Below are 72,089 nucleotides of genomic sequence, written 5' to 3'. Positions count from 1 at the left end.
CTTTCTCTCTTTCTCTCATTTGAAAAATACAAATTCATATGGAGAGATGGGGTGCCCAAATGAGGCCCTTATATAGTTCCAGAAGTTGTGCAAATGGCCCCAAGGGCTAAGTTTTCATTAATTAGCTTTATGATAGAGTGTTTCTAACCTTTAGAGCTCATTATAGGGTGTACATATCGATATACACTGTAGGATGGTTAGGCCTAATAATGATCTACGTATAAATATGATCGGCCTGCCATTTGGATGCGCCGATCGATAGATATGATTAGAAGTCTATTCAACGGTCACTAATAGTCAATCGGGGCCGTGGCTATACGGATATATTTGAAAAAAAACTTTAGTTGGTACCCTGACTTTGCTCATGAATTGACAGTCCGAAAGTTACAACTTTGTAAAAGAAGAAATGGACTTATTTTACTTAAGTTCCATATTTTCATATAAGGTATTCACACAACCCAAGTACTCAACTTGCGAGTCTAAGTTGAACGATTCGAGATGCGATCTTAGATTGATGTCCTGCGATGGATGTCAAGCCCACTAAGACGAACATATTTCTATAGCCTCGGGTTTAGTGGCTTACTAACAAGTGGTATAGAGCTTGTTTGGATAATCAAGTCATTTCTGGAATGAATTGGAATTAGATTTCTTATACGCAATGATTAGGGTTTGGATTAGCTAAGTTTGTAGTGTGGCTTATTCGCAATTAGCGAAAATGCCGATTCGGTTAAAGTCAGTCTAAGCTGTTGGTTCTTAGGGTAAAGAAGTAATTGGATTGATTTGGTTTATTAATTACGATCTGACCCCTAGTTGTCATAGCTTTTGGCAAGTATTTATTTAGTTACGGTCATCTCAATTAGTCAGTGATAGGTTGGCTAGAATTGGACCCTACGTGAACAAATCCCGTGGCTAAGCTCGATGTTTAAGTGATTGGGCGGATTCGTTGGCTTTCTATGGTTGATTAATAGAATCTTTACGGTTCTTTACCGGTATCACCTGCGTATAGGCTCACTTTGAGCGTTAAGGGTCAATAAGCGACAACATAGGCTAGTCATATTGAAAGTTTTCAAGGGTTTTTTTTTGAAAATTCAAAATAGTGAAAATCTGGAACATTATAGTATTTTTCACTAAAAATTTAAAACAGAAGGGTTTATTTAAGAAAACACATAAAGGAGGGTGATATTTGTCTTTGGGCCAAATGTGAGGGTGCTATATATGTTGAATCTCTAAGTTTTATAAGATTTGGATGGAGTGTGAGTCTAGTACCATTGAGTAAATGGTAAAAACTTCAGAAGGCCTGTTTGATTTGTTGTAATTATTGTGAATTTATCTAGTCATCATCTAATTGTTTGTCACCTTTTTCTTCAATTGAATTGTAACTGCTTGTCAGGGTTTCTTTTAACTGTTCATTTTATAATTAACACGAGTTTTCTGGATCATATGATCTGGACCGTAGGATGGTTGTTGCTTTGTGCTTTAGTTTATCTGCAGGGTAAAATAAGGATTGATGGATGACCTATAATGATCCCTTACACACTATAAAGTTTTTAATATCAAAGGGACACAAGAGGTGGCTACAAATGATTAAATGAAATACAATGACATTGAAGGCACACTAGATCATTAGTAAGTTTTGTAGGCTTTGACATATAACAGCCCACCTTTTGGCCTAAGGGCAAATAACACCCTCATTGATGATATTTTTCAAGTTTACTGCTTATTTTTAAAATATGTTCATGGACTATTATAGTGAAATGAAAAACTAATCATTGTTAGGTTATCATCATCATCATCATTATTATTTTTTTTAAATGCCGATATTGCCTTTCTCCTAAATCTAAAAAAACCCAAGCTCAACCCAAACCCTAACCCTAACCTCTCTTCTTCCTCTCTTCTCTCACCCCAGGCTTAATCCTATCCTATCCTAACTTAAGGGTGAAAATGCCTTTTTTATTGTCCACAATCGATTATAATATTTATGATGTGGCTCCAACACATTTTGCTGACAAATATCGATACAAGGTGGTTTTTTACCACCCCCCCCCCCCCCCAAAAAAAAAGAAAAAAAGAAAAAAAGAAAAAAGAAAACATAAGGGGTTATTTGAGAACAAATCATAAGGGAAGGTGATATTTGTATTTGGGCCAAAAGTGAGGGTTCTATAGACGCCCCCACAAGGTTTTGGCTTGGACTAATTTGAATTTTGTTTTTCGAAGAGAAATTTCATCACCATGCCAAACACCACTGAACAAAAATGATTACCCATTTACTTCGAATTTATGATAGTTATAGTAAATCAAATAGGCCATAAACCCTTCATTGGTCTGCTTCGACGGTCTAGTTCTTAGATGATCTTTCCAATAAGCCAGGGCCAAAAGATTACACCATCCGGTTGAGAACAATCCAACTCATCACAGTTTTTGTACGGTCTAGGGGAATTGTAGTGCAGATCCAACGGGTAGGATTAACTAATCACTAGAACTTTTTACCATTGGTTTATACCTAATGTGGCTCATGAATTAGTTCGAATTGGTCAAAACATTCAATGATCTCTAAGGTAACTAGGTTCTCTCATACACTATGATCCGTCCCCCCGCAATAGTGTGACAAGTACTATCACTCATATTTTGAAAATATTTCAATAATATCTTGAAAAATACACCAAAAGGTGTTATCAAGATATTTTAAAGATATGGCTAGATATTAGAATATAGCATTTTTACTGCAATATTATCATGAAATATAATAAAAACCTTAAGTAATTTGTTATATAAATATATCTTTAAAATTTAAATTATTTTAGATTAATATTGTTAAATAGTTTATTTTTGTTGAGATTTTTCTCATAATAACTTGAGAAAAAGCACCGAATGAGATTTTGACTGTAGTGGGCACTGTGCCCACACCATCTGTCCGGTAATTTTATGACAAAAGAAGGTAAAAAAAAGAATGATCATATGCACACGAGGGTCTAGGAAAGAAAAATGATTATAGTGGGGAATGATAATTCAATGTTCCATCTTCAAGTGCCAAACACAAATGACCCATACGTGTGAACATGGCACATGTTTGTAGGATCCATGACGTAGATCCTATGGTCCCTTCATTGCATGTGTCTATCCTAAAATTCACCACGTCCTGCTTGCTAGGTGAGCAACACATGCATGTTGAATACATAATGCTGGTTCTCGTTTTCAAATAGTTAGTCTATTTGTGCATGTGGGGCCTGCCTTTTGGACGATATTTTCGAGCTAAAGAACGCTCACTACCGGGCCATCTTAACGAACGTCTCAGATCCTGCACACATGGCCACATCAGCATATAAGATGTGTTTATATCCGGCACTTGAGATGAAATCCTCTTAATGTGAGCTAGATATTTTGATTTTCAGAAGTCTCTCTCAAAGTACTATGCATGAAAGAAACACATCAAAGGAAACATGCAAGCATAAGTAGAGATGCTTACTTGGTCGGCTCGTAAATATAGAAGTGGTAAAAATTGTTTTAGGATTGACCACTCATGCCAGTTGGATGCGACTCGTCCGAGTCAACTCAAACTTAGGGGAACTGATCTGATTTGGCAATGTAAGTCAGCATCGAGAGTAGGGTTGACTCGTCCCAACTTGGCTGAGTCCAACTCGACTCAGCCCCAAACAAATAGGACGTCCTAGCTGTCGAGTTTAAAAAATTAAAATCAATAATAATAATAATAATAATAATAATAATAATAAAGAAAATAAAAAACGGTGGTGAGCACATGTCTCCCACCTTCCTAAATATAGTGGGAAAATGTAGGTTAGAAATGCATCAGAGATTCCCACCTATCATATCTAGAAATAAACTAAAATAACTGAGGGACATGGACATAGCAACAAACGAGCGCGACTTGCTGCGACCCGGAACCAGGAATCTGGTTAGTACTTTGACCGTAGGCTCACCTGGGCGCATGCATTTGGTATCAGTCTCTTCATCTGTTTTTTCATATTATTTTATAGTGTGGTACAAAAAACTAAGAAGATGCAAATTTCAGGTGGGTCACACTACAGGGGAAATAGTGGTTGTTGAATTTCCATTCTTAAAAACTTCCTAGAGTCCAATGTAATGTTTGTTTACCATCCAAGTCTGTTGATAAGGTTAAAAAGACCAGGATGAGATGGAAAAACAAATATCAGCTTGATCTAAAACTTTTGTGTCCCACATAAGGTTTTTAATAGTCAATAAGCATTGTTTTCTGTGGTATGGTCCACCTGAAAATTTTATCTCATTCTTTTTTTGGACCACACCATATAAAATAAACTGAAAAAAGAGAAGGACGGCGTGGATATACAATGAATGAATCAAGGTGGGCCCGGCTGCGTACAATGCATGCATCGACCAGCCAAGTCGCGCTTGGAACCCATGTATCTCCTCCTGTCCTTTCATTTGCCTGATTTTGAAAATTTTACTTTTCAAGAGTTTCTTTAAAAAGAGAGACGTGTTTGCAACGGATCATGATTCTCCACAACAGGTGCTATAGCCTTTAGCTATAGCACCTATTCTCCATGGGGTCCACGGTACGATGTTTCTAACATCCACTCGTCCATCCGGCGAGAGTCCTTATTTTCACCGTACATCTCAGAACTTACTTGAATCGAAAAGTAAGTTGGGCCTTACACAGTATCTGTAGAGTTTCTATACTGTGTGTCCCCATTTTCATTGTTTTTGGTGACGTGGCTTGTTTAAGTGTTAGATCAGACTGATTCTCGGCCCCAATATCTAACATAAATGGTTAAACGTGGTCGATGATAGGTCCCATATAGATAGAATGCTGTAACACTGTTACGTATCATATCATCTATTGTAATTATTCAGCATGCCACGTGCACCCATATCGGGCAATTACCTTTGGTTTATGGTTTAAGACGGTGGGGACGCACGTGAAAGCGAGACATCATGCATAGAAATCGGACATGAATTGGGTAGCGACCCTCCACTTCCCAAGTCGCGTCTAGAAATAGCTATTTGGTCTCCACCATGATGTATATGATCTATCCACGCCGTCCATCTATTTTTTCAGATCATTTTAGATCACGAGTTAAAAAATGAGATAGATCCAAAATCTAAATTGACCACAACATAGGAAACAATGGAGATTGAACATCCATCATATAAAAACTTATTGACCATGCAATTTTTATTTGCCATCGAAACTATTCATAAAGTAACATAAGCCTGGATGAAGAGAAAACACAAATATCATTTTAATCCAGTACTTCTCTAGACCCTAAGAAATTTTGGAGAGTAAACATTAAATCCAATTGCTGACTATGGTGTGTTGCACTTAAAACTTTGGATCTATATCATTTTTGGGTCATGACTAAATGAGATGACAAGATGAATGGACGGCATGGATTAAACACATACACCACGGTGGAGCCCACATGACTTTACACCACCAACTTGGGGAATGCAGTGTCACTAGCCAATCCGAATCTACACAAATCAAAGAGAGATTGCAGGAAAACTACCATTATTTCTAGAATGTCCCCACCTAAAAGACAAAAGGGAAAGTTACTCTTTTATCCCTCACTTTGCCGTGCACACCACGCTCCGGTAAAAAAAAAAAATAATCCTCGTAATCTTTTTGGAGGTTTCACTTCATAGAAAATGAGGCATTCTTGCTTTATTTTCCAACTTAAATTAAGTGCTGTCACTATATACAAATACATGAACCTGATTTTAAATTAAAAATAGGAAATGCTAATGTCCCCACCTTCGCAGGAGGATACTGAAATGTTTAATGGATACGTGGCATGTTCTACCGTAGATCCATACCGTCCATTTATTAAGATTATTGGGGAAAAACTATGGTGAAAAATATCTTGCTAATCCGGTTACCCTACCTTTTGAATTGGGCGATTTTGTTACAAACCGTTTGTTTTGCAAGCAATAGATCAGGACGATTAGGATCGTCAAACCAAAGTGTTCCTTTGGAATCATGAGCAATCCAAGATGGAAACTATTGAATAAATGTTTAGAAATGATAATTAGAACTATTTTGTTTTGACAATCAATCTTAACATGGTGTTGATTGGATGGTTAGGATCATCCGATTGGCATGATTTTTTCACTCTGCCTTCCTCCTAGTAGAGTGAATAAATTGGACGGACTGGATTGATTGATTATTGGAGCTGCCATGTGTCACTTAAAAGTTTGGAAACTTAGCATTCCCCAACTGAAAAAAAAAATAAAAAAATCATCCATTTATGATGCACCCAAACTGGCCATTCTATCAACCTTCGGATACGTGGAACACTTGCACGCACAATCCAGATTATCCTAATCATGGGCCCCACAACGGGCACAACAGGTCTTTAGAATGCATTGAGTGAACGATCCAAACCATCCAGTTGGGAACCATCAAATCAATGGTTCAAAACAAAATGTCTTAAGGGGTTGAATTGCACACATAGAACAACTGTCCAAGATCCAAACCTTTCTCTAAGCTAGCGGTTCATTGATTGAATGGTTCAAATTATCCGATCTGTGATGTACGTACCACAATACAGCTAGACTGGTGGACTCACCAAATGAACGGTTCCGATTACTGCCATGACGCTCAGAACAAGGAGCATGGCGGCATGCTGTGCACCGGGTAAATTCCAAAGGAAAAATAAGGAGAAATGATCACATGCAATAGATGTTTGTGAATTTTCATGCACGGTCATTTCTTTCCTGACGGAAGTGTGAAAGTATTGAATATCCGATCCATCCAAAGGGTGACCACACCATGACGAATTACCTGTTGAAAAATTGAGGCTGATCCACTCACTGGTTGAACCACACCTACACACTTAGTCAAACCATCTGCTGTCCCTGTACGCAGATTTTAGACAAATTTCAGCGTCTCTATGGTTGGATAGGCCTGATTTACATCTAAGATCATCATCATGATTTAGACCAACTTTTGTACGGACAGGATATCTGCACATGTGACACGTTAGCAGAAAAGAAATGGTTGTACAATATCATTTTTCTTAAATAAAAAATACATGTGGGTTGAAAATGTAGCCGAAAGTTGATGGGTATGTTTTCCTACCAGAGGAGAGTAGTAGAAGTCTGTCTGTCATGTGTAATACGTGAGTATCCCCTCAAAGGTAGAACTCCCACCTGCAGGCTTTCGCTCGGCCCCCCCCCCCCCCCCCCATTCAATCTAGGCCATTGAAAAACCTGATGAAGCACGGCCCACCAAAGACCCAGGATCCCAGTTTCAAGGGAACCAACAATCAACTGAGTGGAAGTGAGTTGACTCAGATGAGTTTGCTCGAGTCGTCAAATTTTAGAACTCTGCTATGTGCTAGGGGACATGAATTGAAGTGGGCCGTAGTTTGGATGGCTTTTGGTTTAAAAAGGACTATTAATTGACGGTAACTAGCCTAATATCCTAACATCAGGAGTCAAATGGACGATAGAAAACAAAAATACGGCCACGACTATATCAGTCCCTGGGAACTATAGTTGTGCTACACATGCAACAACCAAAGATCTATGTAACTTAAAAGACAAGATAAGAATACTATCTCGTAGATTTTACAAGAGACACAAGATTTACGTGGGTTCGTGCTTGTGTAGAATTCATGTAAGTATCACGGCTACATTCACATGAATCTACTATTGCAGTTTAAAAACTTTAGTTCTAGAGATAACTATCACTAATTTGATGAAAAATACATCAAATCACCTCTCTTTCTACCTCTGACACAGCCACGAAGAATGACGACAATCTCTTTCTTGTCATTGTCGTTGTTGTCGGAAAGCACCTGATCCATTTTCGAGAATCAAGCGGATCCATTGTTGAGAATCAAGCTCGTAGCTTATGATTTGAAAATAACCTTGGAAAGTTCAAATTTGAGAAATCTCCACTTCAAAGAAAGTCTTTCTTTTCGAAGTAACTTTTCTATAGAACTCTATAAATGAGCCAAAGCATCTATTCAACTCAGAGAATGTATATATGCCACCAGAGCAAAATTCGTCGAAGTCAGTACTTTGCTTTTGTGCAGATTCCTTAGTTATAAGATTGGAGGTTGACATCCATTTTCTCCTTTTGTATACTTAATTATACCTGTCTTTCATTTCCAAATTATCTTTAAAAAAAAAAAAAAACATATTGTATACTCTTTATTTTTCTAGTGGAATGATTTACAGGTGTTTTTTCCATTGATATAATTACCTTTCTATGAACAATATATCTCTTATATTTCATTCTTTATACTTATTCTCATGTATACCAAAATCTATGATAATAGTTACTTCACATTATTTTTGCACCATTGACTTTGTCTATGGTTGGAATGATTTTGCACTATTTATTCCCAAATTTGATGACCATGGAATCTCAATTTTGCCACTACAAAATGGCTAGGAGTAGAGTTTCATTGGTATAGAGTATAGAAAGAGAATGATAAGTGGGATCATTATGCAAGGATTTTTTTTTAAATAGAGTTTAGATTGTAATTTTGTAATCATCCTAACGATATACTAATTACAATCAATAAACACAGTCTAATCACAAAATTACAATCTACTCCAATAGTTTTCTTTCCATGGTACATTCAAGGTAGGGCCCACCTAGAGGGTCTATATATATATGAAAACTTTTGGTGAAGAAGGGTCTCAAAGATAGATGCTGATTACATCCAACAAATGCATCTAATGCTAATAAAAGAACACCACGTGTGTGTGTCAGACATGGGTTAATACCGAATACGATAAAATTTCGTTTCGTGTAGAAGAATCTTTATTTGTCATGTGGCCCATGCCTAATAAGCGTAATGGCGCTCTTTCTGTAGCACAGGATGGGGTACGACTGACATGACCTGTTGATGTAATCAATGTCTCCCTGTGACCATGTCTTTTCCCCAATTTCATGATCTGAGCTCTTAATCAGTGGGCTGCAATTAGAGTAAATTTTTCATCAGCATGTACAAGGGAAACTTAATGGTTAAGAAGGATTGACCGATGGTCCACCTTTGGCGTACATTTTGAGCCAGCCTAATGACATGATGGCCCAACTTCTTGGCCTAATGAATGGACCAAATCTTGCACACAACGTTAATTGTCCTCATGTGGGAGAGTTGACCATAGCCTGAGTATCATTCTTCAATGATTAAAAACTTCCCTTGCAACAATACTTGCTTTTGTTCAAAGTGATGACTATCTTTGCTCATCTCCTAATTAGGCCCTTTTAATGTGGACATCATCAAGGGATCCGGATCCTGAACTTGATGGACCATAATGTTGATGGTCCATATCTTGGAGAAAAGAGGAGAAAGAAGAAGAGAAAATGAATTTTTTAGAAGGAGAATATCAAGAACCTTCTACCACTAAAATTTTCATATCTGGGTTCATGAGATTTCATCCACGACATTGGTTTCTTTGAATATTGTCTTCTCCAAGGGTGGTGTTCAGTGTTTTGTACAATTTCTAGTTAGTGAGAACTTATTTCTTTTGTTGTTGATTGAAATTCAACTTTAAGTAATGTATTTGGGTATTGAATAAATGTTGTTCTTTTGATGATTGTACTTTTATTATCTCTAACATAATGGATTTGTGTTGCACTATGGTGTTTTTTTTTTCTTTCACGTTCAAGGGTTTTAATTTCATGTAGAAAATCTTAGTGTCTCTTACATTAAACATGTTTGATAATTTTCTTGCTTGTGGTGGAAGTGATTGACATCCATTAATATTTTTATATAGTTATTCCCATTGATTTGCACATAGAGGGAAAAAGTGTACGTGGTTTCCCAACAAGTAGTATTAGAGCTCCAGGTTGGTTCTAATTATTTCGTGTGCGAATCATGGAGGTGTGCACAAGTCAAATAATAAATTTGAATGGAAATAACTGGATGATTTGGAAAGTTAATATGAAAGACTTATTATATTGAGATGAATTATATGCACTTGTGGAAGGTGATAGGGCCAAACCAAAAGATATGACCAATAATGAGTGGAAGAAATTAGACTGAAAAGCTATTGTGTTTATTCAACAATAGCTAGATGATAATGTTTTCCATAATGTATTTATAAAATTCTCAACAGCCACTTTGGAAGAAACTGAAAGGGTTGTATGAAACTCGTAAATTTGAAGTATAAAAAAGGAAATTTAATTACAGAGCATTTGAATGAAATTTGAAATTTTGTGAAACAACTTTCTTTTATGAAGATGATATTAGATGATGAGTTGCAGGCTTTGTTACTATTCAATTCTTTGCTCGATCAATAGTGGGGAGACTTTAGTGGTGTTTAGTAATAACTCCGCTCTAAATATAGCTGTTACAGTGACCCAAGTAACAAGTAGTTTATTGAATGAAGAAATAAAAAAAAAACCCTTATGTTCTTCTCAATTAGAGACACTAGTTAGAAAAATAGGGAGAGAAGCAAAATATAAAAGTTTCATTACCGTGAGAAGTTAAAAGACAAATTTAAATAAAAAAGAATGTTAACTATTACAATTGTGGCAAGCTGAACCATTACCAAAATGAGCGTCAAAATCTCAAAAAGGAGAAAAAAAAAGGAAAGGAAAAACAAGAAGAGAAAAATACAATTGCGGTTGTCTTAGATAGTGATATTGTTATCTTCTCGTATGTCTCAATCTTACTTGTCAAGATACAAACTGGGTAGTTGATACCGGTGCTTCATTCTATACAAAGCAGTTGAAAGGTTTTAAAGTTAAAGACAAGGGGTGCATGATTTGTAAGCTGAAGAAGAGCCTATACGAGTTAAAATAGGCCACAAGGCAATAATACAAAAGTTTAATTCATTCATGGTGGATCATGAGTAAAGAATTGCTTCAAACCATTGTATATTTATTAAGAAATTTTTTATTGGTGATTGTATTATTCTTTTTCTTTATGTTGATGATATGTTAATTATTGCTTAAGATATTGAAAAAATTGATAAGTTGCAAAGTGAGTTAAACAAGTCCTTTAACATGAAGGACTTACGACCATGCCACAAATTTTGGGTGTGAAGATCTCTCGTGATAAGAAGGACAACAATCTTTGGTAATTGCAAGAAAAGTATATTAAGAAAGTACTTGAAATGTTCATATGGACAAGAAAAAACCTATCGATTTTCTGCTTGCAGGTTAATTCAAGTAGTGAGCAAAGCTTTTTAAGTGAGAAAGCAAAAAAAAAAAAAAATGAAGAAAATTCATTATACATTAGAGTACGAAGTTTGGTGTATGTCATGGTGTGTACAAAGCTTAATATTGTACATGCAGTTGGTGTTATTGGTATATTTCCTATAAATCCATGCAAAAAATAGTGTAATAGTTAAATGGATTCTTAAATATCTCAGACGTTTATCCAATGTGTGTTTATGCTTTCGAAGTCGTAAGCCTCTATTAGAAGAATACATAGATGCAGATGTGATAGGAGCCATTGACTCCAAGAAGTCCACATCTGGGTACATACTTTTGCAATGAGAGTCATGTCATAGCAGTCTAAGTTGTAAAAATGTGTAGTATTATTTCCTTTAGAAGCTAAATATATTTTAGTGATAGAAGCTTGCAAGAAAATGTTGTGAATGAAAATGTTCTTTTAATAATTTAGCTTGATGCAAGATAACTATATTATTTTTTAATACAGTTAGAGTATTATCCACCTTAGGAAAAATTTGTTTCCATTCCAAGTCCATGCACATAGATTTAAGGTATAATTGGATTCAGGATACCCTTGAAAAAATTAGTCGCTACAACTTGAGAAGATTCATGCTAATAAGAATGGTTTAGACATAATGACCAAGATTTTACTTAGATGAAAGCATGAGTTTTGTAGAAGCATGACAACTTTAGGCAATTGTGAAGCCCTCATGACTCAAGGGAGGGGTTGTTGGGAGTTCCTCCTCATATGAAGGTGGGACCCACATGTGAGCTTAAGTAGTTTGTTTTTGTCCACATAGCCCTAGTGGGGGTATTTTGGTCTTTTGACCAAGTTAAGTAAAAGGAGATAAAAATGACAAAAAAAAAAATTACATAGAGGGACTTCTTGAAACATCTAGGGTTTTTCTTTCTTGGAGAAAAAGATGAGAAAGAAGAAGTGAAAAAATGATTTTGCAAGAGAAGATTAAGATCATTGTATTATCGAAATCTTTGCATTTGGGTTCATAAGGCTTTATTCACAATGTTGATTTCTTTGATTGCCTTCTCGAAGAGTTTTACTAGGATTTTTGTACAATCTTTAATTGGTGAGAACTCATTTATCTTGTTGTTGAATGAAATTCACTTTTAAGTGATGTTTTTAGATATTTAAGAGAAAAGTGGTTCTCTTAATGATTGCACTTCCATTATCTCTAACACGGTGGATTTGTGTTGGACTCACATAAAAAAGTTTTCCACAAAAAATCTCAATGACTATTGCATCATATATTGATGATTTGCATACTTGTGTTGAAAGCAATTAACATTCATTAATAATCCTATTAATTTGTATATGGAGGTGGAGCTGGGCACAAACCGACCTGATCTGAACCGAACTGAAGGCCTGAATTGGTGCGGTTCGAGTTGGATTGATTAGATCTAACCGTTCATCAGATCGAGTTCGGATCGTGGTTGATCTGGACCGATTCGAACCGAATGGATCCTATCCGGACCGATCTGGAGTGATTCTTATAGATATTTATCACATATATTTATCTTATGAACGGGTTGGATGACAAATAAACATCGCTGGAGCCTTATAAAATTTTCAATGGTGAAAATCAATACTTCTACTTTTTCCTGTGGTATTGTCCACTTGAGCTTTGGATATGCATCAATTTTGGGTTTAACCACTAAAATGATCTGGAAAAACGAATGGACGGCGTGGATAAACCACATGCATTCACAGTGGGCCCCAACAGACTTTACTCAGTACAGTAAGAGTCCCCAATGCAATTTCGTGGAAAGCGGATTGCGTATTGAGCTAAGTGTACTAAGTAAACTTTATAGGGTCCACCGTGATTTATATATTTTATCCACTCCTTCGATCCATTTTATAAGATAAGTTTAAGCCCAAAAATGAAGCATATCCAAATCTCAAATGAACCACACTGTGGGAAATAATGTGAATTGAAAGTCTACCATTAATTGAAAAATTCTTGGGGGCCACAGAAGTTTTGGATCAAGCTCATATTTTAATTTTCCCTTCATCCTTGTTGGTATGATCTTATGAAAAGGTTAGATGACAAATAAACATCATTGTGGGGCTTAACAGGGTTTCAATGGTGGAAATCATTATTCCTACTGTTTCTTGGGATATGATACACTTGAGCCTTTTATATGCTTCAATTTTGGGACCAACCCCTTAAATGAGGTGTAAAAACGGATGGACGATGTGGATAGACCACATACATTCACGCTGGGCCCAATTGAGCTTACTCAGTACAATAAGAGCGGAGACACGCAGCTAGTGTAGATACCTATCGTGCACGACACGTCAACTCAATAGCTTTTACAGCTGGTTTACGTAGATATGTGTCGTGCAAAGATAAACGTAGATGCGCCTCGAGCTTCGAGTTGTACGAACGACTCAAATGAGATCAAAATTACATGGGCCCCACAATGATGTATTTATTATATCCATACCGTTTATTCATTTTTCGTGATCCTTTTAGAGCATTTGAAAAAAAAAAGTTGAATCATACTTAAAGCTCAAATGGACCACACCGAAAATAGCAGCGAGGATAATGATTTTCACCGTTAAAAAATTCGTAGGGCCCACCATAACGTTTATTTTCCATCTAATCTGTTAATAAGGTTAAAAATACATGGATGAAGAGGAAAAACAAATTTCATATTAATCCGAAACTTCTGTGATCTTCAAAAGGGTTTAATGGTAAATGTTCAATCCCTTACTGTTTTTTTGCAGTGTGGTCCAACTAATCTTTATATCTGTCTTATTTTTAGGCTCAAGCCTTAAGATGAACTCTCCAAATGGATGGACGGTTTGGATATAACACATACCTCGTAGTTTGACGTATAGGCCCAACCTAATCCAAACCGTACCCAACCTGATCTGACTCGGTTTCCCTGTCTGAGTCGGACTCGGTTTGGGTCATGTGAACCGTGTATCAGATAGGTTCGAGTCAGATGTCCCAGATTCGATCTCGGATCGGATCGAATTCGTGTCAGCTCATGTAGATTTCGGACCGAATCAAGTTGGACCCGATCCGATTCGACTCAGGCCAATGCCCAGCTCTATATGGAGGGGGAAAGAAAGGCAGGCGTGTAGCTTCCCAACACCACTGTCTGAAACCACAACGGCTTGGATAGCGTAATGATGCAATAAAGGGACCATTTTGCCCGTCAAATAGTTATCCATTGGGCCATGCACCATATGGACTACATCACGTGCGTAAAGTCCATATTAAAGTCCAAACGTGCCGAACCGTCTACATTTTCTGACCTCTCAGCCACGTGGGTTCCACCGTCAGTCGGCCTCTACAATGACAGTTCCACATGCCTTACAAGAACCAACATCGTATTCACGAGGTCGGCTCACCCCCACAAACTTGCCAGGTGCACTTATACATGCACATGTGCGGAAAACCTGAATTGTGCATAAGGTGGACCCTGCCATCAAGATTATCTGGAATAGAAATTAGAACAGTCCACTCATCAGGTAGGCCTACCCCAGTCCAAAAACAGTGGACGGTTCGAAAGAACATGACAACCATCCACATTCCCACGAACGTGCACGTATGGAATGTGTACCATGTGTCAAAAGTGAGCTTGGAGGGCATGGCTGACCAACCTCTTGAAATCTGGAAACGGATTGGCTACTCCCCCTGCCACCAGCCAATGGCTGGTGGTCTGTGCTCTGTGGGCCCATCATGATGTATATGTTTCATCCATTTCGTACATCTATTTTTATATGTCATTTTATTATATGAGACCAAAACTTAGGTATATCCAAATATCAAGTGCATCACATTACAGGAAAGAGTGTTGAATGAACATCGACCATTAAAAATATTTTGGGGGCCATAAAAGTTTTGGATCAAGCTGATCTTTGTTTTCTTCCCTTTCATCTGGGTCTCTATGGCCTAATCAACAGATTGGATGTCAAATAAACAGTACAGTGGGCCTTAGGAGGATTTTAATGGTGAGTATCCAATCACTATTGTTTTCCTGTGGTGTGTTCCACTTGAGATTATATTCCTATCATTGTTTAGATAAGGCATTAAAATGATCTGTAAAAATGGATTAACGGAATGGATGAAGCACATACATCATGGTGGGGCCCACAGAGCACCGACCACCAGCCACGGGGCTGGTGGCAGGGGGAGTGGCCAATCTATTCCCTTGAAATCCATCGAGAAATGTTCAATGTGATACACGACACACGTGACGAAGTGGCATGATGCGTGAGATGTCTGGGCTACTCATCAGGTGGCCCACCTTGCCCAAAAATGATTCCAGTCCATGTGTCAGTTGGACACACACGGACGTGCATGGAATTTATAATATACAACGGGCATTTCATCTGTCAAATTTTGTCGTACCCGGCCTGACTTTTAGGCTGGGAAGGGTTTGATTCGGGGCCCTACCTGATCAATGGCCATATTTGCACACGCGTTCGACGTTGGCCCGTGCTGTGGCTAACAGATTCAATCTCTAGCTACTCACGCTAATTGCTGCTACCTGTACCTCCAAAGCTGCCGATACTCCCGCCCAAGGAGTCCCACTTCGGACAAGGATTGGGTACTACCCCCACCTGTCCCACGCTTGGAATAGCTGAGGCTCTGAGGGTCCCATCGTGATTTATGGATTTATCCACACCGTTCATTTATTTTTTTTCATATTATTGTAAGGTATAATTCAAAAAACGAGGTAGATCCAATGGTCAAGTGGACCACACCACATGAAGTAGAGGTGATAATGATGTGCACCGTGGAAACCTTCTTAGGCCCACTGTGATATTTATTTTTCATCCAATCTGTTCATAAAAGTTCACATGGACCCGGATGAAGGCAAAACACAAATAACAGCTTGATCCAAAACTTATGTGGCTCCCAAGAAAATTTTAATGGCGGGTGTTTAATCCCTATTGTATGGTCCACTTGATCCTTTGAAATGTCTCATGTTTGGGCAGGTAGCCTATGGAAAAATGGATGGACGGTGTGGATAAACTCATACATGACGGTGGCCCCCTCAGAGCCGCAGTCTGTTCCAAGTTCGGGACACGCAGGTATAGTACCCAATCCCTGCACTCCCACTTCAGCGTAGAAGGTGTCTTTTGTTGACTCAGATTCGTTAGCAGCCCCTCCAGCGCCGCGCAGGTTGGTGAGATGTTCCGTGGTCACTAACATGCTACGTGTTTTTCCCACGTTAGTTTATCTATTTTGGACCCTCATGAGCGAAAGGAGGCCAATCCACTTTTTAAGTGAACCACGCTACAAGAAACATGAGTGATTGAACGCCCACCATTAAAAACTTACTGGGGCCCTTAGTAATGCGTATGTGCCTTCCAACTTATTCATTAGGTCCCGCGCACTTGGACAGAGGAAAAACACATATTAGCTTCATTCAAAGCTCTAGGAAATTTTAAATGGTGGATATTCAATTTGATGTAGAGCAGGTCGCGGACAGTTATATGGTCAAGATGGATCCAAAAAGGCCCGGTTGACGACAGAAGTGATCCAGACCTTCGAACCTTAAATCAGGTGTATCTTGCAATCCGGAATGAGTTATCTGACGTAAAATATATGATTTTGGGGTAGAACAAGCTACTGAAGCCAACTGCGCAGCCCGGAATTGTGAAAAACCTCCGGAACGACGGTCGTTTCCTTGTTTTAATTTCGTTTTTACTATAAATAGTAAGTTTTGGTTTGATTATAACTCTTCATCCGTCGGTCTTTAGGAGCTGCGCCCAACGTGAAAAGAGCTTAGAATAATTAGAAGAACGGTTTGGTGAAGCCAAATAGGACACTTACTATTTTTGGCTGAAAACCTTACTCACTAGTAGATATCACGACCGTCTATAAATAGTAAGTTTACTATTTATAGTAAGTCGCGGATTCTAGGAGTTTTAGTTGTAGTTTGATTCTGATTTCTTTCCCATTGCTTGGTACCCCTATTTAAAGGGTTGTGAACTTGTTTTTATTCATCAATTTAATCAATTTCGAATTTCTTAGAATTTATTTCTATTTTCTGCTTTCTTTCCTCATGGATTTGAGAAGTCTCAGTGAGGAGTCCAGAGAAGCTCCGTGGATTCGGAGTAGTTATCTTCATCACGTTCATCCTTGCATCAATTGCTATCAAAGCAAGGATTCCCCTCGGGCCGATGACAAACAATGAAGGTATGAATCAAAATCCTGTGGACGGTAATCCAGAGATTCATTATCTTTCGGAAAGAATAGAAGCTTTCAACTGGGAGAGTCAGTTGACCATGCAAGGGCTGCAGGCAACTCTCGACCGTCTTGCGGATGCGTTACTCCCGCCCCGAGCCCTAGGCGGTGCTCCACCATCTTTGGTTGCTCCCCCACCTATGGTGGCTTCACCACCCATGGTTGCTGTACGACGCAACCCCGATTTTCGTAGAGCACTACCAGTGGCAAACCGTAGGGATACACCAGATGATTTAAGTTCTAGCGACGAGGACCTTAATGAGGGTTTTGCTCGACGACCAATCCATGGAGGTAATCATCTGGATCGTGCTGAAAGAAACTATCGAGGTAAGGCTAAACTTTCTAGTTTTAACGGTTTATTACGTATAGAAGATTTTCTCGATTGGCTAGCCGAAGTAGAGAGATATTTTGGTTACATAGATGTGCCAGATCATAAAAGGATAAAATTGGTAGCGTTTAAATTAAAATCTGGTACTTTTGTATGGTGGGAACAATTACAACTCTCACGAGCCCGCTAGAACAAGGCGCTCATCTCATCATGGCCACGGATGAGACGTCTTCTTCGATCTCAATTTCTCCCCAGTGATTATGAGCAGATATTATTCCAGCAATGTCAAAATTGCAGACAAGGAAATCGAATAGTCACAGATTACACTGAAGAATTCCAACGACTGACTACACGAAACGATTTGTCAGAATCTGAGTCACAGAAGGTGGCACGATTTATAGGTGGGTTGCGACCGACAATTCAGGACCGAGTTCAGATGTACCCAGTTGGGACTGTGGATGAAGCAGTTCTATTGGCGGGTAGGGCAGAAACACAACATGCAAGAGCTCCTGCTCGTCCATATCCTTCAACTCGACCCCCCATGACGGGTCCCACGCACGATCCAGTGCTGCCATGAGGAAAAGACCCAGTACCTCAACTTCCTACAACTGTAAACTGTGATATGGGGAGCGACTCATCTAGATCTCAACTTGCAGCACCCACAACAGCGGGTCCGAGTAGGATTCCAAATCCTTATACTCGGCCAAGGTCGAACAATTGTTACCGCTGTGGCCAACCAGGCCACTTATCAAACACTCGTCCTCAACGTCCCGTAGCACATTTGACTATAAACGAAGGGGCACTGAAGATGAGGCCGTAGAAGAAGACCATCGTTTTGATGAACATGAACAAATCACTGAAGAAATAGCAGGTGGCGATAAAATGACGGGCGAGGATAGTGGCGAATTTTCAGTTGTGAGGCGATTACTGTATGCCCTACGAAAGGAATTACATCTACAACGACACAATATATTTCATACTCGGTGCACCGTCAACGGAAAGGTCTGTGATGTGATCATAGACAGTGGTAGTAGAGAGAATATCGTCTCGAGAGTGATGGTGGACAAGTTGTGGCTACCAACGATGAAACATCCTTCCCCGTACTCTATCGGCTGGATAAAAAAGGTGAATGAGACCAAGGTAACTGAACAATACACTATCTCATTTTCAATTGGCAAAAATTATAAGGATCAAATACTTTGTGATGTGGTCGATATGGAAGCTTGTTATATGTTACTCGGTCGACCCTGACAGTCGGACCGTGATGCGACCCATAGGGGACGAGATAATGTTTACGTATTCGTCAAGGATAGTCGAAAAATAATCCTTACACCTATGGCACCAGAGAACCACCCTGAAGCCTCTAAAGTGGAAGGGAGTTCTTTCTTGACCATTCAAAATTTTATGGAGGAATCCAAGGAAATCGACGAGGTATACGCTGTGGTGGTGAAGGGCGAGGAAGAGTAACCTTCAAACATCCCTCCAAGTTTAAGACCGTTGCTAAACGAATTCAAAGAAGTCTGGCCTGAGGATTTACCTGATTGATTGCCCCCCATGAGAGACATCCAACATCACATAAACCTCGTCCCTGGGGCTAGCCTGCCCAACCGCCCTCATTATCGGATGAGTCCAAAGGAGTGCGAGATACTTCAGGGGCAAGTGGAGAAATTGATCCGTGTCTCTTGAGAGAGAGTATGAGCCCATGTGCCGTACCAGCATTATTAATGCCAAAAAAAGATGGAAGCTGGCGCATGTGTGTCGACAGTCGGGCAATCAACAAAATTACCATCATATATCGATTCCCAATACCACGGTTAGACGACATGCTCGATATGTTAGAAGGGGCCAAGGTGTTCTCTAAACTAGATCTAAGGAACGGGTACTATCAGATTCGTATTCGACTCGGTGATGAGTGAAAAATGACATTCAAGACCAAGGGTTGTATGAGTGGCAGATCATGCCCTTCGGCCTATCAAACGCACCAAGTACTCTTATGCGTTTGATGAATCAAGTTCTAAAATTGTTCACTGGCCGATTTGTGGCAGTATATTTTGATGACATATTGATATATAGCTAGGATGAGGCGGAGCATAGGAAACATCTCAGGCAGGTGCTGCAGGTCCTACAAATTAATAAGTTATACCTCAACTTGAAGAAGTGTAGCTTTTTAACTGACAGCCTGTTGTTTCTAAGATTTATTGTAACATCCACAAGCATTCGTGTGGACGATGAAAATGTGCGAGCTATTAGGGAATGACCGATCCTGACAAATATTCATGAGGTGAGGACTTTCTATCGTCAATTTGTGCGAGATTTTAGTACCATAATCGTGCCTATAACAGATTACATGAAAAAAAGACCGTTCTAGTGGACCGATAAAGCTGACAAGAGCTTTCATGAGATCAAGCATCGTTTGTCTACAACATCGATTTTGGTGCCTTCTAATTTCGACAAATTGTTTGAGGTTGAGTGTGACACTTCGTACATCGGAATTGGAGGAGCATTATCATAGGAAGGCAGGCCGGTAGCCTTCTACAGCGAGAAGCTTAGCGAAGCCTGAAAGAAGTGGTCGACTTATGAGCTTGAGTTGTACGCAGTTGTTCAGGCACTGCGACATTGGCGGCATTATCTGATTCAAAGAGAGTTTGTTTTGTACACTGACCATCAAGCATTAAAGTTTATTAATAGTCAGACTAACGTGAATCGTGTGCATACTAGATGGGTTGCATTTTTATATGAATTCACGTTCGTTCTGAAGCACAAGTCAGGGTAGCAGAACAAGGTGGCTGATGCACTTAGCCGTCGTGCATCACTACTTGTTACGATGAGCAACGAGGTGGTCGGCTTCGACTGTCTTAAGGAGCTATATACCGAGGATGAGGACTTCAAAGATTCTTGGATGAAGTGCCAAGAAGGTCACCCAAGTGACCTTCATATACAGAACGATTTTCTCTTCAAAAGGAATCGATTGTGCATCCCTGACACAGGGATGAACGTGATGAGGATAACTACTCCGAATCCACGGAGCTTCTCTGGACTCCTCATAGAGACTTCTCGAATCTACGAGAAAAGAAAGCAAGAAAATAGAAATAAATTCTAATAAAATTCAAAATAGATTAATTGATGAATAAAAAAGAGTTCACAACCCTTTAAATAGGAGTACCAAACAATAAGAAAGAAATCAGAAGCAAACTAAAATTAAAACTCCTATAAATTCGCAACTTACTATAAATAGTAAATTTACTTTTTATAGTAAGTTTCATATGTGGCTTAACCACGTTATTCTCCTAATTATTCTAAGCACTTTTCATGTTGGACACAACTCCTAAAACCCAATGAATGAAGAGTTATAATCAAACTAAAACTTACTATTTATAGTAAAAACGGAACTAAACATGGAATTTCACCATCAATAGGATGGAATCTCACAAATTTTGGCATGGGCAACCTGGTATAGCCAGGTTGGTTGGCTAAATTAGCTCATTCTATCCCAAAATCATATATGGTACGTCGAGTAACTCATTTCGGTTTGCGAGATATGCTTATTTTATGGTTTTGACGGTCTTGATGATTTCTGTCTTTAATCGGGCCTTCTTTGATCCATCTTAGACATGAAAGTGTCTACGGCCCTCTCTATATCAATCCCCCAAAGTTCTTTGAGGGAGCAGATTATTTCGGAGCTACATGGAGGTGGCCTCGGTGGACACCTGGGGGGAGACAAGACGCGAGCTCTTGTGGAAGAGCGGTATTACTGGCCGCAATTAGTACGCAATGTGGGAAAAGCCGTACAATGTTGCCATGTTTGTTAGACCTCTAAGGGGCAATATCAGAATACGGGCATCTACACCCCGTTATCTGTGCCTAATGGTCCTCGGGAGGATTTATCAATGGACTTTGTGCTTGGTCTCCCACGAACATAACGCGACATGGATTTGGTGTTCGTGGTAGTAGATCATTTCTCCAAGATGGCGCACTTTATCCCATGCAAGAAGACCCTCGATGCAACACACGTGGTGAATTTACTTTTCAGGGAGGTCGTATGGCTACACGGGGTTCCCAAGACCATTACTTCCGATCGTGACATGAAGTTCATTAGCCACTTTTGGCGGACTTTATGGAATCGATTCGATACACGACCTCAATTCAGCAGTGCTTACCACCCACAGACTGATGGGCAAACCAAAGTTGTGAATCACACGTTGGGAAACCTCCTTCGCTGTATTTCAGGAGAAAAACCGAAGCAGTGGGATTTAGCTTTGTCTCAAGTAGAGTTTGCATTCAACAACATGGTGAACCGCTCAACAGGGAGATCACCGTTCCAGATTATCTACGGACGAGTGTCTCGCCACACACTTGACTTGGTCCCTCTGCCCAAGAACCCAGGCACGAGCCTTGCAGCAGAATATATGACAGACAAGATCATGGGCATCCATGCAGAAGTGCAGACCAAGCTACATGCTTCAAACGAGAAGTACAAGGAACAAGTGACAAGCATCGGCGACAAAAAGTGTTCGAGGTGGGCGACCGCATTATGGTCCATCTGCATAAAGAGAGATTTTCGACCGGGACGTACAATAAGTTGAAAAAAAGAAGATTGGACCGGTACCAATCATCTGAAAAATCAATGACAATGCTTATGTTGTTGATCTTCCAGATGACATGACGATCTCACAGACTTTCAATGTCGCGGACCTGACCGAGTATCATGAACCAGAGCATGATGAGAACTCAAGGATGAGTTCTTTTGAAGTGAAAGAGACTGATGTAGAGCGTGTCGCGAACATTTACATGGCCAAGATGGATCAGAAAAGGCCCGGTTGACGACAGAAGTGATCCAGACCTTCGAACCTTAAATTGGGCGTATCTTGCAATCCGTAATGAGTTATCTGACGTAAAATATATGATTTTAGGGTAGAACAAGCTACTGAAGCCAACTGCGTAGTCCGGAATTACGAAAAACCCTCGGATCGACGGTCGTTTCCTTGTTTTAATTTCATTTTTACTATAAATAATAAGTTTTAGTTTGATTATAACTCTTCATCCATCGGGCTTTAGGAGTTGCGCCCAACGTGAAAAGAGCTTAGAATAATTAGGAGAACGGTTTGGTGAAGCCAAATAGGACACTTACTATTTTTTGCCGAAAACCTTGCGCACTAGTAGACATCACGACCGTCTATAAATAGTAAGTTTACTATTTATAGTAAGTCGCGGATTCTAGGAGTTTGAGTTGTAGTTTGATTCTGATTTCTTTTCCATTGCTTGGTACCCCTATTTAAAGGGTTGTGAACTCATTTTTATTCATCAATTTAATCAATTTTGAATTTGTTAGAATTTATTTCTATTTTCTGCTTTCTTTCCTCATGGATTTGAGAAGTCTCTGTGAGGAGTCTAGAGAAGCTCCGTGGATTCGGAGTAGTTATCCTCATCACGTTCATCCCTGTATCACAATTGCCAATGTTTTCTATTGTGTAGTCTAGATGAGATTTGGATCTATCTTACTCTTGGGCTCATACCTTAAAATGAGCTAGAAAAATGGATGGAGAATGCGTGGATAAAAAACATCATAGGGACTAGTGGACCCACATATCTTTCCAACACCCACCTATTTATTTTGTGTCCGCCTTTTCTAGGTGGAGGTGGATGGGATTGTGTGATGACTCCAACACAACATAGACATGTGGCTTAGGACTATTGAGCCCACTCATGTATATATTTTATCTACGATGTCTATCCTTTTTGTCAATTCATTTTAGGGCATGAGTCCAAAATTGAATCACATTCAAAACTCAAGTGACACACACCACACGAAATAGTGGGAATAATAGCATCCACCATTGAAACTTTCTTAGGTCCATGTGATCTCATGAATAGGTTGGATGAGAAATAAATATTATTACAGTTTTTGGGAAAGTTTCAATGGTGGACATAAGTGTTTTGCCCACTATGTCCATTCATTTAACCTACTTATTTTAGGGCATGAGCCTAATTTGAATCACATCCAAAACTTAAGTTGGGCCTCGCAGAATCCACTCTCGGTGAGTTACCCACCGCCAACAAATAGACATGGTTTTGCGTTGGTCACATGCTCAAGATCTAATGAAGGAGAGGACGTGATGAGGTTGAGCATAGTCTTCCTTAGTCAATAAACACTTGGAATCCACAGACACTTTTGAATCCACGAGGTTTTCTCGGGTCCTTGCTCTTGCTCCGGTGGTAGACTCCCAGGAGTTTCAACACCTGGTCAAGGGTTTTGAGTACCCATAGGTGGTGAAATTCCACTAGCATGAGCGGGGGTGTAAAAAATTAAAAAAAAAATAAAAAATCCATGAGAGGTTTTCTCAAATCCACGAGAAAGATAGAAGAACTTCTAAGGAATTTTATTGATTAAATGATTCATAAAAATAATTTTAACACTCTTTAAATAACCCTAAATAAATTTAAAAAAACATAATCAAAAGGTCCTAGTTAAATTAGGAAACAAATTGAAAAAACCACGTATATTATCCGCATTCATGGACTTATCGTCGACGGGTCGAGTTGACATGTCCAACCTGATCCGTTGAACAACATTTTGCCTGTCTAAACTAGCACAAATAAGCCAGCAAGTAATATGAAATTTCTAGTAGAATTTCGATTTGTCAACCTCCGGTCGAACTATATTGAGTGTGGTCGATCTTTCTTGGCATCTTTTATTCGGTTCATCTTAGCCATGAATGAATTCACAACCCGTTATACATCAAGATCCAGCATGTGTCGTCACCAACTGGCCTCACATTCTTAGTAATATTGTGATAAAGAAACGTCCATGTGGTGGACAGCTATACAGGCTATACTAATAAACTAACGCTGAAAGGATGATTGTGACCATCATTATCCATACTATCTATAGTTGAATTCATATAACAATGAAAACAAAAAAGAATTCAACAGTTCACATTCAAATCTAAAAACAAAAGGTTGGGATCATTATTGAAACCCGGGGATGGGACAATAGCTTAAGAACATGAATGGTTCAAATCATCAGACTATCTTAGCACGAGGCCGACACACACTCGATCCTGAGCTGCGACGGAGGGAAAACAAACTCCTGCAAACAAGTCTATTTCTTGTTTTGAAAACCACCACCGTATCTTGCAACGGCCATATGGTGTAGTTTTGTTCATCTTATTCCGGAAATGCCTCTGCATGAAAAAATCAGTTTCCTGTCTAAGAGCTGATGTGGTGTTTTTCGCGCTTCGACCGTTGATTTGAATTTGTGGGTGAAAAGAGGAGCGTTGGATAAAACTATCTAAGCCGTTTCATAGCTGCAACTAACTGGCTCAATCCAACAGCTGAAAAACGATCCGCCAAAATGAATTAACGGTAGCAGATGTTAAGCAGGAATTTTTTTTCTAAAGTGTAAACTGAGAGTTAGTGCGCACGTACGTATCTCCTGCCATCGAAAAATGGTGCACGGGGAATCTTAACATGAAATGAAAAGTGGACCTTTGAAAATTTGAATGCTGTTAGATTCCCGGCCAGCCATCTTTAAATGTCTTTCGTTGTGGGATACCAGCATTGAAGTGGGCCCATTTCATAAACGGCAGAATGATCACGTACGACCTCCAATATGCTAAGGTTACTATGCTGCACCATTTCAAGCCAACTTGTCACGTGTGTGGGACATCCAAGAAGTGGAAAAGGGTGAAAGTATTGAGAAGACTGCGTCCATTGGTTTTCAGCAGTGTGGCCCACTTGATAAGCTGATCAGCCTGATTTTTGTGCCAGGTGATCTGATCTTCATGATGATAGTCACTTTTTGCCCGGCCTGAATGTCCTACAAATGGGATGCATTTGCCAGGAGAAAGGTCCCAGTTTGGGCGCACCCATAAAAGGCATATTTGAAGCCAAAATTGTAGGTGGACTACTCGGACTGAGTGGTGTAGAACACAGCACTGAAGTTGGTAGTGTATACCTGCGCAAAAATCTGTGGGCCCATCATGATGTATGTGTTTGATCTATGCTGTCCAATCAATTTATCAGGTTATTTTGGGTTATGATCCAAAAAAAATGAGGCAGGTCCAAAGCTCAAGTGCACAACGGGATGGGAAGCTGTAGGGATAATGGTGTTAGGGCCCTGCCATGATTTTTATTTGCTATCCAACCTGTTCATTCGGCCCCACAAGCATGGGAAAACACAAATATCAGCTCAATCCAAAACTTCCGCTGCCTGCAGGAAGTGTGATCCACTTTAGCTTGGGATCAGCTTCATTATGGACTCATGATCTAAAATAATCCATAATAATGGATGGATGGTTGGCGTGAACAAAATAAATATAATATGATAGGTCTATTGTGTCAAGTCAATCAATAAAAAGGGCACATGTGTGATCGAGGGTCGGTACTTAGATTTCGTGTGTTTTATAATGTGTGGGCACGTCAGAGTCTATTTAAGTCAATGTTTGATTGAACCTTTTGTATTTCTTGTCTTGAGTCAAACTAATTAGAGACTGAACACATGATCCAACTATCCTCTTAATCATTTGTTGTAATTAATGGTTAGGTGATTTGTGAAAGGGTAAGGGTTAGTCATTTTGGATAAATTCTTTTTACCTTGTTTTAATTGACTTAAGGATTTGTTCTTTCAAGAGTACCTTAGCTTGATATTTCTCAAATGGATATATATGAATGAATAAATAAAGGAAAGGTTAAACAATGTCACTTTTATTAATATTTGAATATATTGAAAAAGTACAAAACAACCAAAGAAATAAAATAAACAAGAGATAAATATTTAAATTGTCTATCAAAACACGTAATTAAGGCAAATGGTCAACTGGATTTGAATATGACCGAATAAACATGATCTCCTAAATTGGAACTCAGTTGATCATGATTCAACAAATTAAGGTTAAGGACATTTAATCTACTTCTATAGTACTGTAGCGGGAGCTGCTAAGTAGTAGCGATTTATGCTCGAATTAAGCTAGGCTTGCTAAGAAGATAAATGAATGATAAATTAAAAAGTAGATAGATATATATGTTAGGCATATGACTATGAGATCTTCTTCACGTGCACCTTTTCTCACTTGTTGATGTGGCAAAACCCTCCTAGATTTCCTTGTTAATCTTAGATCATTCATGTTTACGACGTGCTTTCCTGATAAGAAATATTATTGGCATATTCAAAACTGCTGGCTTTTAAGATATTTTTCTTGTCCTAATTTCTTCTTCATGGCCCATTAATCAGATTCAAGATCTGTCCAAGAAACCCCAAGGGCTGATCCTAAACTTGAAATCGATCATAGCCACTCATCTAGTAGCTCACCTACTACACTTTCGATCGAGGTGTTAGGTAGTCTGATTAAATCGCCTTATACATTTAACCATTCACTCCATGATGGTTTGGAGTGTTGGAGAGGATAGAAGATGGACATGATTGACCCGATACCAATTTGTTATTGGGGATGGATCAAACTAGAATTTTCATTTACTTCTTCCATTCTTTTCATCTCAATTGAACCACAACTATTGGATCGAGTCCTCAAAACTCTTCCATTTATTTTTATTTTTTTAATTTTGATCGATGTACGAGTTGGGACCTGATCTAACCACTATCTATTTTCTTTTGCCTCAGGTCCAAACCCCATTCAGATTCACTTAGATATAGGTTGGATCTTATGACATTTGAACCTCCTTGAATGCTATATATCCTCTAAACATTTTTTTCATTTTGAAAGGACTGTAAGATATGGTTTCGCTGAATGTATTATAGTCAAATATGTGATAAGATACATTCTCTCGGGTCATTTATATACGTGTTGGGTACGCTTACTTATTAATTGACATATTAATCGTGCCCACGCAATATCCGTAGATTTGATTTTCTGAAGGCATGCGTAAGGGTCCATGCCTTCGCATTAATAATGAAATCCATAATATTAAAAGAAGATCAAGCCAAGATACTCTGGGAATTCTTTAATATTTTTCTCATATGTTGACATGTGGTGGCTTTTCATTGGCCGCGGTCAACAAGTATAAACAGGACCCACAAATTTCACCACGTAATACACACCATAAACGTTGGTGCTGTCTTCTACACTTACCAATTCGAGCTTTTAAGCCAATCCCCAATTGTTTGTGTTTTTGGTAACTTTGCAAACTGTCATCAAATCCACTGTTATCCAAGTTTCAAAAAGCCCACTGGCTGGTTTTGGATCGGTTTTAGGCAAGTCCTATGACAAAATTGAAGGAAATTCTCTCTCGAGGGAATTGCATCCCAAAGGCCCCTGATGCATAGTGGGTTTTACAATTGTATGCCACGTGTACAATATCTGAACGCCTAAGTATCAAGCTCCACACGCTACCCGAGTATCAAATACCTCTGTTTCATGTACGTGGCTGTATCATTTTCTTCTACTGAAATTACACCCACCAATTTCCCAACAAATACTTGAATTTGCATCATTTATCTCTAATGACTTCATTTTTACAAATGAGCTCGTTTTGCTTCCGTCCCCACCCACTTTGGGCCCACATGCTGAGTTGTCTGATGATTTAAACTATCCGTATTTTCTTTACTGACATATATAAATATGCTATTTTCCTATAATCACGCTTTAGTGATAATCCTCACCTCTAATGTTAGAGTTGAATGTCAACCTTTGAAAATTTTCTTTTCATTATTCATCAAAAGATACCGATGAAAAAAGGAAAAATCCATGGGGGGGAATGAAAACGCGTACAGATCACCGGAATACTTAGCATGTGGGCCCATGTGGGGGAATGAAAACGCGTGTTACTGAGTTGCTTTCAGGCAAAACAAAGAGCCGTGTTTGTAACGTAGACGAGAAATGCCAGTGGCACTGAGAGGAAGCTTGTACTTCTTCGCTTGGGTATTAGGTCATCGGATCGGATCGTCATCGTCTCAAGCAGGCCCCACACACGTGCACAGGATCTGAAACACTAATCAGTCTTCAAACTAACCATTCATTCATCTTCTGGAGATGTGGCCCACCTTATGATCACATACGCCAAGCATTTCAGACGGGGCATTTACAAAGTAGGATTGCCTGACTCACGGTTCTGATCTTGGTACACCTGGGGACAGCGTTCTTGCACGAGCTTGTTGACGGTACTTCAAAACGCACTCCTGCTAGTACAATCAGCTTCACCTAGCATTTCTACCGAAAATGCCCCCACCGTCAGGGACGCGGATTGCGTACTACACCTGCCCGTCTCTTGCCCTGAACGGGCAGGTCTGTGGACGGGCCAACTGTGATGTATCTATACATCCAAGCCGTCAATCCATTTTCTAATATCATTTTAAGACATAAACACAAAAATGAGGCATATCCAACCTCAAATGAACCACACCAAATAATAAGCTTGGTTGCATTACTTGCGCAAAGCATTAAATGTAAGATTTATCTATGGTGTGGTCCATTTGATCGTTGGATCTGCCTCATTTTTGTTTTAATACCTTAAAATAATATGAGAAAAGGGATAGACGGCCTGGATGTACAGATACATCACGGTGGGCCCGCCCACAGAACTGCCCTTTCTGGGCTGGGGACGGGCGGGGGTAGGACGCAATCCACGTCCCACCGTCAGAGATCAACCTTCTCGGACTCGGATTCGGTGCTGACCCCTCCGGAACCGAGTTGGGGGTGGTCGGTGATGGAAAAGCTACGTGGGCTCCACTATAACGCATGTGTTTTATCCACGCTGTCCAACCGTTTTGCCAGCTTATTCAGGGCATGAGCTCATGACGAGGCGGGTTCAAATTTCAGGTGGACCACCCTACAGAAAACAGTGGTGATTGAACGGCCACAATTAAAAACTTTTTGGGGGCATAAAAGTTTTGGATCAAACTAATATTTATGTTTTCTCTTCATGTAGATTTGTGTGACCTAATCAGCAGATTGGATTGAAAATAATCATTAAAATGGACATTAGAAAGTTTTTAACGGTGTGCGTTCAATTATCACTATTTCTTTTCGTGTAGTCCACTTGAGAATTGAATCTGTATCATTTTTTATTTCATGCTCTAAAATGAGCTGGAAAAATGGATGGACGGTGTGGATAAAACGTATACATCATGGTGGGGCCCACGGAGCTTTTTCAGAACGGACGTCGGTGCTGGGGTGTCACTACCGAATCCGTTCCGTCATGAAACGGCCAGTACCTGTCGGGTCTGGGCTTCTAATAGACCATGGAGACCCTTAAACCGGGTATGAACCCGACACAAAGGCTGATTAATTACCGGGTCAAGCCCAGGCCGCGTAAAAACGGGCCCATTTATAATGTTTATAAACATACTAGGGCCCCAAATCAAAGAGCCGACTGCTAATCGGATCAGGCCCACCCGACTTTCTTTCTTTTGGTGCATAGGAAGCACAGTAAAAGAAACTAATGGCCATGGATCCATGTCGGCATGGGCATGCACATGTGCAAATGCATACATGACGAAGAGTCCTTGCATGGGGCTTCCAACAGCCGCCAATCCTTTTTTCTTCCTTCAAGCTGCACTACGGTATGGTGTCGGTTTTCACCGCAGGAGTTCATCCTTATATTGATCTGAACCGTTCGTATTCTCATTACTACGCATGGAAGCTATAATTTTATAATTAAACTTTATCGATGATCCTAACCTTTGAATCTTTATTTTCAATATGACCCATTAAATATTTGTCTTCTTAACCAATCATTCTTTCGACGAACGTTTCTTGCGATTGCAAGGTTAGCATAGAATCCAGATCATGAACGGTCCAGATCGTCATCTAAGATACACTTTAGGGTTGGAAGCCAGCCGCGTACCGTAGTGTGGGCACCGTACCCTATCAAAACTTTCTTCTACAATACAAGCAAAACCAACAGTGACAATCGGGGCTTTGCTGAGCCCACGCGCGTCTACAAGTCAGTTAATGCACTCGCCACTACATATGCGAGCATGGCAGACAGTAAAAAAATCCAATCCATTCATCAGGTGTATATCATTGTAAATATGTTTATACTCAAATATAAAGGCGGTCCACTCAGTAGGTATGACCTGAAATAAAAAATACTTTTAACGGATAAGAAAACTTGAGTTGATTTTTTCACCACTGTACATTTATTCATTTAATTGTGGCCCACCTGACTTGTGTACCAATTTCATCTCGGATAAGAAATCTACGTTCTGTTACTCTTCGGATGGATGGCTTGGATACTTCACCAGTCTGCCATGCTGGCATATGTTGTGGCGTGTGCATTCACTGACATGTACACGCGCGTCGGCTGACCAAATCTCATAATCCTTTATAATATTATTCTATTAGTGGTAATCCTACCTACATTTAATAATTAAAAAAAAAAAAAAAAAAAAATCAAAACTAGCCAACAGAGTCATCTAGAAACTGTTTTGGTCTATCGTTAGACTGGTTCCGGTTTTATTATACGAATAACTCAGTCGAATCCGAGTCAACTCATCTCAACTCGATCTGGTCAGGCGATTAACTAGTACTTACACAACTGATACTTGATTTATTATTAATTTTTTAAAATTTAATATCTCCAATTTTCTGGTTAAAGATTCAGTAAGTCAGTGATCAACGTTGAAAAATCCGAGTCACAGGTCTGGTGTATAGTTGCACCGGAGTCACCGGCTTTAGAGCGTGGCAGTGACTATGCGCACGACGATGATGACGATTCCAATGATGACGACGTCGTACAATAATTGTGAATTAGTGATGTGATTAGTACTAATATTAGAATTAAGAAAATCAAAGAAAATAAAGATAGGAGAGAGAAAAAGGAGGAACATGAGAACCTTTGTGGGGCCATGGCATGTCCCCTCAGTTGGCCAAGATGTGATCTCCACCTTCCACCATTAAACTGATATTCCCTTCTCTTCTTCTTCTCCATTTCTTGCCTTCTATTAAAAAAAAATAAAAATAAAAAAAATCAGAACAATCCATCGTCCATGATGTCAGCCGGTGGGGCGAAAGGCTCTGCCGAAGGGTCATCGTCACGGGCCATCACTGATCAGCCACCAGCACCACCTCCTCAGCTGAGCAGATACGAGTCGCAGAAACGGAGGGATTGGAATACCTTTGGGCAGTACTTGAAGAATCAACGGCCTCCAGTTTCTCTGGCCCAGTGCAATTGTAGCCATGTGCTCGACTTCCTCCGATACCTCGACCAATTTGGAAAAACTAAGGTTCACTTAAATGGGTGTGCCTTCTTTGGTCAGCCGGAGCCGCCTGCGCCTTGCACATGCCCGCTCAGGCAAGCTTGGGGTAGCCTTGATGCACTGATCGGCCGCCTCCGGGCTGCCTATGAAGAGAACGGGGGGACACCAGAGACGAACCCTTTTGCTGGAGGCGTGATCCGTGTTTATCTTCGTGAGGTCAGGGAGTGCCAAGCTAAGGCACGAGGTGTGCCGTATAAGAAGAAGAAGAAGAAGAGGAATCGAAGCAAGGATGACGATGACGATGCTCCCAAGCCTTCATCGCAGTCGGCTTGATCACTCTCTGCCGATGCCTTCGAAAAATGGTAATCTTTCCTATTTTTCGTTATAGAATTCTGTTTGTCAAAATAGATATTGATTAGAAATATGAATATGGAGGGCTTAACAATCAATGACATCGACTTAAACAAAGTAATTAATAAAGCAAAATGTGTGATTTCAGCGCATTATAAGATGTGTTATCTGACTTTTTGTGTCAATCCCATGTTTTAATCAGAAGGAATATGAACTCTTTCTCTCTCTCTCTCTCTCTCTCTCTCTCTCTCTCTCTCTCTCTCTCTCTGTCTCTCTCCATGTTTGTTAGTTCCCTAATTTTATATTTGTAACTTTATGTTATGCTATCTGTTTGCCTTGGCTCTTCTGAGATCTTGCACGATATTGTGCCTCCCATGGATGGTATGTGGTATGTAACAATCCTTTTCATTTTATATCATATTGAAATGGAAATCGATTTTTTATTGTTTATGTTATGTAGGATTGTACCTTGTTGTGCTCCTAGAACAAGGAAATGAATTTTGGAATGTCATTGTTGGTTTTGTGCTGTTTGATGATGAACATAGCTTGTTTTTTGTTATGTTATGTGTTTGTATTTTAGGGTTAACATTCCTCTTTGGATTTTCAGTATGTGATCTATCATTTAAGTGTTTGTTAGTTCGTTGTCACTTTGTTCTAAACATCATCCAAAACCGAGACACCTTGGTTGTCACATGACAAAAATGGACTAAAATGGAGTGAGTTGGGATAAGTCGCACTAGTTCATCTCCAAGAGTCGCACTTTGTGAGTATTTTGGTAATGAATGAAGAATTTGTGAAATATCAAATGATAGTTAACAAATCCCCTCAAGCTAATTTTGATAAATTAGGGCATTAATAGTGAAATCTAATAATGGGGTGGATCTAGTTTTTTGGATTCTCTTAGAATGAGTGGGTAGACCATCTGCATCGCTCTCCCCAATGAGGTAACAATCAATCATACATGGATGCTTATGAAACACAAGGTCGGATGGTATTTTTTAAGTACTCCATTGTCATGGTATTTTTTTTTAAATACTCCATTGTCGTTAAATAACTGATTGGCTACTACAAAGACAATCTATTTTAGTAGTTTCACTATATATAATAGAAAGATGTAATACGATATTCAGCTTCAGCAAAAAAACTTGGACACCATATCTTATAATTTCTTATTTTGTATGAAGGCTACGTAATAAGAAAAGGCAGTGCATTACCTTCTTGATCATTGATCAAATGGAGAATCGATATATGGTTCAGTGCTTTTGTTATGCAACAAGAAGGATTAAGGAAAGAAGAAAGACAAGGTCATCTAGGGGCAAAAACAAAGTATATTATGTTAGTAATGGGATACTTTCAAGTGTTTTTGGGCTTGAACTTCCTGCTACCACACGGCTTCTTGGACAATTTGGTGATGGTGGCTTTAATAGGATCATAAACTGGTTGGAGATTCAGATGCAATTCCAATGGTAGAGTGTACACTCCCGAAGAGTTAGGTGTTATCAATAAGCAGTTTTCGATGATCCTTGTTAATTATTTGACCTAGAGTAATCCCTATATGAGTATTTTTTGGTATCAATAATTCTTATCGAGAAAATATGGGTGCACCGACTGTTAGTCACAACCATAGGAAGGTCATCATGGTGAGATGAACGGTTGATGTTTAAATTCTTTAGTACATTGATGATAATTTTACTCATTAGGTGCACATGTGTAACTAGGGCAAACACATGCATTGGGAGATGACCAACAAATTCCAAGCTCTCCAAAGTATTTCAAGGTGGGCCTGGGGTCGATTAGGAAGCACTAGGCCTTGTCCCTGAGTTTTTCTCTCCGTTTTTCCCTTCCTTGTTGTTAGTCATGATAGGCTCCTAGGTGTTTATTTTGTGCTCCTGGTTCGCCCAAATGTACATTTGCTGCTAGATTTGAAATGAAATCATAATTTTACCCCAAAAAAAAAGTATTTCAATTACTTAAAATTCCTTATTAACAACTTTTTTTTTCCTTATTAACAACTTATTTCAACAATGATATGGCCAATTAGTTATTCTATGTTGCCATTTATTAGATTAAATGTTGGAAATAAATTTGAATAAAAATACAGAGAATAGAAACCTTACACTTGTGGAGATATTGTTATATAATAGAATTTCAAAATTTTCTGTCATACGAGATGTAGATATAGTTGTTATCTTTGAGATAGTTTGCATCTCTTAGTTAAGTGGATTGGTATATTAAGTTATTCGATATGCTACTTTTAGAAGACCTCGTATTGGCAGAAAAATTTGAAGTCATATTATATAACAATCGTTTTAACAGATGTGAGGTTTTTATTCTCTGTTTTTTTTATTCAAGTTTATTTCTTACATTTAATTTAAAAACATTTACATTATCCATAAGATCGCTCATAGAGCAATTCAAAGAATTACAGGGTGTAATGAACTGAACAAATGCCCATTAAGAAAATTCAATGGACGTGATTATGTTTGGAAAGTATTCATATTAGTTGTGTGGTGCTTGTATAAATCCATGTAGCACCTTCCAAAGGTGAAAGCTAGAGATGAATGTGGGCCAAGTACTTTGGAAGAGATCATGAACTTACTTTTTATTGGTCCCATGGTGAAAAGCATTTATAATATCTGTCGAGGCGTGGACTAGTAGTTGACGAGGTCAATGTAGTCAAATTACAACCAGTAGGAGTCTTCTATGGCAAAAATGCCTCTTCATAGTCCAATCCATACTCTTCTCTTGGAAACCCTTGGCTACAGGTTTTTCAATTGAACTGGGAAATCCCATTTAGTTTTGATTGAAGGGTTTTGTAAACTGGCATTGCATCTGAAAGACAGGAAGAGAACCAATGCTTTGAGAGGCATGGGGATTTTCATGGCTCCCTATCATGTGCAATGCATGTAGAACCTGTGTATGATGATTTGAACTGTAAACCTCGTTGGGTCCACCATTTGTTGGAAGCTAATAACAGCTTTCCTTGATCGGATTCTTCTAATTAACATTAAAAATAATAATAATAATAATAAATAATAAATAAAAAAATCTCACTTAATGTGAGGCATCACCGGTCTTCATGTTTTAGCGTCCGTTTGTTCAACAATCATCAAAGGTTTAGGATTGTCCAAACAATGTGAGTTTTGGACCATGGGTCATTGACTGTTGGACCCACTGAATTAATGGTTCCGATCTGGTCCAACCATATCAAGCATACGGGTGATGACGTCGAGGCGCGGAGTATGCAAATAGGGAAGAAATGGATGATTTAAATGGTCTGAAAACGCGTTCCTCGAGAAAATTTACATTAAGAGAGAGCTACTTAGTTCTCGGCGAATAAGTCATGGTTTGTTCACAAGGCCTTGATTAAGATTGGTTTGATGGTCAGCGAATCCAGACCATCCAAGCACTTCTATGAATGGTCCATGATACCAAAACCGCTCTGATTAATAATATTGACATCTGAATAGCAAATCCTGTGGATGGTTCAACATTTTCATTTTCACTGTCCATTTGGAGGCCAAAAATCAACAGCTAGGTTTGTTTTCCAGTGCATTTCTTTCCTTTCCTTGGTCGTCCACAGTATGGTCCACTAAATCGATGGTCCATATTGGCAACAGTACAACTATGTGTACTGTTGGAGTGTTACCGATCCATGATTGATTCATTGGCAATGGATGTACAATCATATTGAAACGAACCTGACGTGGCTGAACATTAAAAAAAAATAAAAAATCTATATGGGAATCACATCAAACCGAGTGGCTGAATAGCTTCAGCACAAATCTTGAGAAGCTACTAATTGCTTAGAATTTTATAAGTCTATTGCATTCACAACATAGACCCTTTGGATGCAAGCAAAGTTGTGTTCTGACCATGCTGACTTGGATTGGCTACCTAAGCTATGGCTACTTTATTTGTTATTTATCCCATGCCCTGTAACAAAAGAGTAAGGCTGAATTCTAACTGATGTCAACAGTCAAGGATGAATAGTAACACATGAAACACTTATGACACATCGATACATTAGCACATAGCAGGTGTAAGCACTTAACCATTGATGGTGGCACATATGACACATGGGAGCTCTTAAACATCACCAGTCACACGCGTGCACGTTTCGTGCATATGACACACATATGAAGAACATTTTATTAGGGTATGCTTTGAACTAGGGAATAAGTGGGTCCAACTCCATGGTTTAGTAGTAGATTGATTTTACTTCAACACGAAGATCATGGGATCAAGTGCTCATATGGTGTGAGTGTGTAAGATGTGTGTATATGTGAAAAATAATAATAAAAAAAAGATAAGCATTCTTCATTTTTGATTTGCCTTTCTAGGAGACATGCCCTCCACAAATTATTTCAAATCATAAAGATCAAATGTCCCTATTTTTCTGAGTTTCTATGTGTGAATGAATTAGACAAATCATACACAAAGTGATACAACAAGACATGTTGTATAATATTATAGTAGGACATGATGTACCCTAAGAGGGTATAGTGCCAGTCAATTAGGGTCATGTAGCATATAAAGTCGCTTTCAGTTTTATTTTATTATTTTTTTTCTAGATATTTTTATTAGAATTCGATTTAAGATATGATATGGCATCTTGTGATGGGTACTCTACCTTACTATGGTACAGCATACCTACTGTATCATTTCCCACCATGAACAGCATGTATGCCCAAACAACTTCTGCCAAACACAACCTTTCTTGCTTTCAAACAGCCCAAACTATGGTAGCAGGTCTCCCCATTTTAGGAGCAGTGGTGACTTATTCACCCACACAAGACATATCTATGTACGATGATATGGACTATTCTAAATGTCTCCACCTATTGTAAATGGTGTGTAACCCAAAAAAGTCAGAATGATCAGGCGACCGAAACCTACCAATGGGCGGGTAGCTATCCATGGGTGTCTTGAAATAGCATGGTTGGCATTTGAAGCTCCGAATTCAAATTGCCAGATCAGATGTGAGATTGTCAGATTGGTGGGGGCCAAGATTGGGATGGACCAAAATGATACATGTATGCCATGTGTACGGTTGATAAGTCTCCACCAATTTCAAAATGGTAGTAAATTCTCACCTAAAATGGCGGTGAATTATGACCAACTTTTAAAATGGTGGTGAGTTCTCAGCTAAATGGTGGTGAATTCTCTCTCTTTCTCTTTCAAACAACCGTAAATTTGCTGCTGATGAGGTGAATCCATTTCTAAAAAATTGGCGAATGCGAGGTGCACTCTACCAATAAAAAAACAAATCAACGACTACCAAGTCCACTCGCACGAGTGCATTTTGATAATGCACTCGCCTCACACGTGCTAACTAACCCTGGATTGGTAAGATCTGAACCACCCATCAATCTGATGTGGTAATCAGTTGCACCCCCACCTACATTAAACAAATGAACAGTTAAAGAAAACAAACCAAATGTTAGAAATCCAGCATATAAGCGTGCCACACGTGACGATCATAGACATGGACCCTCCTCAGTGGAGTTAGCCTGATGAGCGGTTCCAATGTCATCCACGTATGCCTCGCTCCCACGTGCAGCGTGAGTGATCATGAGGGTCTGGCCTCTCTTTTGTCGGGTAATAGCTTCGCAATCTGAATTTCTCATTTGTTTGTCGTTTTATAGCTTCCTAATTTAAAATTTCACACTTTAACGTACGCTTTTTTCCATTGGTTTTGGCTCTTTTGGGATTCTTCACGATTTTGTGCCCCCCATGGATGGCTGATGTGATATGGAACAATCATTGGCATGTTTATACCATTTTGAGACGTCGAAATTGATGTCCCCACGCATGCATGGATCCATCCATGCTTTTTCTTTTTTTTTTTTTTTTTTTTTTTAAATTATTATTATTATTTTTTTAATGCTGTCTGGATTACAGCTTACCTCCTTTTGAAACCACAGTAACCCCAAAGGAAATTGATACTCTGGAAGATTGTAATAGATGATAGTCAGCCACTTATAAAATATTTAAAAATTAAATACATGCATACAAGTAATTAACCATCCAATTCATGTATACAATTTTAGATGTATTAAAAACGAAAAGTTACACTTATTTGATTATTTTAGTGCCTGATTTGGGAACATTTTTTGGACGGTTAAAAAATGAAAGATTTTTAAATTTGTTAGAGGTTAGGAATTTGTAACCAATCTATAGAATTTTTACTGTAACTTGGTGACAGAGTTTTACAGGATTGTTTAAGTTGAGTTAGTGCATGCTTTACGTACCATAAAAATGCACGAGTTTCAAGTGTTATAGGCAGCCAGAGTATCAAATAACTCTCCATTGATAGTAGCACACACCCAAGTACGAAACTATACGAAAAATGACCACTGCATGGTCAAAAAGTGAAATGGGGAGCGCATTTATCACTCAATAGGGGGTGTAAATAGCAATCCCCGGCCCGGTCCAATAGGAATTGATGAACATGAGATTTTTTCTTGGAAATCGGATCAGATATTTTCAACTAAAGATGATGATAAAACTAAAAATCTGAAAATGTAAATACTTCACTGATTGAACGGTTGAAAATGTGAGAGCTTAATAGATTTTAATTCCTAAATGCTAATAAACTGAAATGATTAGCTTAAGCGCTCTAGGTTCAGAGACCAATGGATTAAAATGGACCTCACTTCTAATGATTTATGAGTTGTGTGATTCTCAATCTCTTGGTTGAAATAAAGGAGGTTTTGAAATGTGCCATTAATGAGATACTTGGATAATTGGTTGATGCATGCAAGTCTAGGAGTGGGCTGCTGAAAGCTCTTAAAATATATAGTATGTGAGCGTCTTAGCAAGACCCCAAGATTTTATATCGACGGAATCACTGGAATGTAGAAATGTTGAACAGTGGAAAATGTGCGAGCTTAATAGAATTTAATTTGTAAATGCTAATAAACTGAAATGATTAGCTTAAGCGCTCTACATTTGTAGACCAATGATTTTTATTTATTATTATTATTTTTTTATTTTTTAGACCAATGAATTGAAATGGGCCTCACTTCCAATTATTTATGAGTTGTGTGATCCCTTGGTCTCTTCTTTAAAATAAAGGAGGTTTTGAAATGTTCTATTATTGCGGACTCTTGGATAATTAGTTGATGCGGCCCTGAGAGTGGGCTGTTGAAAGTTCTTGAAAGTACGAAGTTTGGGAGTGTCTTCGCAAGACCCCATGATTTTATGTCAATGGAATCACATGAATGTAGAGATGTTGAATGGTGGAAGATGTGCCGACCTTAATATATTTTAATTTATAAATGATAATAAACTAAAATGATTAGCTCAAGCACTCTACGTTCATGGACCAATGAATTAAAATGGGCCTCAATTCCAATGATTTATAAGTCATGTGATCTCTCAGTCACTTGTTTGAAATAAAGGAGGTTTTGAAATTTGCTATTAATGGGAACGCTTGGATAATTGGTTGATGTGGCCATGGGAGTGGGCTGTTGAAAGCTCTTGAAAGTATAAAGTCTGCGAGCATCTTGGCAAGACCCCACTATTTTATGTCAACGAAATAACTGGAATGTAGAAATGTTGCAGTGGAAAATGTGTGAGCTTAATTGATATTAATTTGTAAATGCTAATAAACTGAAATGATTAGCTTAAGTGCTCTGCGTTCACATACCAATGGATTGAATGGGCCTCACTTCCAATGATTCATAAGTTGTGTGATATTTGATCTCTTGTTTTAAATAAAGGAGGTTTAGAAATGTGTGATTAATGTGGACGCTTGGATAATTAGTCAATGTGGCCCTAGGAGTAGGCTGTTGAAAGCAACCTTGAAAGTATGAAGTCTAATAGCCTCTTAGCAAGAACCCACGATTTTATGCCAATGGAATCAATGCAATGTAGAGATGCATTCTCATAGAATCAAAACAATAACCAATTCATTTACTACTTTTTAATTTCTATGCCCATGAAAGGCCTAAAAAGTTTTAGGCTAATTTAAGCTTATCTAATATCTAATACTAAAAACCAACTAATGTTCTAACAAATAATAAAGAAGGAAACCAAAATTAAATAAGGTTGAAATTTAATTTTCATGAGTTATGACAATAGCCTGCACTCTATGCATTCTTGACTCATGATCATACTTGCATCAGACCTCTCTCCCTTTTTGCTCTATGCGAAAAACTACCCTCGTATTCTTAGATAATTTTATCTGTTTTTCATATGATACTCTTTTAAGTTATGGTAGAAGAATGACAGAGCTATTATAGTCAACCGTTAACTGTATAACATGATATTATTACCTCATGCTCTATTAAAAAAATGAAAATAATATATTCACCCTTGTATTCTATATAAAAAGATGAAAAAAGAAATGTTGGTACTCCTATATATGTGATCTTCAAGATTTGGCTTTGCCTTGTCTGTGCCAATGTGTGATATATTAGCACCTTGCCACAACATGGCATGCGTAGGCTATTTCTAAATTGCTAATACAGTGGGCCCATAATTATCAGATGATTTGGACAATCAAACGGCACTGAGTTCACTCATCCATGCAAGATCCAAATAGCTCATAAATCATAATGCGATCCGCAGGCTTGATGATCTTTTGTGAAAAAAATATTCTAGAACTTTTGTGGGCTTTTTTGTCCTCGGATCATCGATTGTTCAATCAACTCAATAAATATAGAAAATTTGATGGCTCTAGATGGAACACTCCAATTTATCTCTTCAATTGTTTGATCGACCCAAAAATTACACCAAGATTACCATGATCATGACTATATCTAAATGTTCCCTTGACAGCTACAGGAAGGAGGAATCTTGCCAAAAGATTGTTCTTGTAAATTTGCAGACTCATCAAGCTATTGCAATTCTCAATCAAGTTTGGCACATTTTCGAATAGATTGTCCTAAAAACAATTGGTCCATGCATACAGAAAACCCACATGACAGAACTTTTAGAAATTCACTATAACTTATGTTAGTCAAGACTTCAAATTTTGTGCATGATCAAGCTGTAGAGATCCATCAGATTCGACAGCCATATCAGATCCTACTGTTTACTTGTTTTTGTGATTAATGTTGTTTTGTATGTACATTTGCTAAACATTCATAGGACCTTAATTACATTCCATGGAAATAACTTTGATTTTAAGACAACAGCTCAATGGAAAAAAGCCAGTGCAGTCTTCATGGCAATGAAGGGAAATCTTCAGAGATCAAGTGTAGTTCTTTGGCCTCATGCGTCCAGAGTACTACATATAGGGGCACTTGGGATAGGCTTCTACTATCTATCCTAGACCCTTACAGGCTGTGCAACAACATGACAAGTACTATTACATCATTTCAATGCTTGCCAATTTCAGTACAAGGCATCTATGCCATTATCAGCATAAGGTGAAGTTGAGCATATTATCTCATAGGGATTAGATGGCACTGAACCACCACAGTATGAAATGGGTGCTTGACTCATGGTGTAACCAGGACGACTGGTTGAATGCCATAATATAGTACTAGATTGGAGAGAACATGATAGGACCGTAAAGATGTTAATCCTCTCACGTAGACCATGAGCTAAGCCATGATGAACATGAGCTCTCTGCTATGCATTGAGCATTGTGCATGAGACAGGAATCCCAAAGATTGCTTCGATGATCACAGATTGACTGCACTGCATAACAATAGAGAACTCAAAAGGGGCGAGCATGCAATAAGGGGAATGCTGCGCCCGGAAGGGGCTTGGTGCAACCCTTGAGGAGCGTTGCATGCTTGATGGTCAATCAGCATGGACACGCTAAGCCTTGCTGAACTGTTTGGCATGGATGCATCATATGCGTCTTTCCTTCGAAGTTTGGCCGACCAAACTTGCCAAATCTCACCTGAATGCGAACACAGTCGAGAGATTGAGAGAGAAAGTAAAGGGACCCTGAGAGAATTTTGGGGATTTTGAGGAGAGAACTTGGAAGGTAAAGAAATGCAGAGTTACCAAACAATGTTACCCAAGCAATTAATGTCTCGAACCAGGAGACGTCTTTCCTTCTTTAAGCGGGACAGGAGATGCCTCTCCACATTGGTTTTGCATACGTACGTCCATACGTAAGGATGTTAAAGCCTAGTTTATCTAGGACTTTGGCATGTGCACTCTCTTGATAATGTTTACTATATATATATATATATATATATATATATATATACACACACGGGGAGTATGAGTGGAGAGAGTAGAATAATCTTCCATGTATTCCTTGTTACAGGAGTTTTGAGGAGAGAACTTGGAAGGTAAAGAAATGCAGAGGTACCAAACAATGTTATCCAAGCAATTAATGTCTCGAACCAGGAGACGTCTTTCCTTCTTTAAGCCTCTCCACATTGGTTTTGCATACGTACGTCCATACGTAAGGATGTTAAAGCCTAGTATATCTAGGACTTTAGCATGTGCACTCTCTTGATAATGTTTACTATATATATATATATATATATATATATATATATATATATATATATATATATATATACATACACGGGGAGTATGAGTGGAGAGAGTAGAATAATCTTCCATATATTCGTTGTTACAGGAGTTTTTGCAGAGAGTATGAGTGAGAGAGGTAAGCCTTGTATTTTTATTTATCTTGTTTTAGTTAAAAAGAAAATTGTATGTAGCTATCCTGTAGAGTAGGTATACTACTGAACCACAAAGATCTCTATACTTTTTCTCTTATTTTTGTTTCTTCCCTTTGTCCTTTGGGGATTGGTCTAACCCTTCTCTTTTATGGTTGTTACTTACATTGATTGTGTGCTAGTATTTTCCGGCAAGAAATGCGACCATCCCTTGGGTATTTATAGGTGGAGCCTGGGGTGTAACATCACGCCCTGAAATCCGGGTATAGAGTGTGCAGCCTCAGACCCAAGTTTCAGTTTGTAACTCGTACACAAAGTATACTAATTTAATTCCTTAATCAATTTAATCAGAGATGATAATTATATTCAGTTTAAATTCCACCATAATCTCAATCACACATAAATTAACATCAATCAACCAAACATATATAAATCTTGACAACCCTTAAAATAAAATAAAACTTAAAAATCATTCATTTATTATATCATCGTACTATAATTATGTTTATTCCATACTGACATTGTTTCAATGAAATAAATCTAAATAATTCATTAAAATCTCAAAATCAATACCAATATACATTATACATTAGTCAAACTTTTCTAACAAATAAATCACATAATCAGAAATTGTCTAATACCGCCACTTCATCTTCAGATAAATACGGCCACGTTTCATATGGGTCGTATTTAGGTACAGTAGATCCTTCCGGTTCTTGCGCCACATCATCTACTAATGAATCCTCTGTATGGTTTTTCCATCAATAAAAATGTAAGCTGGCCAGGCTTAGTGAAATAACCCAGTATGTTTCATAATCATAGTAATTAAAATAATATAAAAATGTATACACAATAATATGGATGCAAATGGTGTATGAATGCATCAGATGGGGTGATCGTCCATCTGCTTGGGTTGGATGTCTTCAACCCACATCCACCCGTTGGGTAGGCTTCTACCTTTCGGTAGGCTTGGACATAGCCCGCATCTGGTAACGCTCTACTAGGATCGACATTTCTTTCAGGGAGCACCCCTAAGATCGATCATGCATTATGCAATGCAATGAATAATGGATGATATGTAAATGCATATTTTTCATATTTTGCATAGTTGTTTTGATTAGAATATTTACATATGAATTTAATATACAATTATCATAACAAAATTTTCAAATCAGTATATCAATCAATTAAATGATCACAAACGATTTATTTTAATTTTAATGAATTATGAGATAAGTTAGGTTACTCACCTGAGTTTGATAGTATAAACTCTGCAGGGTAATTAGGTTGGTTTGAATTCCAAAGTCCTATCAATTATATCAACGATATTCTTATTCATATATTTTTATTACATGGTGAGGCTCACCTTTGATTAACATCCTAGGTGGCCAAATCCAAAATGATCAAATAGATAAAATTTCTATTTTATATTTTTATCTTTTATTTCTTTTTTAAGATCACAAAATTGATAAGAAATTATTTGATCGGGGTGGCTCATTGGATGATTAGATCATTCAGATTCTTGAGGCCATGTCATGTTTTACCTCTACACATTGGATGAATGGTGTGGATTTAACCACACATACACCAATGACCCATCTCGACGACCTTCTACACCAACTAATACCAACACATGCGAAAAAGTCTAAGATTCTCTTATTAAACACTTCTAGATCTGTCTAATATGGCCCATCTGATGGTCAGATTGATTTGAAAATTAGGACCCTTATATATTTTGGCCTTAGGGATCATATGATCCGTACAGATCTAATTTAATTCGATTAGATTGCACTCATTAAATTTATTCCTAAAATAATCCTGAACAGATATAAAATCATAAAGCATTACTTTATTAAAATTGTCTCTACACACCTACACAATGATCATTTGGATGATCTACACAATCCATTGTATAGATCAAGAAGAAATTAACAACATAATAAAAAAAAAATTTAAAATCTGAGGGTCCCTTTTTAAAGAAAATTCTCATAAAATAGGATGAACACATCCTGCCTTATCCTGAATTTGAATTTTTTTATAATATTTGATAAAAAGTTATTATTACTACTTAAAGAATTGATCCCTAAACCTCTCTCTGAACAAAGAATATCTCTACCAACTCAACTATTAACTTATTCTTATTTTTTATTTAAAAATAAAATCTTTAAATATTTAATTTAGTTATGTGTGTGTGTGTGTGTGTGTGTGTGTGTGTGTGTGTGTGTGTGTGTAATGTACCAAAATTTAGGGTTGTTACATGTAATGTACACATGCCACACTCGGGTTGACTGATGGAGTGCAAGTGACAACTATCACGCGCATAAAGCAAGCACAAACATGTGTCAAAAGCTCAATGGTTGGCAACCACGGCTTGTCTATGTAAAGGAAGAAACTCCTATTATCAAGGTGTGTCCGTGCGAAAGATTAACGGGTTCATGTGTGGCCACGCTAGTGGCCTAGTAGCCCTCATGTTTTTTTTTTTTTTTTTAAATAAAAATCAAAAGGTTATTTCATATATAATCAAGGAAATTTACAAGTATGGCAAGATCGAAGAACAAAAAGGAGCAGCCAACCCAGCAAGGAAAGAAAAAATACAGCAAAAGAAAGAAAATGACTATCTTTCTTTGATGTAACCTAGCCCGACCTTGTCTAGGAATAGCCTACCAGAAACAATGGGAGGGAGATCAGCTATGGACTAGAAGATTTGGTTGATCTGTGCACCACTACCCACACGGGCAAGACCATCTGCCACCGCGTTAGTCTCCCTAGGAGAATAGGAGATGAAGGCCTCAATGCTATCCATGAGAGATTGAATTCTGATTAACCAATACCTTAGGGCCCAAGATTGGGAGGCCCTGTTTCTGATTAAGTCCACCGTGGACTTGGAGTCGCTGACAATTTCTACTTGGAAAAACGTCTCTTAATACAAAAAGTTAGGCCCTCCCAGATAGCCTTGGTCTCGATCCGACCATTAGAGCCAATCCCATAACCTGATGTGAAGGCAAACATGAAGGAACCAGAGCTGTCCCTAGCGATTTCCCCATCACCCAACGGGCCTGGGTTACCCAGAGCTAAGCCATCAACATTGATCATAATCAAGCCAACGTTAGGCCGCACCTAGTGATTAGCATGTTTAGCACATAATAGAATCCCACGAGCTCAGCATGTTTGCACCTTCAACGAGTCCTTTAAATAAATCTTCCCAAACTTGCATCGACTCTTTAATTGAATGAACATACAACAGTTCGTCTACACTATCCGCCCTTTACATACATTTTTCCTCCCTTTTGTTTTTTGCTTTTCATGTCAACGCTCACTGATGAAATTGGATTGCTTATCCACAAGAACATCTTCTTCGACTTTCTAAACTAAACCAAAATCCTCATTGAAGGATCAACAGAGAGAAGCGAGGCCTTTATTTTCAAAATTTTAGAGATTGTCCAATTTTTGGCTAGACTATGCCATTTAAAAGATGCTTTTGCTGGGAGGATCGATGATGGTGCGCAATTGGTTGATTGCTGGAGGGTTCTTCCCTAAGAAATTGCTAAAGAGGGAAAGGTGGCAGAGGGAGGTAAGCGAGCCAATCATTTTCGTATGGAAGGTTTTCGAAGTAGTAGCTCTTGGAGGGGCCTAGGTTTGAACATTGGTGCAATTGTAGACAAAGGAGGAAAAAAGTCGGGGATATAATTCCATGTGAAGTTGAGATAGGTGAGGCTTTGGAGGGAACAAACGGCATTGGAAACCAAGAGTAAAATATCATTTTTGAAGGGAGGCTTATTAACCTAATTGTAATTATTTTTCCATACAAAAAAAGTAACGATTGAGTGTTTCTCTACCAACAACAGAAAAGACGAGATTGTTTAGGAATAGTTATAAGAGATGTACTTAGCCGATAGAAAAAAGAAAGGCGCTATATGTCAAAATCACAAAATAAAACTTTTAATTAGGGACTCGATGTTGCATATTAGTAGAGAAAAGGAATCACTTAGAGACCATTGCTATTCAATTCAACCACACGAACACGTACCTAATTTCATTTAATCGTGTGCGAGTGTACATATGTCGGGTGTTCCAGAGTTGTAATTAACTCGAATCGAACCGAATGCTTTATGACCCTAGGCACCAAAATAACCAAATTAGGACTACATTTGTGAAAATTGGCCTAACTACTTAGTCATTGATTACAAGATGATTCGAAAATTTGTGAATGGGAGGGTTAGTCCCTCGGATTATTCTTTCCTTGAAAACAAGGATTTTGTCACAACAGTGGTGGCAGGATTGTGTTTGGCCATAAAAATAATGTAAGAAAGTAAAATAGGAATTAAAATACTTAATTTCAATTTTATTAAACCGAATGAAGATTTAATACAATCGGCAAAAAAAAAGTTTTTTTTTTTTTTTAAAAGAGAGAGTTACCAATGGCAGTTCGAGTGGGCGAGATAGTCGTGGCGTGAACAATCTCCAGGACCTAGACGATCATGAGACGGTCGTAAAAAGAATACAGGCAGTCATGGTTTTTGGTAAGCAGATTATGATTGAGAAATCACAAAGTAAAAACCTAAGTGTTTGAAGGAGATCTGATGATGAGGTCATAGTATTTTTTTATTTTTTTTTTAAAGGTGGAAGCTCGCCACCTAATTTTATTAAAAGAAGCAAGATACAGACAGAACACCTCTTCGGGCGGGGTCCTACAAAAAGATAGGAGCCCCACCTATCATATATGAGCACACCTACATGACTATAGACAACAAACTCTGGCCAACACATGGAGGGCCAGGCAGCAAAAGGAAGATCAACCCCACCAGCCAATCAGAAAGGAAGAGAGCCAGCACCAAAATCATGCTCTCAATAGCCCAGCCCTGCTTCGTCGAGAACCAAGAGACCTCTAATGGTCCTAAGCAGGTCCGAGCGGGACCGAAAGAAAGAATTGGCACATCCATCACTAGCCATCCTGGCAAGCGCGTCTGCCACTAAATTACCCTCTCGGTAGATATGCCTAAAACAAAGGTTGAGCCTGGGGTTGAAGTAATGAATGGCTCCCAACCTGTACTAGATGTTCCAAGGGCAGTGGGCTGAAGGGTCCGCAGCGGCCTCCACTACCAGATTGGAGTCGGATTCAACGACAATATTAGAGAGCCCCAATTTGCTACAAAGAGTAATTCCATCCAACATAGCCTGGGCCTTAGCAATCGTATTGGAAGCAAGACTATAATTCCTGTGAAAGGCAAAAGTTACCCGATTGTGAGGTCATAGTATTTATATAAATTAAATTGGCTTACTACAATGATGCATTGGACATAAGTAAGAATTAAACTACTTTAAGCTAATCGATCTAGATTATTTATAGTATGGTGTTGGTCAAGAAGTGGAGAGGCCCCCTCTCCTGGGCCTGCTCCTCCTTTTTTTCCTGCAGGCCCCCTCCCAGTTATACAGCTCCTTTTGGATATATATACAATGGAGATTTTTGAAAAAAAAAAAAAAAAGAAGAAGGAGAAGAAGTAGAGAGGCTAAGATTTGGCTATACTAAGATATATGTCTACGATGGATGAAGTATTGATGCAGCGTTGAGCTTAAAAGAGTTGGTTGATTTGAATTGGTGATGGCCTAGAGTTCTTCATTATGAACTGTTTTTATAAACTTAGAGAGGTGGTGGCCCTCTAATGGTTTGTTAGCATGAGAGATTTAGATGAATGGCTGTGTGATCTCGTGCAAATCTCCTTAAGCTTCTACATAGTATAACCCATTGCATTAGGTCACATGTACAAGAGAGATCACATTTCCAATGAGTACAAGATTGTATATGCTTTCTTTATGTTATTTCTATCATGCTCTAAAATTTGGATATATAGTGTGCACCATTAGACCCGAGTTTCAGTTTGTAACTTGCACACAACGTGTACTAATTTTATTTATTGATCGGTTTAATCAGAGGTAAGAATTATGTTCATTCTAAGTTCCACCCAAGTCCATTAATTTCCATTCACATATATATAACTCTTACCAATATTCAACTATGTATATATAGATCTCCACATTTACTCACATAACATCAATCATAAACATTATTCATTACTTTGAGCGATCAATTAAAAATATGCTCATTCCGGTATTAAAATGTATAAATGAAATAGAATCAAATCAAATTCTCGAAATTCAATAATTATTACTATTATACGAGATGTTAAAATCAACTATTTTGAATAAAAACAGATGTTTAAAAATGTTCTAATGCTGCTAATTCGTCTTTGGACAAATACAATCAATGTTTCCTATGGGTCATGTTCAGGTTCCACTGCATGCTCTGGTTCCTAAGCAACTTCATCAATTGTATTTCCATCTGTATGATTCTTCCATCAATAAAGGATAAACTAGTCATGCTTAGTGAAATAACCCAGTATGGTTCATGTACATATCAATTAAAATGATACCAGATATAGAATGGGAAATGGCATGAATACACATGATGTATGATTGCATCAGATGGGGTAATCGTCCATCTGCTTGGGTTGGAGATCGTTGACCCACGTCCACCTATTGGGTACACTTCCACTTTCTTATAAGCTTGGGCATAGCCTACATCTAGTAACAATCTATTAGGGTCAATGTTTCTTCTAGGGAGGTCCCCCATGATCGACAATGTAAAGTGTTTGTGATAGATGATATATGATTTCATCATTTCATACCTATTCATAAATTCTTGTCTAATTAAGAATATACGTATGTCATTACATCGTGTTTCAGTAATTAAATATCATAACAATTAAATTAATAAAACAATACATTAATTGACAACACATCAATCAATCGACCACATAATTAATTCTATTTTAATTTCCATGAATATGAGACATGTGGGGATTCCTCACCTAGGTCTAGCAGTGAAAAATTCACAAAATTGTTAGATTGATTAGAATTCATAAATTCTAACAATCATATACACCACATTATTATTTGATCCAATTTTGTCACACAATGGGGTCCGCCTTTGATTAATCACCTTAGGTAGCTAACCACTATTCATCAAAGCCTAAACAATTTGAACATTCTTAATAAGTTCATAATTAAAAATTAATTTAATATTGTGGGAGTTTTTCCTTTATCACTAGATTAATGGGTTATTTACATTTTTGGATCAGATATAAATCGTCCATTGGCTTACACTTGATCGATAAAAAAAAATAAAATATTTAGATATATACCATCTAAGATCTACATTTTTCCTAAGATCATATTAATAATAAACATTCTTATGATCATTGTGGACCACCAGAGTTCTACATGTCAAGATAGATTTGTCCTAGAATGTATATGAATGGTAGGGATCATATATGATATGCTTGATAGTACATTTTAGAATCAAATATACAAATTAATGTCTATAATTAGATTTGACTAGTGTAGTGTATCCAATGTTCAGATCAATCTGGAAGTTAAGGCTTGTGTATATTTTAGACTCAGGGATCGTATGATCCATACAGATCTAATCTGATTCGACCAGATGCACACAAATTAATCTCTGCAATAAGAAACTTCGGATGAAATTTTAGCTTTCTATTATCTTTACACCGTAATTACCTAGAGATCAATGTGATGAACGTGTGGTCGATCCACACCGTTCATTGCATAGATTAGTCAAAATAAATTAAATACACAAAGAAACTAATAAAAAAAAGATTGTGTACTAGATTTGAGCACCCAAATCTTCTCTTTCTATTTCTTTTTCTCAGTTGTACGCATGGTATATTTTGGTTAATATTTGAGTTAGAGTAGAACTCTTTTTACAACACATTCCTTAAAAAGTAATGCTCATTTGGAGATTAAGAGATACGGGGAGAGAGTTAGAAAAATAGAATGAATAGAGATAAGATAGGAGATTAGATAAGATATTAGAAATTAGGTTTGGATAAGAGAGATGAGATACGAAAATTTATCTCTAATAAAAAATAAATAAGATAAAATAAATTTCACCGGCGTTACAATTTTGGTCTTGCAACGTGTATAGGAAGCTTTGCTGAAGAGTCTTCACGTCTTCTACTAGAGATTTGTCATTCATCAATTCTTATTTTGCACATAGTCATTTTTTATTGGTCTCTAGCATATAATGTTTTTCAACATAAATACACTTAAATGCTTTTCAACATAAACATACCTATAATTAACCTCTTGGCTTTGACATTCATCTTCACCACATGGTGTACATGGTTGTCATGTGGCCATTTGATATGGTCATGATAGGACAGATGTAAAAAGAGATTTACGAATTCCATTAGATTTGAAATTCAAGCCCCAAAATGTAGCTGAAAACCTTTCCAAAAAGTTTTATTTTATTTTTATTTTTTTAAATTTTAAAGAGGACAAATAATCGGGGTTATATTTTGGATATGTGTATGTATTGTAACAAAATAATTTCCTTCTATGTGGCCGCATTCCTAATCTTCCCACTATTATTAGGAATATAGTACTGTCATGCTACTTTTTTTTCGTTATACTTGAAGCAATATCCACGACATTCAGTATCAATCACATGTTTCGTGTGATTCAATGAAACAATATCATCACTACCGTAACAAAATTTCAACTAATAATTAAATGCCCGCATACCATATTTTGTAAACCGGACCTGGTTTCGGACTCGGACAGTCTCTGGGTCGAGTTGAATGGGTAGGTGAGAGTATAGAAATTTATTATTTTAATATATTATATTATTTAAAAATTATATGAGTAAAAAATCTTTAAAAACTCAATTATTTTCTTCTTCTAGAAAAATTAGAGAAAAAAATGTCAAAAGTTCACTCCTATGTTTTCTTCTGCTTCTCCACCACCTTCTCGTCCTCCTTCAATGGTGGGGTACTGTGGGAGGTGTGGGAGAAAGTGAAATGTTCTTTAAAATATATGTTTTTACCCCTTTCCTTTCCCTTATTCTCTTATTGAAACTAGCGAGAACCCATCTCAATAAATAAATAAATAAATAGAAAAAAAGAAAAAAGAAAAGAAGAGAAAAGAAAAAACCCAAAAAATAAGGTGACCCATGTTCTAAAACCATGCTTTGAAGATAATAAGCGTTAAATAGGAGGAGGTTTTTAGACTTAAAAGGGAATACTATGGACTGAGAAGAAAGACGTGACTAACTCATTTTGACTGTGTAAGTCAAGCAAGTTTCAGATAAACTTGGGAAACTAGGCCTGAGTCTCCCCCTAACCAGGGCAAGGCAGGTTTTCCTGAGTGATGAAACCATTGCCCGGGCTAGGTCTACTTGGCTAAGTCCCAGGTTTACCCACCAAGTTTGTAAATTACACAGCATACTACTCATGATTAAATGGTCCAAATTTCCAAAATTTTAACCATTCGATGGTAGATATCATACATCGGATATCGCTAAGAATGAATCTAAATGTATGCTTTGCCTGGTTTATGTTTGACTGGAAGGGCTAAATTATGCAACTTGGATTGAAGTAAGAAGTGTTTGCATGTCCCCATATGTCCTTCGCAATATGGGGCGGGAGGGATGCTTTTCTAACCAAATCAACATCCATAGCATTCTAGATGTGATCCCAAACACATTGGATATTGATTTGTGGTGATAAAGCATCATCATAAATGCATAGCGGAACAAGTAACTGTCTATACTGTCAAAATATCATAACCAATGATGATGTGCAGGCATCAAAGCAGGTCCCTGGTTTCTGCAATTTGATTTAGGCCTTCAATATCGGATCTTCTCGAAGAATATTGAGTTTAATCTATCTAAATGTTACCGTTTTGTGCACTCATTCTCTAATTTTAACAATACCAAGTTGTCATCATTGTCATCGTCATCACCTAAGCCTCATCCCAATTAATAGGAGTCAGTTACATGAATCTTGTTATGCCATTCCACCCTATCAAGGGTCATACTTGAGATCATATGGCATAAAGTCTTTTCTTACTATCTACATCCATGTCCTTTTGGGCCTAGATATTAACAATACCAAGTATAATTGAAATTCTTTAGCACATGTTGCTTTGTTTTCTTCAAACAACGGTGACTTAGGCAAATGCTGTTTGTGTTGGATTAGAAAAAATGGGCTATGTATGTTAACAGAAAAAAAGCATGTCTCAGTAACACGAAACAGACTCCATACACATAAACACCTATCTTTGGATTCAAGAAAATCCCGTTTACATTGTTGAGTCATTTCAAATTCCCAAAACTCAAATCGCCACAAAAGTCCGAGTTTTCAAAAATTAAATTTCCATGATCATGGTTCGTTGAAGCTGATCATTCAGTCTGTACCAAATCAGCCATCTTCGTGTTGCTTCACTGTACGCATCACTTCTTTGATGGCTTCTGTAGTTGGAAATTTCCTCACATTATTGATTCTCACAAGTAGTGTGATGGGCCAGGCCTGGGCCCTACAGCCCCAACCAAATAGTTCAAACTCTGGGCCCAAGACAAACATAGGCATGGCCCATTGACAGCCCTACTTGTGATCACATTGGCAATTTTTAGTGTACTCATCCCAATAGAATTATAAGCTCAATTCACCAAATGCTCGAACCTCTTTCAATCTTAGCTATCTTAAACCTATCTCAAATGCATTGATCCAGTGACATATGTAATTGGGAGTTTGGTATAGGATTTTGTAAAGGAATTGAATTCTACACCCGGCCTGAGCAATGGCCGCACCCATCCTTTCTACTTTTGGTTATAGAGTAGCATGTGCCCAGCCTTTCGCCTTTTGGTGACACAATGGTATTGGCAGAAGTAGACGGCTTCAACATTTGATGATCCCATTCTGAAGTAGTTCATGGATTCCCGCCACCATCCTTAGTAAGAAATGAGAATGAACTCATACCCTTCGTGTGTGTGCACGTGCACACACGCTTTTCTTATTCTTCTTCTTCTTCTTCTTCTTTTAACCTTAAGGTGAGAGCACACCACCAGAATTCATTGGTAAGTGGAAATTTTGACAAGCAGAGAGGGGAAGCATGGACCGAATCCCTCACAACACAGCTTGAATGCAAATATCACCAGCTTACTGGCAAAAACATAGGCAAAGCAGCACTATGTACTAATCGAACTCTAAAATTTATGGTAAAGGAGTTCTCTATATGTTAAACCCTAATCTCTCTAGGTAAATCAGCTCCCCTCCAAAACATTTCGGTGTCCTCTTTCTGACCACATCCGCTACCACGTTACTTTCTAGTTCACACACTGTTTGTGCCCACAATGATTTTCGTATTGTATCATTAATGTTTATGGATATTGGTTTTGGTATAGTGTATCTTGAAAAGTCAATAATGATTGTGATAATCATGTATATTAATTACCAGATATGTTTAATTGCATGTTTGTGCCATGGGTAACTGAATGGAAGGCCTGATCTATCTGTAATTTTAGGGGTTAAGGGAGGGGTTCCTTCGGTTGTCATTGGAGAATGTGAGTTTTGACGTCCCGACCGTTGACTCTGAGAGAGAGAGAGAGAGAGAGAGAGAGAGAGAGAGAGAGAGAGAGAGAGATGTTTTTCATGGATCTCAATATTTCGTGACTACAGTAATGGGATGCAATACGTGAAATGTATATTGATCATCCCATGTGAAGGGACTGACGGCGAGTTGGGATGGAATGTATTCATTATCAAGCTCAACAAGATGTTGAGCCCTATTCCACAAAGAATAGTGAGCATTCACGGTATACGGGAAACTCATCATATTCAAATCGTATTAATTTAATCATATACTAGCTTTGACTAGTCCTTATGCCTAAGGATGTGTTGTACTCCATTGTCTTGGTGTTGTGTGCTTTGGCTCACCCTGCAGGGTTACATTGGTGATTGACATACTGATGTAGTTGGGTATATGCATTAGAATACAGTATAAGGGGCGTACATGTTTCCACATGAGATCCATTAGTTACCTCCAGAAACTTATTTGTACCTTAGATCTTAGTGATTGACTAGTCCATTTAGTAGCTTTCTAGCTAAGCCCGACAGTGAGAAGGTTTTAAATGTTAATGTTGTTAATTGTTAATCTTTACTTTAATAGTTAAAAGTGTTTTATCGTGCTTGATGGAAATCGGATGGTTGAAATCTTGTGATCTACATGGTAGACTAGCAAGAATTTTAGGTCAATACTATGTTGGATTAGTTAGTAGAGGGTTTTGGTCAATTTAGGTGGATGGAATGGAAGGCTGTCCTAACAGACTCTTCTCCACCCGTGCTGAGCTTCCTAGGATCATCAGAGGATCCTTGGTCCTTGACAATGTTGGGCTTGGGAGCTTTCGAGTGTAGTGGGGGTTTTTTTTTTCCGTTTTTTGTTGCTGAATTTAGCCGTTGTATGAGTTGCTATATGATAGACCAGGCCCGAATCTTTTTGTCGGGCCGGCCTGAAAGGCTGTACATTCCCTTCTTTTGAATATAGTTTGGTGGCCTGCCCCACCTTTCCTTAAAATAATAATAATAATAAAATAAATAAATAAATAAAAATTAGGTGCATGGATAAGGCAGGATACAACTTTTTAGTCGTATAGAGCATATACTAGAGTCTATAAACGAAAGAAGCACCATGACTGGTGCACTCTTCTAAATAGATCCTATCCTATATATTAGAGAGAGAGCACTATATCGTCCCCATTAGGCGTTAAAGAGAGAGAGAAAAGAAATGAGAATGAATAAAAGGAGGAGAGAGAGAGAGAGAGAGAGAGAGAGAGAGAGAGAGAGAGAGAGAGAGAGAGTCTCCCTCTCTTTCTTTCCTTTGTCACATGTCCACACATGCGAGGCCCACTTATTGAGTGTCTCCTTGTATTCTTACGCCCAACTCTAACCCAGATGTGGCACAGTTCTCCTCAGCTCTTTTTTTAGGATAGATCACTGAGTGACTTCCTATGTTGGAAGTGCAGATGGCATAGCAAAAAAAAATAAAAAATAAAAATCTACGATGATCAGATGGCATAGAAAAAGAGGCACGTTCTGAATTTTTGAAAGGCTTTAGTTCCTGCTGAGTTTGGAAATTTCCAACAATTGGAATGTGGTCATGGATTTACTTGTCTATATATCCTTCCCTTCGATCTTTTAGGTCCCTACTTCACCTTGACAGTTATGCCATAATGTCCCTTGAATCATATATGCGATAGAAAGACTTCCGTAACCATGCCATATTCCATTGTAGGTAATGTATTTGGGTTCAAAGCCCTACGAGCTCTACATCCGGAGGATCTGCAAATTCCTTCTTATATCAAAACTTTCGAAGGCCCGGCCCATGGCCATATGGCCTGGTGCAATTGTTTGGTATCTTCTAAAATCCTTTTTTACGGTTTTCATATTAATTAATAAATTGAATAATTGCAAACCCTGCAACCCTAAAGGGTTAATGTCCATCTAAGGAGAAGATTAGAAGGTTGCATCCTTCCTTCAAGAGTCCAATCAATTTTCTGGGATAAATCAGGCATCCATTCCCTCAGAGCGAGATGATGAGTTTGGTTGTTTTGTTAGGCTGGGTTCTCTCTATTTTGTTGAGTGGTTCTTTTGAATAATTTAGTCTAATGACCCTCTCTTGTTTTTGTAAGTTCTCCTCATATCTATAATATAATAAGTGGTGAGCTCCCACCTTCGGAGAAGATTAGAAGAGTCCTAAATATAACAAAAAACGATCGCGAGAAAACTCCATCTAAAAGAGATTTCCAATCTAATAACTCTCAAAATGCCTTTTTCTGTGTTGATTCAATTACTTTTTATATCCTCCAAAACTATCAACTTATGTGCTCTTTTATTTTATGGGAAGTTACGTTGAATGCATTTCAATAGCTACTTTTCAGATAGTTCACTCTGATGTCTGTGGACCCACACCCGTTTTAGAGGTGGATCCCTTCTATTATTTGTTGTAGATCTCCAATCGGACAAGGGTTGATCACAGAGCAAATGAAGACTGTCAAAGAAGAAGAAGTTAGAAAGGGCGCGAGATTAAGGAGATTATAATCCATGTTTTACAAGGTAAAATGGGCGCAAAACGGAAAAAGAGTGGGTCTGGGTATCTTTTCTTTCTTTCTTTCTTGTTTTTTCTTTTTTGGGTCTGGCTATCTTTATCTTGTATTAATAAATTAGGAGTCCTATTTGGAGGATGATTCTCGGAGAGTTCTGTGCAAATTGTATCTAGGAGATGCTGTTGTTGTTATTAGAGGAATTATATTTCTAATGAAATTCTGTGTTGTGAGGACCAAATCTCCATACCTTGGGTGAGAAATATAATGAGGAAGGCTGTCTGACGCTTGATATTTTGCTTTATGTTCCTGGGTGAAATAAAAAAATAAAATAAAATTATTGCACTCCAGCAAAGGAAGATGTTTGGACAGTTAAATAGCTATCCAGGTAACTAGCTCTTTGGGTCATGCATGTCGGACCATCAGCAGGTGTAGCTTAAACCAATAAATATTTTTGTACAGGATGGCGTTCATGATGGATGGACCTGATTCCTGTGCCGGGCTATCTTTAGTGTGGGACCCACCTTTAACATTTATCAGCAGCGGTTGGCAAAAAGAGAACCCACTGAACAAGTCTGGCTGAAATGTCAGTTATTCTAGACCATCCACCTTATGGGCCACACATTGGAAGGGACAAATGCCACGCAAATGGGATGCCGACATGGCCATATTTGTTTTAATCTTTGGTTTGAAGGCCATTAGTTGGATCAGTAGGATATTTCAACTTGAACCGATGTGATATTTATACACTTGCCTATCCATTGCAGGGCCTTGAGCTGGATGGTTAAGATCATCCGTCTATACAACCAAGTGGGCCCGTCCATGCCTCATCATGTACTGGCCAAGCGACCAACCTTCCTAAGGTTGGGACCCACTTCATCTCTCTTTCATATCACAAGGTACATTCCCTTCCGTGTGTTGGCCAAAGATAATAAAAATAAAAAATTTTAAAAAGAGGTTCCGATGGTCGGCCTTCATGTCTTGATATGGCTTACGGGATCAACAGATTTATCCTATATTCACCCCAGATGATCCTTATGGTGGGGCCCACCTTTTGCACATCTGGGATTTTTTACACTAGTGATCACATGTAGGTAGTAAGGAAATTAAAGTGTGAACGCTGCATGTGAACATGTCTCTTATATATAACTGCATAAATTATAAAATACTTGAGCTTATCCAGTAGGTTTTCAGCTTGCACAAGTGCGGTTTAGCATACTCACATTTCAGTAATCCTAGCAGTTGATATTGGGGATTACCCAACCCTTCTACACGAGGTTGACAAATAGATATGGGGAAGAGATAATGCACAAACGGTTCAAATGTATTGTAGGAAGACCTGATCAAGGAAAATTTTGGTTTATGAGGGCCATCATATCTATGGCTCAGATCATTAACCTCGGACCCCACTTGAAGAAACTGAAATCCGAACGGTACACCACCTTCCACACCCTCGCATTGTAAAACAGCTCTTTTTAAGGGTGCATAGTGATACGGGCGCCCTACTTTGGATGGACCATAGTCAAAATATCACACTGATTGGACCATGCTAGCCATCCAATCTCCTGTTAAAAAGGAGACAGTCCAACGTCCTCTTAGGGATCAATGCTCTTAAGGAGGAGACTTGTGCAGATAAAAGGATTCTAGGATCATGTAAATATCCTGTAAACATGTAAGATATTATCTTTGCAAGTTATACCTTACACAACTTATGAGATTTCTAATATTTTCTCTGAATGCAAAAGCAACCTAAGTGGGTTTCTAGAGTGATCAACTGCCTATGAGCGGTTCGATCATTCGTGCAGGTTGACTAGTCTGTGGATGTAGATCCAGCACTCACTCATTTGACTTGATTAAGTTTATTGATAACTATAAATATAACAGTACGCAAGATCTATGAATCCTCAACCTTTAATTAGGATTATTTATTTTTTTTGGCTGTGAATGAAGTTTGGTTCATCTGATAGGAAAAAAAAAAAAAAAAAAGGAAGATGCTAAGCTGTTCAACTGGCATAATTAAAAAAAAAAAAGAAGATCTAAGCTTCTTCTTTTCTTTTTCTTTTTTCCCCTTAGATTCTACGCTGTTCAACTGGCAGAATTGGACGGTTAAGGGGCCATTTGGTTGCCTTTTCTCATTAAAATTATTTGTCACAAACGCACGGTGAAATTATTCAGAGAACATATGCACCGTCAGCATCTCTTGGCTTTTATCCGCGCTTTCTGTGTGAAGAAAAACAAGGGAAAAAAAATAAATCTTGGAGAGGAAGAGGTCTGATTCCTTCCACCCATATGATTATGACCGTTCATCAGGAATTCCCCACTGTAGATGGTTCATGTGGAGGACACAGATCAAAAGACAAAAAATGAAAATAAAAATAGAAAACTCAAGGTGGGTTAATGTGATTTATTTGGATAGTCTAGTCTCCAATATTGTGGATTGAAAGTGGTTGAAAATTCAAATCAATAGCAAGGGAAAATAGTTAACAGTAAGCATTCGGTGAAGGATTTGAAGAAAAGTAGTGCAGCAATGCACATAGAAAATGGAAGAAATCACCATCTTCTTCCTTAACCCATATCCTTGAATAAGAAGAGAAAAATCTTCTAAAAGGAAGGCTAAAGTTAGACAATTACTTCAAATATGTAACGTACGTCCAAAACCCTAATATAATTAGTTCTTTTTTTTTTTTCCCCAAAAATAGAAAATTTGCTAAACATGGTAAAAATCACATGAATCCTAAAATCTCAAACAAAATTCTAAAATAAATGTACTGATGCAAGCAATGAGACTAAAAACCCTAAAACGCTTTAAAAAACAACTACTACAGAACTTTCTGAAAATAGAAAGTTCTAACTTCAAAGCAAATTAGACTTGGTAAACGACCTCTTTTCTACAAAATCAGCAAAGGCAACTGTCAAGGCATAGTTGCAATCTTATAGAGCTTGTCTAAACCTTTCCAATAGTATATTGTAGACAAAAATCAGAGATGGGAATGAAAAGTTACGCCCCTTTAGGCACTGGGCCATTTTTTGCATTGGATGGAGCTTTTCAACCGTCCTTTTTTCCGTCCAGATTGTCCATGAAGTCCTCTTCTACCCAAACGATCCAGTGCATATCACGTCCAGAAATTTGAACTGGTTCACATTGAAATGGCAATGTTGTCAGCCAAGCGCATGGATGGATGGTTCCGGTCAAGGTTCCACGTGTACATGTAAACATTTTTCTGAATGATGGACTTTTGTGGCTTAACCGTGGCCACTGATTTGGTGGGCCATCACATGGATGGGCCAACTAGCCCAGATACTACTAACCCTCACATGCTTTACAATCATGTGTGAACCTTTAACCGGCCTCTAATAAACATGCATTACAAATTCGTGAATTGATTCAGATGAGTCGATGATGAATGCATTCACGTGTTTACCACAATTGTGTTTGGATGCACAAGTAAACTGAATTGCAATTTGGTGTCTAGGCCCGGCCCAGCTATAAGAATCTCTATTAATTGCAATTTGGTTCAATAGTGCATCCAAACACAAACCATGAGGGAAACTGGCTGTATTGTCATCATGTACTAGCTGTACAATACAATTCTTCCAGGATTCTTTCATCTCAAGCTGGCTGGTAATTTGCAAGAAAGGCCCACGGATCAGTGATCTAGATCATTGATAAGATGGATGGGCCATGTAGGGGAAGTAACCCACGTTGGAAGATCCTAGTTGCATAACACTCTTCACATTTTATGGCAGAATGTGATCTGATGAGTTTTTTCATTTTAATTTTTCCTTTTTTTTTTTTTGATTTCTTAACTGTATAATTGTTGGCCAGGTATCCAAGGGTCCAGATTCTTGCAATCTTGAGAATCTCTGTGGGGGGAGGGGGTCCAACTGGCCCCGGCCAAGTTGCCCTAACATTTTTTTATAAAATGGTATGGAATTGTATAAGATGGGATTAACACCATCATTGCACAATGATCGCATGTCTAGAAATACTTGTTGTCAAGAGATGTCTTAAATCTTCTTGTGCGCTGCTCGACCAATCGAGAGGCCTGCTCGACTAGTCAAAGCTAGCTCAACTCGAAGTCCAGCGATAATGTATTTGTTCTTTCGAGCTGCTCGACTAGTCGAGGGTCTCTTTGACTGGTTGAAGCCCTCCTTTGACTAGTCGAGGGTTACACAGATGTTACGTGAATTCTGTGCAAACTGCGTAAATTTAAGGCGGTTTCAGAGAGGTGCGTAAGTGGAGGTTCCTAAACTATAAATAGGGGTTTCTAGAGCCTTTCTAAAATATTCTAAGGCTTCCTAAAGGTATTCCAAGGCTTCCTAAAAGGGTTTTAGGGTTTCTAAAGGGTGTAGCAAGGGTGAGATTCGAGGTTGTTCGAATCGGGTAAGTCAATTCTCTTTGTAATTTCCATTTTCATAGTTGAATTCTATCGCTTTGTTCCGTAGTTTTTTCCTGCAAAGGTTTTCCATGTTAAATCTTTGTGTTCTCTTATGATTGCTTGCGCTCTTCGATTGCTATCCTAGATCTAGATCTGTGTGATTCTGCAATACAAATCCCAACAATACTATGGTATTTGGGCCATCCAATCCCATAAACATAGGCTTGTTGGCCAAAATGGCTTTTTGCTTGGTGCGTGTGATAGTGTATGGATGGAGAAGCCACATTGAAGGACACTTGTTGTATATGGGCTTGTCTTTATATTCATCTACCACCCTGCTTAGAATTTAGAGGGGTGTCACAAATGATAATGCATCTCCATCTCCCAGCCTTGTCTCAGAGATGGCATCGGGACTGGTCCCCTAGCCTTGTCCATGTCATCGACATCGTCCCCCCTTGATCTCGTGAACAAGATGGTAATGGCTGGACTTGTGTCTTAGCCCCTACTATCATGGGATGCAAACCCTACAAGAGCATCATATATATATTGATTAGTTCACAGTAAATTATGACTTGCAACCATAACAATTGAAAAATTAATTACATACCTTCAATGTCTTCACCTCGGCCTCTAAAAAGTCTATTCAGTTGCGTAGTCTATCATTCTTTGTTTCCAATACAGCAATCCTTCCAGATAAATTTTTCATATGTGCATTCATTCTTCTCAGATGATGCTTAAAGTCCCTCTCTCTCCTCTTACTCTCCTCCACTATCTCTCTCATTGAGGGGGTCTCTTTGTCCTCAGTCTTCTTCTTTTTTGTTGTAGTCTCCTCTCACATATCCATCTTAGCAACCATCTTCCTCTGACTCATCTCCTTCACCACCCCTATCTTCTCCAAATCTCCCTTTACAGGATCCATCCTCTTCTTCTGCGTCCTCTCATTCCTCCCCTCAACTTAAGTTTTATAACTTGTTAAATAATAATGATTTTTGCTTCATCCACCGTGAGGATGAGTTTGTCACTAATCATAAGCTGCAACAACATGTATGTAATGTTCAAAAACATCGATCATGATAATACAAAATGAACAAATCAAGTTTAAGATGATAATTCAACTTATTCAGACATTCTTAAAAAATGTGGACATACGCTTATATCTTGCCACCATAGTCGACTTCCAATTCAGAATTCGAGGAATTCTAATTAAACTATGTCTGATAGCAAACCCATCCGGGACAAGGCAGAAAAAACCTCATATCCTTAGATTTGTTGAAGGGGAAAGCAACAAATATTAAAATACATAAATAATGCTAATATAATAGTTTATGAAAACTCAAGGGAAAAAATACTTTACCTGTAAGGTAAATGGGTATCCATGGAAGTCTTATAAGTCAGGCATGTATTTTTTTTATATTACAACATTCTTTTCTTCTTTTAATGTATCACCACACTCCCCTACGGGTGATTATCAAATGCATCAGAATCATTCACTAAATCTAAGTACTCATGTGAGTACACATTCTTTGAAGGCAATTTAAGAAGTAAATTCTCTATGCACATCAACATTGCTAGCTTCACAGCCTCTCTATAATAGTTACTCTCATCGAAATTTTCAAATGCTTTAAGCAAATCATTATTTGAAATGTGGTTCTTATCCTTTAAAAATTAATCTCTAATATTCTTTTTCATTTCTGAGATGATACTTTACTGGTCTTCCTCAATCTTTGTGGTACTCCCCACGTCAGATCCATAATCATCACAAAGTCCACCTCTTTGAAATTGAGAATGGTACTATTGAAGTCAAAGCAGAAATCCACTTATCTCGCACCTTTTGTACGCTAACGACATTTTGGTCTTCCTGAATGCTTCCCGCCCTTCTCTCAGAGCTATAAAGGATTTCCTGCATAACTTTCAAGATGCCACTGGCCAGAAAATTAGTGTCAACAAAAGCAGCTTTATGGGCCCGTCGAGGTGGTCAACGACAAAATACCTCATCGTAAGTGTTGTGTTGGGTTTCAGGACGGCCGGGGAAGGTCTGCAGTATTTGGGAGCCCCGCTGGTTAGGGGGAGAATTAAAGCGTCGCATTTCCAGTGACTTTTGGAAAAAGTCAGCAGGAGAATTTCTGGTTGGGCAGCCAGGCATATATCGCAAGCCAGAAGATCGACCCTCATCCGTCATGTGTTAGGTAGCTTTCCTATACACATCATGTCAGCGATGTGCATTCCTTATCAGGTCATTAATCAGTTAGAAAGCAAGTTCGAGGAGTTCTATTGGGGCTAGACTGAAGGGAGGAAGAAATTGCACTGGATTGCTTGGAAGAAAGCAACCAAACCCAGAGAAGAGGGAGGGCTTTGGATCAGGGATCTTAAGGTACTCATTAACGCTCTCCATATGAAACTTGCGTGGGCTGTCAAATATGGTCAAAACCATAGCCCATGGGTTCAACTTATGTAAGAAATTCAAAGTAGAGACCTTCAAGACGTATCGTCAGCTTCATCACAATGTTGTTGCTCCTCGCTTTGGAAGAAAATCAGATCCTTCTTTCCTGTGCTTCTCCAACATGTGCAATGGACAGTGGGGCGGGGTGAGAGTAACGTTTGGTCTTCTAATTGGTGCGGCGTGGGTCCACTGCAACAACATGTAGAAAAAGAGATCCCGCCAGACTTATTGAACCTGAAGGTGAACGATTTCCTGGGTAGTCAAGGCCCTCTTCCTCCTTCCAGTCTATTTGAGTATCTCCCACAACATATCATTGACGTCGTATTTGCTAGGGGCTTCACCACCACTAACGCTCCAGTTGAAAGCATATGAACCTACTCTCCATCAGGTGAGTTTACTCTCAGTTCTGCGTGGAAGCTCCTCAGGGGGGACGTCAACAACAATGCTTGGGGGGATTGGATCTGGTGTAAGACCTTACCCCCAAAAATCTCTATTTTTGCTTGGAGGTTACTCTAAAATGCCATTCCGGTTGATTGCAAAATTCAGGAGAAGGGTATTTCGCTGGCCTCAAAGTGTTGCTACTGCAATCAGGAAGGAAACAACCAGCCTACGGCGGAAACGATCTCTCATTTATTTCTTGCTGGTCAAAAGGCAGTTCAGATTTGATCCCATTTCCACAACCTCTGTGGGGTCTCCCCGGTAGCTCACGTCTCAGTCTATGACAGACTCCTCTAATGGAGAAACGTGGAAGCACCAGTTTTTGCCACTCGCCAAGTCAGAACATCCCTCCCCCTGCTGATTCTCTGGGAATTGTGGAGGGCTAGAAATGAAGCTAAATTCGGTGGCGTTGCAATGAACGCAAACTATTCCATTCGTTGTATAGCTTGGTGGGCGGCTCGAACAATTCCCAATTTTCAGGGAAATTCTCAGGCCCTTGTCCAATCCAATGAAGTTCCAATTCAGCCACCGCCTAGTCCTCTTCGGTATGGGCCCTCAGTGATCAAGTGGATGCACCCCTCCCCGGGCTGGTATAAATTAAATGTTGACGGGTTAGCGAGGGGTAACCTAAGCCTTTCGGGTGGTGGAGGCATTTGTAGAAAGGAGGATGGCTCGTTTCTGTTCGCGTTCTCAGCAGGTTATGGGGTGGGTTCCAATAACCCCGCTGAATTACACGCAATCCACGACGGTGTGTTGATCACCTTATCTAAAGGTATGGCCCAGATCATTGTTGAATCGGATTCAAAGCTAGTCATAGACATCCTGCTGGGTAATAGTACAGGCCCGTGGTATTGGAAACCATGGGTTAACAGGATCTATGCTCTGAGGAGGTCAGGAAACTTCAGATTTAGGCACATTTTTCGGGAAGTAATGGTCCGACGGATGCCTTGGCGAAGGTCGGGAGGGCGACCCAGTCTTCGTCAACTCATGATCTCTTATATTCGCTCCCTAGGCATGTTAAGGGTCTAATTTTCTTGGACAAGGTTGGCCTGGGAACGATCCGCCCTCCTTTCTAGCCCGTCTTTCCTTGCAGCTTCCTTTCCTTCTGCTGAGTGCTGGGGCTTTTGGGCTAGGCTTTACATCTGCTTTTTCTTGTTGTGTGGGTCGTTGTATAGATGTAAAGATTGGAGGAGTGACACGATAGGAGTGATCCGTTGTCTTTTTGTTTGGACCCTCCCGAAGGATTGTATATCTTGCTGGTTTTAATGAAACTAAGGATTTCAGTTTTTTTTTTTTTTTTTTTTTTAAGTCAAAGCAGAAGTCTCCAATGTACCTCTGCATTAGGCAATGAATCAAAAGTCCATTTGACCTCCATACTTTTTCATTGGAGCCAAGAAGATATCCAACTTGAGTTTTCCTAAACATCTCTCGTCTGGTAGGCAGTTGCTGAAATCATGCTTTACAACACTAAGAAATATTGTCAAGCACTTCGAGAATACCTTTATGTTCTGTAGTTTAGGCAAAGGTCAGGTACCCTTGCCTCGCAAAAGGATTTTGTAGTAGATGAAAGACAGTATTATATTTAAATATAATCATGTCAATCACTCTAAATACATTATATGTACAACATATTCATATAGGACCACTGATATTCACTGTGAATCACGGATATTCACATAGGGTTGCTTATATTTACTGTGAATCGTGGATATTCACAGAGAACCATTGATATTCACTATAGTTCGGGGATATTTACAGAGGATCGCTGATATTATCTGCGATCCTCTGATAATATCCGTGAACCACAGTGAATATCAGTGGTTCTATGTGAATATCCATAATTCATAGTAAATATCAGCGGTCTTGTATGAATATTCATGATTCATAGTGAATATCAGCAAATAACAATGAATATTCGTGATGCATGTGATCCCATCATTCATCCAACCAAACAAATAAATGGGACCCCCACACTTATCCTTTTTTCTTTCTTTTTTTTAACACTCATCTCTTTCACAAATTCTCACCATTCACATAATAAGAAAAACCCACATTTATAAAAGAACCACCATACCATCTTTCCTTTCATAAACTTTCACCACAATCTCCTCTTTTTCTCCAACTCTGAACATTCATGCATATCAACAAAGACAAAACAAAGAAGCATAAAAACACTTACCTCCACTTACCATAACTTATACTTCAAAAATTGTGGTAGGAAAACTTATATATATATATATGGAAACGCTCACCTGCGAACCAGTTCGTACGTACTATGTACCAACTTTTTTGAGAACCCATCATACGTGATGTGGATCCAAAATTTGAAACGTTCATGTGAAGCAGCACCTCCTGAAACCCCCCAGGCCCAAGTTTTACTTTGATCTAAAACTTTGATGGGCCATGAAAACAGTTTCCTCCCTTAATTTGCATTTCTCTTTTCTATGGCCCACTAGAATATGAGATCGGGGTGAAAATTTTTCACATGGGGTTTTATGGGATTCCGCATCACATGGACCGTTCAGATTAGACACCCATGGCACGTGTGCAAAGGTGCGCATGTGCGCAGGTGCGCAGGGGAGCATGACTTCATACACACACACACATAACCTTTTTTTTTCCTTTTACCAAAAGTAGTCTGAAGTTTGTTGGAGATTGACTGGCGTTTTTTGTTGTTGTTCGAAAAGGGCTGACTATGGCCGTACAACTAACAACTGTTGAATAACCTTTGGCTTCATCTGATCCCAAGAAGAGTGAAGAGAGAGAGAGAGAGAGAGAGAGAGAGAGATGAAGAAGGAAACTATCAAGTGACCTTTTTGAATCCATCCATATCTTATGTGGGGCCACCAGATTTTTTGAAGTAAATCCAACTCGCCCTGGAGTAAGTGATTCTACTTTCATGTCATCACCCCAAGTTTGACAGAAAGTCTCATCATACATGACCAAAGAACGGAACAATTCAGAGTAAACACACAAAACTAGTATGTTTGTGGGGCCACGGACACTTTTAAACAGAAAACTGAAAAGTCCACTCGGTGACTTCATGCTTGTTTAATGAAAATATATGGATCATGTCAATTAGGGGTAGGCCAAACTTCAATTTGAAGTGAGGCTTACGTTCCCTTCCAAAAAATCATTTCATTTTTTTGAGGCAAGAGCCCACCTTACAAGGCGTAATTATGACGTAAGGACATTTTCAATCTTAAAAAAATAATAAAAAGTGATTTCAAGATTATAAATTCTAATCTCGTCCATGTAAGACTACTGGCACAACCACGTAACGGGCTACGTATACCAAAAACCATTAACAACCGTGGGTTTCACAACTGATCTGTTTCGTTTTGAGTTAATGTGTGCAATGTGTCAATTTCTCGGAGCCTGAGTATCAACCATCATACGCGACCGAATTATATAACCTGACTCCGGCTACAAAAATCACAGGAGGCTATCCTGATGTAATGTGCCAGATCAGCTAGGGCCATTGTCCCAAAATACCTAACAATTGGTGCATTGGGAGGTAAATCCAAACCGTCCATCCGATGGATCATGTCCCTGCAGTGACAATGAATAGAACTAATACCTAACGGAAAACCCTAGCCATCCATATTTATGTTGAAGGTTGACTGCTAACCACCCTCATTTCTGCCATCCGTTGAAAGGCACTGTTCATATGGCTAGAATAGTCAGTTGTGTGAATTTTTTTTTTCGGTCGTGTATTTTCGGCCACAGGTGCGCCCTTGTCTATAAAGCCCCATGAGGCCAATGATCCTATATGTTCCAACGCTTGGTAATTAGCATTCGTTGGAGCTATGTGGGGCCCACCGTGATATATTAGTGCAATCCAACCCGTTCATTAGATGTGATCCGAAGGGGTAGACATAGCCTCCAACATATAGCTTGATCCATCACTCTTTAGAAATACACCAAATGGAAAAATGGAGAACATTAGGGAGCAGACGCCCACCATAGAAACTTCCAGATGGAATGTGGGTCCACATTATTGTGTATATATCATCCAACCCATTCATCGGGTGCACCTCATCACGATTAAGGGACGTACCGAAATTCAAGGCATTCCAAGGTTTTAGTATCTAACGAGTGAATATATAGGATGTAGTTATGATTGTACATTGATCCTTGTGTTGTGTCCTGCGTGAGCTTATGACAGTGATGCTCCTTGTTATGCCCTGTCCTAATGAGGATTCTCACCAGATTCACGGTTTGGATTTTACATAAACATCACAGGTGGGACCTACACAGCTCAAAAGTAAAGTAACTACCATACCTTCGAAGGCAGATGATCATTCCCCGTCCATATCATTACTCGTCAATCCCCACCTTGGAAACAGCACAACATGGGGAGTTCGACTTGGAATTGAGTACTCCTAACATGTGCACCCTTCCCTCCCACATGCTCTACACGTGGGACTGTTACCCTTATTTCCTTATCCTACAACCTGACCCATGCGTGAGGGCCCCACCATTCAAGACATGGGATTCCATAGTCCAACGTGGCAGGTAGGCCCAACCTGATTTTTGGGCGATGGCATCTACAGAGTGGGACCCAACCGATGAACCGTCGGGATCATGCGCCCCTCGGCCTAGACAGCACATGTGGTGATGGAAATAGCAAACTTCCATTAAATAAATAGGGCAACCAACCATACACAAAATCACTTGCTTGAATCAAGAGAATGGTCGGCAAATGCCCAGCCAAATACATGAGTCAATTCACACGCTCTCGTGGACGCACTAACCTCAAAAGATCTTTGTATTCTCTTTTCTGATTTTTGTATTAGCTTAGAAGCTAATGAAGATGTATTATTAATTGATGCCGGTTGCTCTGCAAGTGCATGGAGAATAACCTTATTCAATAGACGTTGGGCATGGACCCACATATCCTATGTATAGCATCCAACATGTCCAATGAAGTCGACCCAATATGAAAGATAAAACCCTAAAAAATTAGATCAAACCATCCATCGTGTGGACCACCATGCGAATTTAAAATTTTTGGATGGCCATGAATGCTTGCATTATTTCTTCTAGAGTGGCTCATTTAATGATTCACATGCCTGATTTTTGGGGGCATCCGACCTTTGCAGAGTGACACAAGTAATGCACAAGTTTGGATTGTGTATGTTAGGCCCGACCACAAAAAAACAGTGGATGAGTATCCAAAAACTTCCTAATTCGTGTGGTTTCATACATGATGGATGGATTAGCTTAATTTTTGTGGTGTCCAATTATTATGGCAGCACAACAATGATGGACGGGTCAGATAGAATATACACAACCCAGTGGGCCCCACGTATAGCAGTTCTACAATAAGCTCATTGTACGTGGACATATGCAGGAACCAGCCTCTTATTATATTGTTTGGATATATATCTTAACATTTTTTAAAACTATAACTTAGCATTGTTTAAAACTATATTATATGGTGCAAAAATCAGTAAGTTTCCAAACAGTGGTCCTAATGCCGTCCATGGCTACCATCATGGTTGTGCGTGACGTGTGGGAGATGTTGGTTAGCAATGCGTGGCACTTGTTTCTGGCCGTTAATCAGTTATAAATGAGATTAGTGCATTTTTATAATAAAGTATACAGTTCTGCATGAACTTTACAGCATGGATATGGGTGTTTAAAGCATCTATACCATCTAACCTCTACACGTATACATTAGCAATGGAACATGTGATCGATGACCACGTCTGGTGGGCCATGGAAGGGTCGGGGGGGAATCAGAACCATTGATCTATTGGGCCGTATCATGGATGGCAGACGATTTAAAATGCACCCGTCAGTTTTTTCCGTTTTGTTTCTTTTTATGTATTCGTTGACGAGGGAAAGTTTGTTTGCATGGTCAATGAATTAGTGGTGAATTAGAGAGCTTTGATTTGATGGTTTTCTTCACCTCTTTGAACGTGCTGGATAGCAGCCGTTCATCTGATGGTTACTCGCTGAAAATCGCATTTGTATCCGACCACTCCACTCATCAGTTGGGCTACACATAACGATGGTAAAGAACATAAAAACCAACAATCCGCATTCAACATACATGTGTGACCCACCTGATCAGTGGGCCAAATTGGTTTTTAGTCCAGGACAGGTTCCCCAGGGGCCCTACCTGATGAGCATCTGGATCTCGGACGCGTGTCACGTTGGTGCACTCATGAAAATAGATGTCGGGCACGTTTGGCAAGTTTGCATGCTTTAAAATGCACGTGCTGCAAGTTCTGGTGAGACCAGTATATAGAATTGGGCACGAGATGAATCGTATGGTCCGACTCATTCAGATCCAACCTGATCTTAGTGGGTGAGTCGTTGCTAATCGAGTTGACTCCATCCAATCTAAATTCAAGCAGAGTCAAGTTTGAGTCACCCAGTAACGTAGACTCGACTCGTATGTGTGTGTGTGTATAAACTTAGATTTTTAACGTTTCATATCTAAGATGCCTTCTAACTAATGGAAAGACCACAATTTTAACAAGTGAAATTAGGTTTTGAGTTGCAATCTTGGCCTGTGGATATCCGCTCCACCAGACCTAAACTGGGATCAGGTCAAGTATGTTGGACTTGGTACCGAGTTAGGTCAAGTTTGGGTCAAGCCTATTTTAAAACCGGACCAAGCCAAGTCAGCCCTAACTCATTCCGACTCAACTCAATGGCCAGCTCTACCTATATGCTATATGCATTAAAAAGGAAAAAGGAAAAAAAAAAAAGAAGAAGAAGAGGCGTGATCTTTCTGTGTTTGTCTGCCTTATTGCGTAAGATTAAAAACAATGGCGTAGAAATGGTATTCCAATTCAGTAATGACCAGTCCCCAGTTCATGCTGGTTGGTGTTGGAAAAGCAATGTGGAGACCACAATCATGTACGTGATTAATCCACGCCATTGGCCAACTGAAAAGAAAACCCTAGAATTTAGAAACCCAACCTTGAAAACTTTTTGGGGGCTACCAAAGATTTGTATCAAACTGATACTTATATTTTCCCTTCCACGTCTGTATGTCCTGATCACGATGTGGGCAGGCATATAAATATTACAACGGATCTTAGGAAGTTTTTAATAGTGACCATTCAATTACCAGTCTTTCATGTGGCTTCTGGTTTAGATATTACCTCATTTTTTCGTCTCATGCCTTTAATCCGAAAAAAAAAAAAAAAAACAGAATGGCGGCGTAGATAAAACTCAAACAATATGATAGGTCCACATAAGACAAGGAGGCAGCGTGGAACTCATACGAATCCGAATCCGAGTCGTTGTGCAGCACATGGAGTAGATATGTACATGCCGACAAAAGACAAGTAGGCAGCGTGGAACTTATACGCAGGCACTGATGCACCCATAAATAGTACACGTGGTATAGATAGGCTCATTAACCTATAAATCGCGGAACACGCTATCGTAATTCACAGTCTCAAAATCACATCACATCGATTGAACGATCGCAACCTCTGATTAGTGGACCCTGTATGAGGAAATAAGACCATTGGATTATTTTTCATCTTAACCGTCCCATAAATGCCCACTAATACGATAGCTAAATAATCAAATAAGACGAATGTTTAGTCTGTTACCATGATGTGGACAACTCAATTTTATTTACTTGGCTATCTAAGTAATTTATAAGTACCTGTGTATCATCTATCACAGTCTACCAGATTATGAAGTTTTTTTCTTAAAAGATATCAAAGTAAAAGTTACAGACAGCGACGCTTACAACCGATGAAAAGCGAAAGGCTATTCTTGAATTATTGAACCCCTTTTTAATCTACTTCTTCACCACAGAATAAGAGATACTCTCTATCTCTCATTTCATTGTTTTTTAGGTGATCTGCGCCCTTCATCTACTCTGGCCACTTCCAACTAAGTCAATGACACTTGCATCCATTAGCTTAAGAAAGAATAGGTAGACTAATGTGTGCTTTGTTCACTGTTTCTTATTGATGATTCATCCCGACCTTCCAAAACATTGGCCTAATGGTGATTATTGCATATCCTGAAATCTGAACCATCCAATCCAGGGACACCAAATGGTTTTTCAAGATGAAAATGGTCAGAGTTAGGGACATGGTC

At 38.8% G+C, this 72,089-nt stretch overlaps 1 protein-coding gene across 5 annotated transcripts; it reads left to right on the top strand.

The window, feature by feature from the left end:
* The first annotated feature begins 31,469 nt into the window (after positions 1–31,469).
* On the top strand, positions 31,470–56,991 carry LOC131240996 (protein LIGHT-DEPENDENT SHORT HYPOCOTYLS 10-like). 5 transcript variants are annotated; one of them, XM_058239595.1, is made up of 2 exons: positions 31,470–32,206; positions 56,578–56,991. In XM_058239595.1, exon 1 carries the CDS (start codon positions 31,635–31,637, stop codon positions 32,175–32,177), a length of 543 nt encoding a protein of 180 aa, XP_058095578.1. In that variant the 5' UTR covers positions 31,470–31,634; the 3' UTR covers positions 32,178–32,206; positions 56,578–56,991. The 5 variants fall into 5 exon arrangements, with proteins under 5 accessions (XP_058095578.1, XP_058095579.1, XP_058095577.1 ...); XM_058239596.1 differs by lacking the exon at positions 56,578–56,991 and adding an exon at positions 40,983–41,266; XM_058239594.1 differs by having other exon boundaries at positions 31,471–32,206; positions 56,658–56,991.
* The last annotated feature ends 15,098 nt before the right edge of the window (positions 56,992–72,089 follow it).

Source organism: Magnolia sinica, chromosome 3 (assembly GCF_029962835.1).
Source record: "Magnolia sinica isolate HGM2019 chromosome 3, MsV1, whole genome shotgun sequence".
NCBI lineage: Eukaryota > Viridiplantae > Streptophyta > Magnoliopsida > Magnoliales > Magnoliaceae > Magnolia > Magnolia sinica.
Note: the sequence above shows the minus strand (reverse complement) of the source record. Positions and strands in the feature narration are given on the sequence as shown.

What these genes read in the sequence shown, in the direction of transcription:
- LOC131240996 (XM_058239595.1), top strand. Translation starts at nt 31,635, where the DNA reads ATGATGTCAGCCGGTGGGGCGAAAGGCTCTGCCGAAGGGTCATCGTCA.